The sequence below is a fragment of the Parasteatoda tepidariorum genome, chromosome 10 (genome assembly GCF_982258835.1).
Source record: "Parasteatoda tepidariorum strain Cologne lab strain chromosome 10, Ptep-v5.0, whole genome shotgun sequence".
NCBI classification, from domain to species: domain Eukaryota; kingdom Metazoa; phylum Arthropoda; class Arachnida; order Araneae; family Theridiidae; genus Parasteatoda; species Parasteatoda tepidariorum.
The window spans coordinates 15,637,245-15,690,274 of record NC_141764.1 but is presented as its reverse complement, the minus strand read 5'-3'; the positions used below and the strand labels follow the sequence as shown (position 1 = coordinate 15,690,274).

At 30.5% G+C, this 53,030-nt stretch overlaps 3 protein-coding genes across 3 annotated transcripts; all 3 read left to right on the top strand.

Moving 5' to 3' along the window:
• Window positions 1-11,929: 11,929 nt before the first annotated feature.
• On the top strand, window positions 11,930-17,821 carry LOC107450659 (U-scoloptoxin(16)-Er13a). Its single transcript, XM_016066506.4, has 4 exons — window positions 11,930-12,008; window positions 13,294-13,375; window positions 15,633-15,741; window positions 17,646-17,821. The coding sequence occupies exons 2-4, from the start codon at window positions 13,312-13,314 to the stop codon at window positions 17,755-17,757; spliced, it is 285 nt and encodes a 94-aa protein (XP_015921992.3). The 5' UTR covers window positions 11,930-12,008; window positions 13,294-13,311; the 3' UTR covers window positions 17,758-17,821.
• Window positions 17,822-24,171: 6,350 nt separating this feature from the next.
• Window positions 24,172-31,008, top strand: LOC122270166 (U-scoloptoxin(16)-Er6a). Its single transcript, XM_043046535.3, has 4 exons — window positions 24,172-24,234; window positions 26,383-26,481; window positions 27,471-27,579; window positions 30,806-31,008. Exons 2-4 carry the CDS (start codon window positions 26,406-26,408, stop codon window positions 30,909-30,911), a joined length of 291 nt encoding a protein of 96 aa, XP_042902469.1. The 5' UTR covers window positions 24,172-24,234; window positions 26,383-26,405; the 3' UTR covers window positions 30,912-31,008.
• A 6,470-nt stretch (window positions 31,009-37,478) lies between these two features.
• On the top strand, window positions 37,479-44,150 carry LOC122270165 (U-scoloptoxin(16)-Ssd1a). Its single transcript, XM_043046534.3, has 4 exons — window positions 37,479-37,532; window positions 38,140-38,239; window positions 41,778-41,886; window positions 43,725-44,150. The coding sequence occupies exons 2-4, from the start codon at window positions 38,164-38,166 to the stop codon at window positions 43,831-43,833; spliced, it is 294 nt and encodes a 97-aa protein (XP_042902468.1). The 5' UTR covers window positions 37,479-37,532; window positions 38,140-38,163; the 3' UTR covers window positions 43,834-44,150.
• The last annotated feature ends 8,880 nt before the right edge of the window (window positions 44,151-53,030 follow it).

The window sequence follows — 53,030 nt, the reverse complement described above, 5'->3', positions numbered from 1 at the left end:
ATTTAAGAAATGATTTATAAGATAGGAAAAGATTATAACATTTCTGAAATTTTCGAATCTTTTATATCTTTTGAAAGAATAAAATGGTTCAAATATTTAATTATTTTGAATAACAATTATTATCTAATAATACAGCAAAAGTGATCCACATTGCTTTTACTTCTCAATTAATTGTAAAAAATTTGACAACTCTTTTTAAGACAACATTTTTTTAAACATATAAAATTCATAATATTGTCGCCAATTAGGATAGCTTAATGAGGTGAGGCATTTTCTATTAAAACTATATTATTCAAGTACGTCTCAGGCGTCTGATTTTTGATACTGATAAATTTAAAGCATACACGTCTATAAACTACCAAAAGTTTACATTTGATTGAAAAAATAAGTAAATACATAAAAAATATTACATATCTATAAATAATTTTAAAGCAGAGACAAAAATTTCTTTCATCTGACTGTTACACTTTTTAAATTTTTCAGCTTGTTGATAACCTAATTTAAGTCGAGGGTAATTCAGAAAATCTCATTACAGTTGTCTGATTTATTAGAGATTTGATTTATTAGAAAGCTTCAGATTTTTTAATATTAAGAGGGGGCACATAAGCTTCGAGCCCTGCGCTGACAATATTATTACAATTCTGCAACCAGTATTTTCAGAAAGATAATTGTTAGAAAGTTGTATTTGTCTGCTTTTAGAATTTCGAAGAATATATATGAAGATTATAAGAGAATTCTTCGTTATCTTTAAAATCGGTTTTCGTCTTCCAAATCAAATTTTAATTTTTAAAATTTAAAAAAAAATTAGCAACTTTGTTTTCAAAGTATTGACTATTAAAGTTTAGTCCTGGTTAATGCGAGTTAATGTAAAAGGCTAAAATAAGGGTCATTTCCAAAGCCTTTGAGCTAAATAGTTTGGCTGCTTTAATGGGCTGAATTAATTCTTACTTAGTAGATTTTTTCGTGCGTAGTAAATTGGTTTTATAATAATTTTTTAGAACGAATGAAGGAGTTTATGCATATAAAATAACACCCCATCATAATTTCTTTTAATAATTCTTTCAATAGCTTTACAACAAAGCTTTTCGAATGATTTCTTATAAAACGATGCAGATGTTTGCAGAAGAGTATAAATTTCCACAGTAAGTTTTATTTAGTTTTCTAAATGGTTTGATTCCAAGAGAGTTGGTGCAAATTACTATAGTTTTATCTGAAATATAAAAAATAAGTTATAAATTTCCTTGAAAAAGCACTTCTCCCTCGGGAAAGCTTTTCTTTCACTTTTTTTCATCCAGTTTTTGTTACGTTTCGCTAGTAGTGACGGAGTTTAGGTAACAGAATAGAAATTTTTACTAGATATATTACGCCTTATCGAGAGTATACTACGCCATATCGTGATTTGATTATGTTTTAACATAAAATTGCTAACTGATTGAAAATGTTTCAAAGAGCCTATTTCGATAAAGCTTGAAATCAAGCAATTTTGTTTTGTCTGTTCATATACTTATCAGCTTAAATATTTAATCGCAAAATTGTGGGTAACTAAGAGTTTTGAAAAAATAATAATACAAGTTCCATGAGAGAAATACAATATCCTTCACTAATGTAACTTTTAGTTTCTGGTATTTTTTAAAATTTTTAAAGAGATACATAAAGAATTATTTTCCAACTTTAAAGGTGTTTAAGATCCATCCGTATAATTTATACAACATACAATTCGCACAATTTCTCATAACTATCAATGAAGTTGAAAGATTTTAGAGGTTTAAATGACCAGTATTAAATTATGAACGAAAAGGAGTGATTTTGAACACATATGGTAAAAACCCTTAGGGAAAAATTATAGCAATAAGCTTGTTACATGTATTTAATAATTAGATTATCATTTTATCATTTGCAATAACTGTACAAAATCTCAATAACTGTACAATAAAACAAACTATTTTTTCCCACACACTTTCTTCATGTAACTGTGGAAATATTCAATAAGATTCGACAATATTTTTGAAAATTTTTAATCAGTAAAAAATATCATTTCAATATTTGAAGCAATTTTGAAAAATTTAGCCTAATGAGCATTTAAAGCCATATTCTCTCGACTGCGCATGAGTAGAAAAAATGAAATGTGGAAATAAATTTTTTTCTTCATGATTTTGTTTTGAATTGTATTAAAAAATCCAATAAGAATATCCTGAAAATTTAAAAAGCAAATTTATCAACTTTCTGAGTAGCTTTCGTAAAGTTCGAAAGAAATTTCCGAAAGGTAAGGGGTCTTCCACAAATTTTTCTGCACTATTAAGCAGGACTTAGAAAAATGACACCAGCGTTATTGAAGACTATTCCCTATTCAAGTATGCTTCATTTCAGTTTTCTATCCTCATACCATCATATTTTGTTGTCTGGACAATCAATGTAGGGTCATCTTTTGATCAGTCAATGTATCTAATGTAGGTCATTTATTATTTAATTTCGTTGATAATACAAAATGAAATTTGGAAAAAGACCCTTAACATTCAGAACTTTCTTGCAAAATTTAGAAAAGCCATTCAGAAAATTACGAGAAACTTTTTAAATTTTCAAAATATTCGAAACAAATCTTTTTCAGAAATATCTAAATACGATTCAAAACAAAATTATAAAAACAAATTGAAATTTTTTCACCGCACGTTTGATACTAAAGGATTATTTTAAATTCTCATACATTACATAATTTTAAAATGATATGTTCGTTATTAATTAAAAATGACTCCAAACATTTTGTTTAATTTATTGAATATTTTTACAGATGAAAAAAATGCCAATGTCGGTATTGTCAAGAATATTTAAGCCAGGTTTACAAATTTTTGTGCAGTTATTGCAAATGATAAACACAGTAATTGATAGAATTTACCAGATAATTTGTAAATGTAATGACTTAGGGTGCTCAAAAACACTCTGTTTTTATTCGTAATTTGTTACCGATCCCTCAAAACTCTGAAATCTAAACACCTTTAAAGTTATACAATAATTCTTTAAGTATTTCTTGAGAAATTTAAAAAAAAATTACCGGACATTTTGCACATTTTCTCCTTTTAATGTTGAAATCATTTTAAGTTTGTTAAATATTGACAAGTGAGAATCAGTTTGTAAGATACTTGTTATGAAATTCTTACAATAGTTAAAAAAAGTTTCTTTTGTCCAAAACGTGCTAAATTCATTGTATATATTTTGCTAACATAGGTAGGGGCACTTTTTGAATTTCTTTTTTACAATTTTTTTCAATCTAGAAATCATTTGAAATTTATTTTATGCTAGGACCTTTTCCTTAAAAATTGTCCTTTCATGTCCCAGGAATCCTAAAGGCATATTTTTGAAATTTCAAAAACAAAAAAATTGAAGTGTTAAATTTCAGTATGTATAGTTCAACTGTTCGTAAATAAAATTTCTGGAATGGGTTCAAAATTTCAAGATTGCGGAGTTGAACATTGGTAGTCGTAAGCCCAATATTGGGTCTCTTCAACGACGGTTGTAAAATATAAAATTAAATAAAACATTTACTTGATAAAAAACCGTAAAAAGTTAGCTTCTGAGTGTGAATTATATGATTTGCACATGAATATCAGCTATCATCATCATCCTAGTTGGCCAGACAGCCCAATGATGGTCAATGCCTTTCTCTGCAGATTTCTCTTTCACGACTTTTAATTTATCTTTGATCTCCAATTCTTTTTATTAATTGCAAAAAATCAAACTCCACCGAATCATCTCATCTCAACCCCGGCCTTCCCCGCTTTCTTGTCATATATATATATATATATATATATACAGTGGTGGCCAAAAGTGTGGACTCTCTTTGAAAGTTTCATGTTTTTCAACTTTGTGTGCTTGTAGAATATATTAATTTTCACTTAAATACAAACGTTTATATATCAAATTTAAGGTAATTTAATGTAGAATTTAATAATAAACACAGTATTACAATATCTGTATTACAAAAAAAGTTATGCCATTAATAGTAAGATCTATCTTAGATTTGCATTTTTTGAAAGTGATACTTACACAATCAATACTTAGTAGGACTACCCTTAATTTTTAAGACAGCTTCACAGCGTCTTTTCATCGAGTGAACAAGTGTTTGGAGTTCATCTTTCGTAATCACATGGTGCCAAGAATCAATTATAGGTTCACTTAGTTGTCTTTTATTGGATGGACGTTTTTTTCGTACAAGAATTTTCAAACGTCACCACAAATTTTCAATTGGATTGAGATCAGGGCTGTTTCCTGGCCATGGTAATATGTCTATGCCTTTATTTTGAAACCATGCTTTGCATACTTTTGCTGTGTGGCATGGAGCTGAATCCTGCTTAAATTGAGACCTTCCATCACGGATCTCTTCCCCAACAACGCACCATTTATTTTTCAACAGGATTCAGCTCCATGCCACACAGCAAAAGTATGCAAAGCATGGTTTCAAAATAAAGGCATAGATATTTTACCATGGCCAGGAAATAGCCCTGATCTCAATCCAATTGAAAATTTGTGGCGACGTTTGAAAATTCTTGTACGAAAAAAACGTCCGTCCAATAAAAGACAACTAAGTGAAGCTATAATTGATTCTTGGTATCATGTGATGACGAAAGATAAACTGCAAACACTCGTTCACTCGATGAAAAGACGTTGTAAAGCTGTCTTAAAATAACACTATCTCACATAAATAAAAGTATTTATTGTATCTAAAATTTTATCAATTATATCAGAATCTGCTGAAATTGACATGCTAATTAGAATAAATTATCGATCAAGTTATGAAATCAGACACAAAACAGACACAAAAGCATATCAAAACAATTTCTAAACAAAAATCGAATGTGAAAAAGTCAGAGCGAAAATTTCCCATTTCTACTTGCAAACTTATCATTATATAAACTAACTAAAATGCAAACTGGTACGCTTAAAAACTGTTGCAAAACTGCATTTTTATTAAATTCAATACTGGTTGCAATTATATTCCAGGCATTAGTATAAGTCTAGACTTATAAACCCTGATTTAAATGTCTATTTAATTAAATACTCAATGTAAATCTGATAACGGAAAAGAGTGATAAAATAAATTATTGATTTTTGCCACCAATGGAATCGATTCCTAAACGTAACTACATGCCTACTTATATGACTACATTGATTCGCTAAAGGTTAACGAAAAAAAAGGGCAGATCTTGTTTTAATATTATTCCCACATTGTTAAATTTTAATCTTTAAAGCAATGGCAATTAAAATAGATTTTGAAAATTAACTGGAGAGCTTAAAATTCAAGGTCTAGGTGGATGATCTCTTAAGTTTTCAGCATTTGGGGCAAACAGCTGTCAGAAAAGGGTCGCAACGTCTTGAACAGAATGGAATAAAAAACATTATCCACTAAAAATTAAATAATGAATTAAACATCTTTATTTTTACTTTAAACTTTTGATGAACCTAAAATAGAGTTAAAATATAATTTCTATATCCGAATTTAAAATAAACCTATTTTAAAAAATAAGAATAAAGAATTATATCACTTTCTTTTACTAATTTTCTTCAAAGTGTCTTTAACTAGTTAATATAAGTAAAATAATATGCAAAAAGCAAAGAATATTCCCTTTGTATACATAGTTTTTTGGTTTATGTCTATTTTTATGTGCTTTTATGTACCATAAAAGACGTATTAAATTTTATTTAAATTAATCGTTATATATGATGTTAGATGTATGAATAAATAAAAACTTTTAAGTACATGCACAGGAAATAGTTTTTTTAATTAAGAATGATTTATAAATACCTTTTACCTCTAAAAAATACTGAAATTACATTTTCATTACGCTTATTTTAAGTTTCTGTGGATATTTAATGGCTATCAGTATCGAAATCAAACAATTTTTAGAATCAAATGACAATAAATTTAGAGCCAATGATAAATGTCAAGGAGTTTAAATTAATATGTTTTTTTTTAATATGGAAATTTAGACAATATATTTATGCAAATGTCAAATAGCTTTGAAGAAATAAAAGAACGTACACTAAAAAAAAGAGCATTGTCAACACAAACGGAATGTATTACAATTTTTCATGCTTCTAGCAATACGAAATGCGAAACTGTCGGTAATTTTTTTCGAATTAATTATTTTGGTGAAATTAAGAAAAAAAATACGATTTTGAAATGTGTAATGAAATTCATTAAATGGGGTAAAGTTCGGTACTTCTTTCTAGATACCTTAGATCATGACATAAAAACCATTTATTCAGTTACATTTACAGTTTTGCATCTTTTACTAAATGCGTGGTAATTTGAACTATACTTTTGAAAAACAGAATTTACTGCAACCAATAGCAAATGAATGATTTAAATGCTGGATATTTTATCTAGAAATGTCTATACCATATTGTACGGCAATCTTAAGAGATTTTTTTTCTTCAAGTAGAGCTCTAATGACTTTTAAACCTCCAGAGATCTAGCATCCAATATATTTCGCAATATTTTGTACAATAATTAAAATATTGTATGATTATTTTCCATATTTTTTTGCTGTTGCAAAGTAATTAAATGTAAAATAATGTAAATGGATTCAAACTCAATAATTGGAGTTCTTAACTACAAGGAAAAATAAGTAAAGTAATACCAGGTAATTATTGGTTAGCCAGGCACAAGCGAAAAGTCGCCAAAAATTATAGACCTTAATTCAGTGATTCTCAACATCTCAACCACTGTGCCGCGGCACTTCTGTGGGCCGCCAAATGTTAGAAATGATACAATAAAAATTATAATGTATTTTTTTAGTATGAGTAAAGTTTAAATTAAAGAAAAATGTATATATATATATATATATATATATATATATATATATATATATATATATATATATATATAGAAGAAGGAATTGTCCGATTGAAACGAAAATTGGTGGATAGGAAGACAATGAACAGAATAGTAAATGATTAAAATTTCAGAACAATTGAATAATTTATTGCAGAGTTACAGTAACAAGTTCAATAAGGTGTTGACCCGCCTCTAACCTGCATACAAGCTGCCACACGGCGTGGGATAGACCGATAAAGCTCCCAGATGGTCTCTTGCTGTATTTCTTGCCAAATTCGATCCAATTGTCAAACGAGGTCATCAACATTCCGTGCCAGATGCAATCGCCTTCCCATCATATCCCAGACATGCTCGGTGGGAGAGAGATCTGGTGATCTGGCAGGCCAAGGAAGAGTGTGACAAGCTTGCAGACAGTTCATAGCAACACGTGCCGTATGTGGTCTGAAAAACCTGCCCAGGGCGCTGCAAAAGGAACGGTAGCAAAACAGGTTTTAGGATGTCGTCGACGTACCGCTGTGCAGTAAGTGTACCTCTAATGACGACCAAAGGGGTCCGGCTGTCAAAGGAAATGGCACCCCAGATCTTAATGCCTCGTTGAGGGCCGGTGTGGCGTGCAATAGTGAAGGCAGGATCCTCCACTCTGCCGTCTTCGATGATCGTCAGGACACAGTTGGGAGCGGGATTCGTCGCTAAAGACTATACGTCCCCAGTCGGCATCATTCCAGCCTGATCTGTTCAAAAAATTATGCATACGAAATTTCAAAACAATCGGATGATTGCTTCTTGGTGTGTCGATTTTTTGTTATAGATTGTATATTTGAGGCATGTATTTTTGACAGCAGTTGTTAATTATTCAAACATATTGTTTTGACGTAAGATGTTACGTTACTAAGTTAATATTAAATAGTGTTGCCGTTAATTATTTTCTGTTATGTGTACTATAAAGATAATTCTGAAGTAAATAAAAGTATTTTTTAAAAAAATATAATAACTTCCTACTTTATTAAAAACCAACTATACTAACACACCAACCACTATTTTTTTTATTTATCCTATAGGGCCGTATAGAGTGAAATTGATATTACCTTAATATTACCTTGTAGGGTAAGATGTAGTAGCAGCAATATTATTAGCAATGCTAAATATTTTTTTAAAATTGTTATATTTAAAATTGCAATTGTATTTTTTTTTTTAAATTTCTCAAGAAATACTTAAAGTATCATTTTATAACTTCAAAAGTCCTTAGGTCGTGCGATTTCTCAAATGTGTCAAGAAAGTTTAAAGATTTCAGGGTTTTGAAAAATCAGCAGTAAATTACGAATGAAATAAGAGTGTTTTTGAGCACCCTAAGTCATTACATTTAGAAATTAACTGGTAAATTCTATCAATTACTGTGATTATCATTTGCAATAATTGCACAAAAATTCGCAAACCTGGCTTAAATATTTATGGCAATACCGACATTTGCATATTTTTTTTTCATCTGTAAAAATATTCTATAAATTGAACAAAATTTTTGAAGTAATTTTTAATTAAGAAAGAGCACATCATTTTAAAATTAAGTGAGATATAAGCATTTAAAATAATTCTTTTATATCACGCATGAGCGGAAAACTTTTCAATTTGTTATTGTCATATTTTTTTAAATCGTATTTAGAAACTTCAGAAAAAAAATCAGATTTGAATATTTTGAAAAATTAAAACGTTTCTCACAATTTTCTGAATAGCTTTTCGAAGTTTTGAGTAGTAAGGGGCTTTTCCCAAATTTCATTTTGAAATATAAACAAAATTTAATAGCAAATGATAATACCCTACATTGATTATCTGAACAACAAAATATGATGGTATGAGGAAAGAAAACATGTGAAATGAAGCATACTTTAATAGGGAATAGTCTTCAATAACGCTGCTGACAGTTTTACTAAGTCCGGTTTATAGTGCAAAACAGTTTCTGGAAAACCACTTACCATATGGAACTTTCCTTCAGACTTTACAATAGCTACTCAGAAAGTTGCTAAATGTTTTTTAAATTTTCAAGATATTCTTATCGGATTTTTTAATGCAATTCAAAATTTAGTAATGAAGAAAAAAATTTATTTGTACGTTTTTTCTGAGCGTGCGCAGTAGGAGAGGAATATGGCTTTAAATTCTCATACGGCAAAGTTTTTAAAAATTGTTTCAAATGTTAAAAATTATATTTTTAACTGATTAAAAATTTTTCAAAAATAATTTATAATTTTATTGAATATTTCTACAGTTATAGTAAGAAAATGTAAAGAAAAAATAGTTTGTTATAAGAAATGTCGGTATTTCCATGAATATGCTAAATGGCGAGATTTTGTGCAGTTATTGCAAATGATAACATAATTAATGCATATTACTAGCTTATTGCTATATTTTTGCTATAAGGGTTTTGCCATCTGCTTTAGAAAACATTATTTTTCGTTCATAATTTAATGGTCCCGCAGTGGACTGATCGTTAAGACACGGTTCCCAGCAGATCACCGAAGTCAAGCATCACTGGCTGCGGTCAGTGTGCGGGTGGGTGACCACTTGGATCAGTCTGCGTAGGGACCGAGGGTGTGCGGTATTGGTCCTCGTTAAACTGTGCTACCGTAAAGTGCTCGACTTCGCGCGCAGGTCGTCGGGCTACCAAAGCGGGGGTGCCATTCCCTCCGCAGAGGATCAAAATTGTGATGGCATGTCTTCGGATCATCCTCCGGGATGTTTCCCAGACCGTCGCCAATAGCCCATTGTGCAGCTCTAGTGCGACGTAAATTAACAACAACAACAACAACAACAACATAATTTAATGCTGCTAATTTAAACCTCTAAAATCTTAAAGCTTCATTGACAGTTATGAGAATCTGTACGAATTGTACGCTGCAGAAATTGTACGTTTTTACCTTAAACACCTTTTACGTTCGAAAATAACTTTTTAAATATCTCTCTTCAGAAATTTTAAAATCTGAAAGTTCCATTAGTGAAGGACATTGTATTTCTGTCAAGGAACCTGTATTCTTATTTCTTGAAAACTCTTGTTTTTCTTGAAAACTCTTCGATTAAATATTTTAGCTGCTAAGTATATGGACCAATAAAATAATTGCTAAGTTTATGAACCAATAGAATTATTGGTGAAGCAGGTTTTATTAATTTTGCTTTTTTGTTTCAATAACGCAAAAACAATAGCTATATCAAGCTATATTGAGTTAGGCTATTTGAAAAATTTTAAATCAATTAACAATCTTTGTTAAATTATAATTAAATAACCATATCACGTAATATACCTAGTAAAAATTTCTATTTTGATGCCTAACCTCTGTCAGCACTAACGAAACGTTACCAAATGTGGATGAAAAAAAAAGCTTTCCAGTGGGTGAAATGCTTTTTCAAGGTAATCTAGGACATCTTCTTTATATTCCAGATAAAACTATTAATTTGCAGCAATTTTTTTAAAATCAAACTATTTAGAAAACCAAATAAAACTTAATGTGAAAATTTTTACTCTTCTGCAAACATCTGTACCATTTTATAAGAAATATTTAAAAAAGTTTTGTTGTAAAGTATTAAGCGATTTATATATGCATATATTTTTTTAAAAAACTCTAAAATTTTAATTTTTAGCAACGACATCTATGCGCGAAGTTCGAATAAAAACTAAATTCAGTCGTAATTTTCATCTATACTTTAAATTAAAAAAGGTTAAGATCTGCAAACACTAAAAAGAAATTTGGAGCAATTATTAAAAGAAATTATAATAGGGTAGTATTTAATATACGTAAATTCCTTCATTCGTTCTAAAAAGTTATTATAAAAACAATTTACTATGCACAAAAGAAACTAAGTAAGAATTTATTCAGCACAAAAAATCTATACATCTTAACTATTTAGATCAAAGGGATTTGGAAATATCCCTCATTTTAGTTTTTATACTTTAATTCGTATTGCCAAGGCTTAAATTTTAATATTCAATATTTTGTTATTGAAATATTTTATATTTTGCTATTAAACAAAGCCGCTATATAAAAATTTAAAAAAATCCCCATTTGATTCAAAAGACGAAAAATTATTTCAGATATAAAAAAGAATTCTCTTATGTTCATCATTCATATTCTTCGAAATTCTAAAAGCAGGCAAAAGGATCTTTCTGACAATTACCGTTCTGAAAATGCAGGTTGCAAAATTGTAAAAATATTGTCAGCGCAGGAGTCGAAGTTTATATGCCACCTCTTAATAATTAAAAATCTGAAGCAGTCTCCTCTGATAAATCAAACAACTAAAATGAAATTTTCTGAATTACTATAGATTTAAATTAAGTTAACAACAAACTAAGAAATTTTAAAAATGTATCATTTAGGGGAAAGGAATTTTTGTTATTGCTTGAAAATTATTTATAGGTATGTTATTTTTTTTAATTTTAATTTATTTGTTTACTTATTTTTTCGATCGAAGGTAAGATTTTGATATTTTATAAAAGTGTGTGTCTTAATTTTATCCGCATCAAAAATCAAACGCATGAGACGCACATGGATAATACAGTTTTATTAGAAAATACCTCACCTTGTTAAGCTATCCTAGGTGGCAACAATGTTGTGAATTGTACATGTTTCAAAAAAAGAGTCGTCAAGATTTTCATCATTAATTAAAAAGTACAGGCATCATTTTAGATAACTTTTCTGCAGTATTATTAGTTAATAATTATTATTTAAAATATTTAATTATTTGAAGTATTTTGTTTTTATCAAAATATTGAAAGGATTCTAAAATATCTAAAATTTTATGATCTATTCCTATCTTATAAATCATTTCTTAAATTGCTCAAGTTTAAGATAAAAGTTATAAAATTATTTTCATAAATTTTGATATAAGCAGGTGTATACATGCCTAAAAAAATTTATTTTTATTTCGCAATCAAGATTATACGTTTTATCTTTTCCTATAATTTAAGGAGAAAAATTTATGTTTTTCAAAGTCGTTTAATATTTGTTCTTGCATAGTCTGTTCTCACACATGTCGAATAACCATTATTTTTTTTTAAAGAAATTTTCTTTTATTCGAATCGTAAAATTTAATTCTCTATAAAACTAATAAAAGAAAATTCGCAGAATAGGTAAAATCCTGAAAGTATAAAAGCAGGCAAATATTTCACCAGTGCAGATTTTCTTCGAACAACAAGCAAGTAAGTATCATCTTATTAATATTCTTCTTAAGTTGTTTCGATGAATAACTCTTTTTGGAGAATATGCTATTTTTGGGACAGGTGTGAGTTTGTCACTGTTATGCATGACTGTTAGGTTAAATTTTATCCACTTTTAAGATTGTTTTTGGAAAGCTTTGTCGCCCCATGCAATAACGCATCGTTCCATAAAATTTCACCAAATTGGCAAGCTTTTATTTAAAAAAAATGTAACTTTTTAAGCATTGAAGTTCTGAAGCCATGATATTTCTCCACAGGAAGAGGTTAATTTAAAATTATACCTTCACCTTCAATATACCGTACTTAAATTGCATCATTTCTATCTTTTTTATTTTCTATTATTCCTTCTTATTATTCTTTTATTATTATTCTTTTCTACCATTATGTGTGTTTTCTGAGCTGATTATGCAAATAACGCGTAATTTTATTATGAAGAAAAGCTGTAGTTTTCCGAATACGAAAAGAGTTTTTAGTTTAATCTCTTATCCCGCATTCCCATCTCTATGAAACATAATTCTCATCTAGAAGTAAAAATATCGCCAAATTGGCATTCTTTTTTAAATATTTAATAATTTTTTAAACATATATTTTTCTAGATATAATATATTAAAGTGATTTTTTTTCATTTAAGCTTTATTTTGCGGCCTATTATGTTTACCTTCTGATATCTTCCCTTGTGACAAAGATTAAAAACTTATGATAAAAGACTATGAACAAAGGTTCAGGAAGGTCCTGTATTGATTAGCATACAAAATGCACACGAATCATTAACATATTATTTCTCTTAGAGTCAAAAGACCTTCCATACTTGCTGTCACAGAGGACAATTTTGATATGTTCGATAACACCTACTTTAGCATCAAACCGTGATATGTATAGTAAAAACATAAAATTATGTTAATACCTCATTTGTTTTTGTATGAGGAGCTGTGACACTAGGAAGAGTATTTTTAATGTGTATTTTACATATTTTAAACGTGTTAGTGATTTAGCATTTCTGAACGCGTATTAATAACAACAAGAAAACAGAAAAAAAGGACCTTGCTAAATCTTGATCTATAGCTGCCATTTTTCACTTGAAAAAAATCGTTTTAACTGCATTTTACTGCGAGAAAGCCTTCGATGAAAAAAATTATGTGCTCCTTTTCGAAAATTACAGAATCAGTATGATTTTTTAATCTTTGTCTTTGCTATTATTACAAATAAGTTTAAAGATTTGTTGCCTACTTTTATTTCAACGCACTTTAATGCTGTATCTTTCTCTTAGGATAATCACGAAAGTATCATGTGTCGAAACATTGCAGTCATCTTCTTGATTAGCTTTGTGCTTTTCGCAGTTCAAGCTGAAGGTAAGGAAGACTTTCGATTATACATTTTTCTGTTTCTGAATCTTGAAGCTGAATTTTCTGTTAAAAAATACTACATAAAGAGTTTATTATGGATTAATAATAAAACTCAAGGAAGGAATTGCGTGCAATTATATTTTGAAAATTAATAAGAGATGAATGCACAGTTGCGCTACAAATGACGAACAGAACTTTTAATTGTGTTCTTTACAGCGGACGTGCTGCTAAGGAATATAGAGATGCAAAGATGTAAAGATAATTGGACACTGCGACCGAAAGGATTAGGGAGGTTAGAAACACAGTAAACCCGGAAAAAAGTTGTTTTTGCATAACAATAGCATTCATAGTAGTAGTACGGATGGTGTTTTAAGTAGAAATGTAAACAATAACAATCTCGAGCTCGGCACCTACTCTAGTTCCGGTTAAAAAGTTTACAGCTGCTTACTACATGTTATTCTGATAGGCGATGTTTTCAAACGGATAATTTTGTTTTCAATAAAAGAAATAAATTAGATAACTTCTGAGCTCAAATCTTCAGTATTTCATAAGATATTAATGTTATTATGCAATTCTGGGGAGTTTGGAGCGAAAATTTATTTTAGTTATTTTGTTATTTATTATTAAAAAAGGTGACATGGTTGCTAGATTTTGAATAACTCGCTTTTTTGGCAGTCTTGATTTGACCTCTTTCCATAAGTTTATTACTGTTTGTTCTTGGTGCAAGCTGTGCACCATCTTACGTTAGCGTTAACACTTTTAGCATTGTAAGCACAAGTATTGTTAGCATTGTAAACACAAGTAATAAGTAATCAAATAAATTTTTTGCAAGTATCTCAAAACACAACGATGCCAAATGGCTTTAAAATACAACGGAAACAGTAACCCGGAAATTTAGGCGGTACCGAGCTTGCAGCGTTCCCTAGTGTAGAAAACACCATCCATAGTGTGGCTTTCAGGAGAACTCCTCCAAACAACCGTCTCGCGTCGTGGTGGGTACTATGGTTACGAGGAAACGTCACTTCGAATAGGGGTGTGGGGTGAATAGTTTTGTTTTGATCTTTGCGTAGATCAACGTTAGTAAACTAATCGACACCTTCATTTTTTAATTAAACCCTTATTATAAATGTTCTCTCGCTTGTACCATACCAGGAGACAGCCAGAGACTTTTAGTCTGGAGGATTACTCCTCAAAGCCGCAAAATATATTCATTTTATAATCACAAAAATCTAGTACTGGACTGTGCAGGAAGCATTATATTGTTTCGTTTTTAACTGATGAAAGATAATTTTAAAGCTATTTTATGGTTATTATTAAGTTATTATAAAGTTATTTTAAAGATAAATAATTTTAAAGTTATTATAAAAATATTATCCTTCACCGTTGCATAAAACGTCAAAAATATTTTTTTTCTATTTCTGAAAATTCTTCTAACTTCTTTTAAGAGAATTAAATTTGTATGACGTTTTAGGAGCATGAAATGTTTTAAAATAATTATATGTAAATCATTAGCATTAAATAAACAAAATGGTTATAATAAAATCAATATAATGAAATCATTAGTATCAAATCAGCGATTTGATAATAAATAGAACTTTCGTAAGTGAAATTCTTAAAAAAAAAATTTTTTTTTTTAAATTTTGTGATATATATATATATATATATATATATATATATATATATATATATATATATATATATATATATATATATATATATATATATATATATATATATATATATATATATATATATATATATATATATATATATATATTATATATATTTCATCTTTAACAAAATTTGAGGTATCATTTTCGATACCTTATATTGTAAAATACTCGTAATAAGTAGTACTTATTTTTTTTTAAATTTAAATATTCCTTTCCTTTTATTTTCAAGTTAAGAAATAAGCATTGGAATGAAAAAAAAATGTTTTACATAAGATTTCAGAAGTGCATTATCAGGATCATGGAAAATATAAAAAAATGACTTATCAATAGATTTTAAATTAATTGATTCCACCAGTTCTTATTTTAGAGTGGAATATTATCTGGTTTCAACTACAATAGATTTTACATAAGAAAATAGGTTAATCATCGATATTATTTACAGATGTACATCTCAGAATAGTGGATTATTTAGAATTCTATTGTTCTTTATTTACTAGAAAAAAGTCTTAATAGTTGTTGAACTCAATCATGGTTGCAAATGTTTTTCTCACTATTTCGTATTATTATGAACTTATTTTTCTTTTTTTCAGATACATGTACAGTAGGGGGGAAAACATACAAAGTAGGAGAAAAATTCCCCAGTGATAAGGGATGTTTAATACAAACATGCCAGGCTGGAGGCTCAATCTACGGTACTGAGTAAGTATTCAAACTGTTTAAAACTGTCTTAGTAGTCTAGGACTAACTATCTTAACTATCTTATACTATCTTAACTATCTTAACTATCTTAATTATCTTAAACTATCTTAATTATCTTAAAATTATCTTAAGTAGTCTAGATGATTTTTATTTTATCAAAAAATTATCTATGCGTAATCTTTTTGCGCCTTTGAATAACTAAAGTAATATTTAGTTTAGGGTTCTAAATTTTCTTAAAGTAGTTTACTGTAATCACAGATATTATTTATATGCAAAGAATTTCGTAACATTTTTCAAACAACTTTTATAATTAAATTTTCTTTAGAGCCAAAATTTGACGAAAAAAAGAAATACTATGAAGTCTTGCACATTCGTCATGAGTTATAAAAATTGTGTTAGTAACTTTAAATATGTTTTACTAGGCCATAAATTTTTTTTCTCCAAAACTATACTGGAAGCTTAATGGCTTGAAATCTCTTCAGCTTCATATAGATGACCAAATGCCTTCCCCAATCATCTAACCCATTTTTTAAGGATCCATCTTTTAAAGTTATGTAATTATGACTCTGGTCATATGACGAAGATAACACATGAGCAGGTCCTTTCATCATCAAACTTCTACCTAGCAGCAAACGAGAGGACTTTCAGTCACGGCAGATTTAACGTTATAGATACTTGCAGTATTGAAGCACTGTTTGATGGAACTAAACCGCATTTGCGTTACATGGAGAGGAAAACCCTGAAAACCTCCCACGGTGAGACTGACTGCAGGAGGATTCTAACCCATGATCCGTCAACCATTGAGGATATTTTACGTTATTGCTGTGGTCGGTGTGGTTCGTATCGACTAGGCATTGCTGAGATATAAACCCCGGACACCTTATATGGAAGTGAACTCTTTGTCCCTGAGTCCTCATGGCTCTTTACACGTCAATAGCATAATCGGCTGCGAGGATTGAACTTTCTTCTCCAAGCTTTCTATAAATAGTGAGAATGATGTTTTTTTTCTAGTGCGCCACACGCACGCTCATATGAATGAACAGCACGATTGCAAACTAAAGGCATCGTGAGCGCAATGTCGAACATATTTTTTCATCGGTCTTTTAATTGCTTATTACCAAGATCACACTGACATAATACTGGCTGTTTTGAGAGGGTTTACTTTATTCTTAAAATCACAGAACAAATGTGGTAAAATCTGTTTTTAAAGTAACTTAAAGAGGAGAAAAAGATTTCATGTTTGCCCTTCGAAAGAAGTTAGGTTAGATTTTCACTAACATTTACCGTACTCACATTTTCCGTTTTAAGTCTGACAAAAATGTTATTAATTTTTCCTTTCTTCCTCTTATACCCCGAGAATCAGCCTTATTGATTTTTCGATCTTTAAATTTGTACATTTTTTTTAAGAAGCAATGTTTATAAAAAAAAAAAGAAATTTTTTTATTATTTTAGTTAAATTCGTATTCTTCATCTTCTTTGTCTCTAAGTTAATAGTTTAAGTCATATATATATATGTAGAGTTCTATAGAGTTTAAACATAATGATAATTCTCATTTTCTTTAAGATGCACGGATCATTTTACTAGCTGCTGAGTTTTTTCTTCCTTCTTTTCGTATCCCTATAGAATCACCCTTTTTTGATTTTTTAAACTTTGACATAAAATTTGCACAATGTTTTAATTTTTTAAAAAAATGGAATGTTAATACAAAAGAAAGACAATTGTATATTACTCTAGTTAAATTCTTATTATTGTTTTTCTTTGCCTTTATTGTATATTGGAATTACATACATTTGCAGATTTGTGTTCTCAATTTAGGCTTCTAAACCTTTCTTTTGTCTCTAATAGAATTTAAGCATAATGGCAATTCTAATTTTCCTTATTGATGTACTGATTTTTTTTCTAGCTGTGGAGTATACCAATTGCCGTCTGATTCCCCTTGCAAGATTATCGAAAAAGAAGGAAGATACCCCGAATGCTGCCCACGAACTGTCTGCCCAGGAGATGCTGACTTTTAAAAAAGCTTCACCTTTTCTTTAAACAAACATCATGTTTAACAGTAAATAAAAAGTACACAAAAAATTTCTTATTTTATTGACTTTTTAGCTACCTATGTATCTTCTTTTTTATATATCTTAGCTACCTATATATCTACCTATATAGCTTTTATATATAAAACTCTAATGATCATGCAAGAAGATATTCAACCTATACATTTTATTTTATTTTCAATTTTATAACCGTCGTTGAACAGTCAACTCAATTTTAGGATTACGACTTCTCATGTTCAACTCCGTAGCTTTGTAATTTTGAACCCACTCCAAAAGACTAGGATACTCCTTGATCAAATATTGAGAGAATTTTGTGTTTGTGGAGGACTTTTTGATGGAACTAACCCGCATTTGCGTTACATAGAGAGGAAATCCACGAAAACCTCCTACAGTTAGCATGAGATCAAGGGGACTATAACCTATGATCCATCTACCACTGAGGATTTCTCACGCCAGCACTGTGGTCAGTGCAGACCGGATGCGGAATTCGTATCCAGCATCCGCTGGGATTTGAACCCGGTTCACCTCATTGGAAGGTGAATGCTCTATCCTCTGAGCCATGATGGCTCTATGTATTTTATTTTTTAAATTTGCAACAAGGAAATCAAAATTGAATTATTAATGAGTGAGGCAATCCGAAGCATAAATGGTTCCATGGTTGAGTACGGCATGGTGTAAACATCGGCCTACTACTATTTGATACAGATTGTAGTACGCCATACAGTACGGAAGCATACAGTGAACAAAAAAAAATAAATACATAAATGGAGCATCCTGAATAACTTTTGATTTAATAAATAGATCTTCATGTTCTGAGACTCATTCTTAATGGTTCGAGGGGTTAACCTCAATTATGTTTATTAATGGGCCGGGATAGCCTGGTCGGTTGGGCGTTGGGCCCATGTCCAAGAGTTCGTGGGTTCAAACCCCGCCGGCCGAAGACTCCCCGGGTAGTAAAGTGACTGATGCACACTAAATCTGTCGAGTCGCAAAAGTCCTCCATAACAAATCAATACCTCTGGGGGTACTGGATTGGAGATCGATCGGTCTCTGATTCAGGTCAAAATTACGATCTGTAGATGAATGAATGGATGTATGAATGGGCCAGCCCTATAAAACGGGTGTGACATTTGATGTGTCAAAAGTAGTATTTTTGTACATTGATGGCTCCACTGAAAAACAAGAAACGCGCATTTTGCCTTAAATTTGCTTGGTTTCACCAAGCAGGCTTGCCCGTGTGGCAAGTGGCATTAGAACCAACCAACCATGCTTATTAATTAGAGCAGATCATATTTTAAGTAAAGAAATCAGAAGCAAAAGCATACTTTCTCTGAACAAGTATACACTTCTTATGATGGATCCGGTATAAGGGGTAGCCAAAATTTGGGAAATATGGTCCCCACAGTTTGGTTAAGAGATCGATCTAGACTTTGCGCTCCTTAATATTAGTTTTACTTTTCGCGTATTTCTCCTGATCTTGAAAATTTTTTAAGCGAATTGAAAAATATTTGTATGCAAATATAAAACTCATTTATCCAAAGATAATTCTATGCAAAAAAAAAAAAAAATTAGTAAATCATTTAAAAAGGTAAAAAGGTCGTCCTTTAAAGAAAATTATTCTGAGAGAAAATTATTTTTTTCCATGGCAACGAAAAGTTGAAATAAACTCTACAATAAGTTAGACAGAAATGAAAGGATAAAAGTAAATCATTTTCTTGTCAAAAAGTTATTCTACACTTTTTACTTCTACTTATTTACGTAGACAACATAATTTGAAGCTATATTTCAGTTTTATTGATGCTTCATAATTTATGTAAGAAAGCAATATGTTTCATCAACAAAAGTCAGGCGAGCAATGCTTTTTTCTTCTTCGTTTTCTAGCTTTTTTTTAAAATAAATTTTTCGATTTTCTGTAAAAATTTAAGAATTCAAACTGTTTTGTCTCTAGACACTGAAATTTATAATTGTGTAAATAGGGAAATTCTAGAAATAAATTATTTTACACGTATTTTCCTTGTAGAACCTAAATGTCGCATGTAAAATGAATGAAATATATATAAATCAAAGATTTTACCACATGTATATGTTGCATGTTTTTAGGGCATTATTTTAAAAAGAATACCAGTTTAAGTATAAAGTTCAACAAAAATACATATGTATTTAATGAGTGAGAGAATTTGAATCTCGCAGCAATTCACGGCGTAGGATTCCATGAAACCTCAATGTGTATATATTGTTAACAGACACATGAGAGCCGTGATGGTCAAGGGATAGAACGTTCGCCTTCCAATGAGGTGAACCGGGTTCAAATTCCAACGATGGCTGGTCGATACAAATTCCCCATCCGGCTCGCTCCGATCACAGTGCTGACGTAAAATATCCTCAGTGATAGATGGATCATGGCTGACATTCCCCTTGTCGCCAGGCTTACCGTGGGAGGTTTTAGTAGTTTTTCTTTCCATGTAAAGCGAATGCCGGTTAGTTCCATCAAAAAGTTCCTAACGAAGGCAAATTTCTCTCAATACTTGGAGTTTCCTTGTCATCTGGATTGAATTCAAAATTACAAGGCTACAAAGTTGACCGTTAGTAGTCATAAGCCTGAAAAAATTGAGCAGGCTGTTCAACAGTGGACATAAAATATAACAAAGTTAACAAAGGCATGAAATTTAACTAACAAATGAAATTTCCTTTTCACATTGGCAACGAAGAACTGTAAACTGAAATATCAAGCAAGTGGGCAGTCGTAAAAATGAGCACTAAATTGTAAGTATTTATGCATTTCTGAATCTTTCTCACATCGGCAACAAAAAGTTTAATCAAATTGAGAAATATGTTTGGCAGAATTGAAAGTGTAAAAGTCAAGGTTCCTTTAAAGAAACTTTTCTTTATTTTTGTTCCAAAATTGCTTATTATTTTACTTAAGTTAAACTTTTAGGTAACTGAATCGAGAAATAGTTAGAGGATGGTTGGGAATTGTTAAAAAAGTTGTGTTTTATGTCTTTATGGATATCTGAAATTTGCCCTTCCTTTGAGGTGACTTTAAACCGCCATCTTGAATTTACCTGAAGAAAGACAAAAAAAAAGGGGGGGGGTGAAACTAGACTTTACCTAATAGGCAAGTGATGTATTTTTCCTTTGTATTTTTTTCTCTAAATCGAATGAAATATAACTAAAAAAAAGTTAAAAGGACTAATATTTCAAAAGTTATTAAAGTTTTTACTAAAAATGTGTAGTTTTGTACCTATACCTATCTATATACCTCTTTAACCGTTATGGTATTTCATGTTGATTCCAATATTTTATTTCTAAGAAAATATGATGGAAATTTCTGATGGTCGAACATAAAGAAACCAACAAAACAAGTTTCTAATCTTATGTTGGACCATCAAAAAATTGTCCGAATTCCTACCTTGGGATGATGGTTACTTATGCTGGTTACTATCAAAGATTATGTTGGTCCATCAACGAAAAACCATCAAAAATTTTGACTTGGGTATACAACAGCGAAGTGTAACACCCTATGTATACTTTTACGCTTAATTGATTAGATGAATCCTAATTCAAATAGACTAATAGTTTAGAAGCTTTATGCGTAATCCAGCTTTTGAGTATAAAAAGTAAAATTATTGCATTTACATATTATTGCACCTGGCATTCCGATTTAGACAAGTGAGAGAATTATTTCTCTTATCTATTTATTATATAAAAAGTTAAATTTTTAATACTTAAAACTTAAAAAATTGATTTAGGTCTAATATATCAAACCTTTCCCCAGCATTGAGGAAGGTCAATATAGAATTTACTCAGAGGAAGGGTCAAAATACAACCCCTTTGCTATCTTGGCAAGTGATGCATTGTTTCCAGCGTACTAAGAGCACAGAGATTAGTTACTATCTTGTATAGGTTTCCATTATAATCAAATTTATTTGAATTGAGTGAATACTTATCTAAGTCGGTATATCTAATAGTTAAGAAGTTATTTAAGTTTCATATAGAAAGAGCAAATTCTGACTTACATATACCGAATATACATATTTATGCATCTGACTTTACTATCCAGGCAAGTGAGGTATGTATTTAAGTAATAGAAGACACACGTTGAACTATTGAACTGAAATGTTCTTACTAATAGAGAAAAAAAAACATTGAAATTAATATTTCACTGTCCTGGTTAACAGTGTCAGACTCATAAGCATGTGTGAGTCAGAAGCAAGAGCAATAATGAACCCTCAGTGATCAAACTACAGTCAAACCCCGCTATAGTGAACACGGTTTACAGTGAACACCCGGATATAGTGAACGAAATGTTCGGTCCCGTGGCTTGCTATACATGGATAATGTTATTTTTTGTGGATATAGTGAACCAAAAAAGTGAAGAAATTGCATATAATGAACTTTCTTCTGTCTTCAACTAATTTTTTTTGTAATAATTTTGAAATTTCTACTTAAAAAAAAAATACATATACCGATTTTCAAAACCATTTATAGTGGGGAATGCTCATTTTTTCCTGTTTGCTTCTTTTAGCTCACTTTCCCATCCCTAAACAAACAAAGCAGATGTTTCCAACCCAGGTTGGATCAATATGCATTTTCTGTCAGAGGGAATGAGCAATTATTCATTATTGGTCAAAGGGTTGGACACTAATATGTGTTGATAAGGCCCTCATTTCAACTTCTTTTTGCTCTCAGTTCAGTTTAAAAAATCATGCAAACAAGTGTCTCAAATTTAACTATGGCGAACAGTAAACGTAAAGCGTTCTCCATTGATGATAAAATGGGCATAATCAGAAAAATTAAAAATGGATGCAATCAAGCTGGTATTTGCAGGGAATATAAACTATCCGAATCTGCAGTTTGTAACGTATGGAAAAAATAGGCAATTAATAATTTCTGCTCATGAAAAAAAATTTAGATGGCAGAAAAAAGTTGAGAAAAGCAGATCACAAGGATGTTGAAGAAGCATTACTGAAGTAGTTCACCAATCGAAGTATCTGGACAAATGTCGATGAATTTGCGAAGTGATTTTATGAGACTACTTTTGTGTGCTCGAATGGCAGGTTTGACAGGTTTAAAAAGCGGAACGACAGAAATTCAGGAAAAATTATCTGAGAGTAGGGAATTTTTTCGATATCTGATGTTGAGGATTGCTCATCAGCTAAAGATTACTAATTTTTTTTTTTGTACGCAGGACAAAGAGTAATGAGAAATAACACATTTTTTGCTACTACATAATATTTTTCAGTCATTTAGTTAAATAATGTGTAATAAAAGGGAGTAGTTTGGGAACCATTAGTTAAATTGCCTGCGTAACGGATATAGTGAACTCCCGGTTATACTGAACAGAAATTTCGGTCCCTTGAAGGTTTACTATAGCGGGGTTTGACTGTATAACTGAAATTATCCTTTGTCTTCTTTTGATTATTTATTGTTCCTTTCAAAATTAAAAACTGTTTACTGTACACTTTCAATTGTTAAGTGTTCACTGTTAATTGTTTATTGTTCCTCCTCCCACTTTGATGTGAGGTGGACTGTCGTAATTACATGGATTAATTTCTAAATGAAACCTTATATAGCACGTATTTTTCGGTTAATTATTTTTTCTGTATTTAACTTTATCTATTTAATGAGATCAATAATAACTACTACTGAGCTGCGAGCTTATGATTACAGAAACAAAAAAAAAACATATAAGACGTAAATATACTTTACGAATAAGTTCAATAATTGGTTAATGATGACAACAGTATTTAGTGTTAATTTTTTGTTAGTAAGTGAAAAAGAGTATTAGAACTTTAAACAAAACAAATGAAAATAAAAAGAAATAAACATACATGAGAAACGTATAACTCCGCGTTTTCTTTTGAGTTTTTTTTTATTGTGACATCCTAATGCAGATTGCGTAATTGTGTTTAGAAATAACTCCGGCCGGGATAGCCAGGTCGGTAGGGGGCCCATGTCCGAGAGTTCGTGGGTTCGAACCCCGCCGGCCGACTGTTGGCCTAAATTGCATAAAAATCTAAAAAAAGTCAACTATTAATCTTTATTTAATTTGAAAGTGTATTACTTTGAGAGTCAATGTCATTTTCGTCATAGTTTCAAGCTTAAGCAATGCTTTCATCTGATAACTTCTTTTACGATGTTGATTGAAACCGTGTTACAAAATGATATTAAAGACAGAATTGATTTATTAGTAGCCTGTTTCACTGCGCAACGTAACTTAATATATTAATTTACAGATCCAATAAACTTTTATCGGAAAATAAAAAAAGAATTCGATAGTAATCAATAATAAATCCTTAGAAGATATTTTTATAACCACTTATCAGATTTTTCCTATTACAGAAAATAAATACAGATCTTTTTAGTACTAACAGGTATAAATACAAATTTTTACATCGCATACCTCCTTTTTTGGTATTAAAATAGTTCCAACTTCAAGAGCAAGTAAGTAACCAAAGGATTTAGTATTAGCTTAATTTGAAGCGATAATTTTCTAAATTTCTTACCTATTTATCATTTTTATTGAAAAATACTTAACAAAATTGTCTGTGTTTGTAAAATTATTTTTATAACAGGTTCGAGAAATATATTTATTGAAATGTACGCTATTGTTCAGTAATCCCGAGAACTTCTCCCGCATAGAAGTATAAGATAGTCTGATGCCATCGAAACATGATTTATAATGGGAGATAATTTAAGAAATCACGCGAATCTCACAATCTAATATATGAAACTATTAATTTCATACCCCTATTCAATCCCATCTTCGTAATCACAGTTACCGCCAGCACGTGATTCTGGTGTATAGAGGAGTTCTCGTGATGGTCGGACTGTAGACATTAAAGTGTAATTTGGCACATGCAACTAAGAGTAAGAGAATTAAAATGACAAATTGTAAGTGCAATGTTTTTGAGCTTGCTGAGATGATTTTTATATCAGTTAAGTAATCTAGAAAATTGCATAATAAATATATATTTCTATTTAAAAATAGCAGCCCATTAATAGGCCTCTGAATGTTGCAATCCATCTTTTTTTTTCATTTCATATATAAAGGTATAAAAGTTTCCTGATATGAAAGTTTTATGAAAAAAATGCATTGAAATTAATTTAGTTCGCAGTTTGGGAAAAATGATTGTGAATCTTAACATAAAAAATATATTGTATTAGTTTTAAAACAAAATTTTTTTATGAGAGTGATTTAATAGCATAGAAATTTGTGAAGTTTTCAAGGCTTCTGTGTTTATTTCATTTCGAGTGTCATTTTGGTATGTCCCTGTGTTTATGCCAGTTAAAAATTTCGGATTATAATCTTATTTTTATTGGCTAAACATTGAAAATGGAGAACAGAACATTATGCTATATCCTTGAATATGATATAAATTCTTTCACTTGGAACAATACCTTTCTTTTAGTGATTTTATTTAGTTCCTCTAAAAATTTAGATCTTTTTATCCATTAGATAGATCACTCCTTTAGATATTTTTGGACTCACAATTTGATACTGTTTATTTTTGACATATTAGGACTTAAATTATGTTTTAATAAAAAAATTATCTTTAATAATAAGTTGAATTTTAATTACGAAAATATAAATATTCTTTTAAACCGTACGGGCATAATAGAAAGCAACAAACAAATCTGAATGTATAATTGTATTCTTAAAAGTGAGAAAATTTATTAATATTATAGTTAAAATTACTTTCATTATAATGATTATAGCATCAAGAGCATTATAATAAAAGATATTAGTGATAAAATTATTTATAAAGAGTGTTAGCTCTAAGTATTATTAACTGTACTTAATCAGGTTAAGACAATATTAAAATATGATTTCATAACGCTTCAGAGAGAATGCTTTTGAATAAAAACCGTCCAATTGATTGTATAGCAATGAAATTTTTTTAATAATATTTTATCCTACTTTTTGCATATATGCTCTGAGTAAATATAGTAAATGATTATTAACATGAGCAGCAAGAAGTATTTTTTCAGCACAAATCATATTCATAAGTACTGTTGTAATAATATGTCTTTCAATTATGATAGCTGAACCGTGTTTGATGCTGAACTTAAGACTACCTAATATGGTGGACTCAGTGTGTGTCAGGCATTATCCGGATAGTTACACATAAATGCTACAGCAAGTATTTTTACATTCAGATATTAGCAGAAATATTGTGCAGTGTTCAAAATGAAGAAGCGAACATCACTTTTGATCTAATGATATGAAATTCACATACTTGAACTTGTTTGCACTCGTTAATTTTAGGTTAATGAGTTACAGATAGAATAAACAGAACTCTACTGTACAAACAAATCTATCCACAAAGTTAAAAAATAAACAGAGTGGAATTTTCTTTCATAAGAATATTCATCATAAAGAATATTCTTTTTTAAAATAAAATTCACCCTTATCTTAATGCTTTAATCACATGTCATTTATTTTCTCTATTCAGTGCATATTGTCATATAAATATAACTTTATTTCCGCAAAAAATTACGAATTATTTTCCAAATGCAAATATATGCCAAATAAGTATTTGAAAAATCTGTTTGCTTGTTCCTCTTTTAATAATGTATTATTTTTTTCAGAAACCAATTTTTCAAAACCTACCATGTTTAGAACATTGCTACTCTGTGTTGTTTTAGCATTGTTTGTGCTTCACACTAAAGCCGATGGAACAAAAGAGGGTAAAATATGCAATTATTTAATTAAATTAGCCTCCATATAAACTTTTTTTTTGCCGATTCTTAAAACTAAGCACCTACGTGTAATCCCCTATAAATTATTCAAAGCTACTGTAAAACTCGTAATATATGATTGCCCACTTAATTATTAAATAACATCATAGTTTTTTTTAACAGAAAAATACCTGCCATCTCTAGATAAATTTATCATAGCGACATTTTGAAGTGCGATGCTAGAATGTTACATGTGTCCGGTACTTATTCGTTTCAAGGGACGGTAAAAAATTGCTCAAACTATATTTGATGCTTAGGTAATTGTTGTAATAGGTACTACTTGTATTTACGCTATAGGCACTTAATATAGGTACGTAATACAAACTCACACTTAATCAGTTTTAGGAATTAACATTTGTTTAGTTTAATTATTAACTATAATAAATGAAAAATCGTGTTTTAAAAATAGAAAGAAAACGAAAAACTTTTTTTTCTTCTTCTATTGTTTCAGTTGTTTATGAGGTTATGCCACCTCAAATTATAAATATACATGTATATGCATACTGTATTTTTTTCTTCTATGAAAAACTGCTCTTACTGCAAATTAAAATTAAAGAATATAAGTTTAATTAAAAAAATTGCTGGAAAAACACACACACACACAAAATTGGAAGACAGGACAGATGGAAAAAAGAAACGAAAAAAAAATGGCTAATATAAACAAGAAAGAGAAGAAAATAAAAAGAAATATAAAATTTAAAAAAAATACGAAAATTGAAAAAAAGAAAATTGTTACCTTTTTTAATAACAGGACTATTAGTTTTTTTAATCAGTATCCTCAAGGATGACTATTTTTATGTCAAAGAAAAGGAGTAGGTTAAACCATTTTCATCACAAATAAAAATTAAATACAGTAATGAAATCAAGGAACTTCATGTTCAATGATTTTTTATGTGTGTCGTAGTATTTGATCATGTTTCGTAATGTTTTCATTCAAGGTTCCTGCCAAACAGAGGACAGAGGTAAAGTGGAACACGGTGCAAAATACACTAATGAAAATGAGTGTCAACAATACATTTGCCACCATGGGATTCTTACCACTCGAGGGTAAGAATTAAAATCATTTCCCATTTTTTATTCTCTTTCATTAAGTTCAATCACTCAGTCAATCAAAGTAGTTTCGATTATAACACAAGATTTAACTAAATTAATATTAAACTATTTATATTTTATTGCATTTGTCATTATTTATTTGAATGCTTTGCTGTTCAGAAAGATTGATAATATTTCATTAATCCCAGTTTACATGGAAATATGGTTTATAGGGAAAAGGAAGAAGTAATGGGTAATTTCTTTTTAAATATTCGTTAGACAATAAAGAAAGGAAAATGGCAGTGAACAAGTATTTTTCAACCTCCGTTAGACCATAGGGAAAACATGAATAACCAAAATTTCTTTGAAAGATCTTTCAGCTTTCAGGTGATGGGACAAAGAGAGGAATATTGAAGAAAAAAAATTTCAATTCCCGTAGGGAATGAAAATAGGTAGCGGAATAATATTTTTCTCTTTTCAATAGGGGTAAAAAAGGAAGGATGAATAAATTTTAATTTCAAGATATTTTAAACTGTCAGACAAAAATACGGAGTACTGAACAAATGAACGTTTTAAATAGCGCATACCAAAACAAAATTAATAAAGCTCTTCTAAAATTGCTTTTTTATATATTATGTGCAAATAATTTTGTAAATAAGAGTTTTAATTTAGCGTCAGATTTAGTCCAGCAGTATATGACTTCTAATAGAGTTGATAAATAAGTACTCAATGAATAAAATTGCTTATATCAAATAAAAGTACGACCTGTGTCCGGAAAAGAAATACAAAAGTAAATAAGCAAAATTATTCTTGTGTTATAAAGAGATTAGTTGAAAACAAAATTAAGTAGAGGAAAACTAGGATTTTGTGATTACAATTTTGGTTTAGATCCCATAAGGATATAAAGGTTTCAGAGATCTCGCTAACTGAAACGGTAAGGCTAAAACTCTAACTAACGTTAACATTAACTCGTGTGAGGGAATTTCTCTACGAATCACAGAAGCTAGAAAATAAAGATAGTGTTAAGATTACAGTAAGACAAAAGCTATGTAGAAGCTACCTAATATCAGAAATTAGTTCCTCAATTCTCAGGTGAGTTTTGGACTTCTCACTGCTTCTAGAAAGGTTCTACTGGTTCTGGAAAGTAGTGAAAAGTTAAGTGAAAATGAAACATTGATCTCTAAACAAGTGAGGCATTGTATCTTATGTGATATTTACGCTAAATAAATTAGTTCAAAATAACAAAATACAGAAAAAATTATAGTTTCACTCTTATTTCCATGTATTCCTCTACTGTTGCTATATAAAAAAGTTATTAAATCATTTATGTTGATTTGCGCTAAATTTTCTGAAACTAAATCCGAGTCAATGAGACCAATAGTTTAGAAGTTATAAGGACTCTGTTTAAGAAAATTACAACTTTTGACTTTTACAATTTGATACTATAACTTCGAAACTATTAGTATCCCATCAACTATTAGTTCCATTTTTTAATTCGATTAAGTGATAAAAATTATTTAAGAAATAATGCCCTAGTTGTCTAGATCATGATATTAGTCATGTAAAGGGTATAAGTTAAAAATTTCAATTTTACATGTAAAACTCTTATAATTTTTAAATCATGAATTCGTTCGACTTGATTTTAATTTTATTCGATTTAGTTTGAAAAATTTTATGGAATCTGAATCTAATTTAGCCTATACAGCAATATCTGATTCTGAGAGAGAAAGGCTTGTGTGGATGAGAAATTAGAAGGGACAGTTGGAATACTTTTGTTATTTATCAGTTGAAATTTCTCTGTGAATTTCGGCTTTCAGGAAAAATTGTTTCACACCTTCTTATACAGTTGCATATGGAGCAAATTTAAAAAACGTGTTTCTAAAGCTGGAAAGCTTTACTCGATACTTGAAAATGTAAAACTTTTGAACCCTTTCTAATTCCTTTCATTTCTTTTTAAAAGAAATGATTTTATACTTTAGATAAATAAGTTATAACACGTTTTAATATTCAATTTTAATATTTATTTTTTATAGTAATAGTAGAATAAATATTCAATTTTTTTATTCATCTCCACTGAGTTAAAAGTTAAAAGTTTAGTAAATAAAAAAATGCTAAATTTCATCAATTCTTCAATTCAATCAATTTTTTTAAGAAAACATGTGCATTTCTTGTAAGAGCTATATTTTCTATGCATACAAACCTTTCTAGTTTTCAAACCATAAGTTCTATCAACTTCGTTTCCGTTTCATTTGATTCAACATAACTACATTAGAAACATAACATCTTTTGCCTATAACAGATATGAATAGGAATAAAAGATCTGTTTTTACATAAAGCCTCCATAATTCCTCAAATATTTGTCTTATAGACTATTTGGTCCCATTCGGATTAATAATGTATTAGTCAAAATTGCAAAGTTTAAGTTTCCTCCCAATTGACATCCTCCGATTGAGAAATTATTTCAACGTCTCCTTTATAACTTTAACTAATCCGAACATAGCAAATAACGCTCACATCGTGGGGAAGGAAAGAAAAGTGCTAACTTCAGATGTTCACACAGGATCTGAACCACAACTTAAATCATTTTACATCATTCCTTTATTGTTTATGTGTTGCACAACATAGAAGCTGCCTTATAAAACCTTTACAATGAAATTACACCAATATATATGTTACTGTAAATGATTGAAATTGGTGCATGTTGACTTGCACCGGGGAATGTTAATAATCATATTGTCGCTTTGGTAAATGTACGAAATATATTCTGGGTCTAGTTAAGTGTCATTGCCCGGTATGTCCTACATCAATGTTTTTTAAGGTTCAGTGCTACTGCCCAGTATGTATTTAACCGGTACTCTGAAGACTGATGTTTCTCCTAATCTATCCTCAGCAGATATTAAAATATGGAATGAATATAACAATATAAAGGAGTAAATTAATATCAAATTGGATTTAACAAGCATTTCAAAAATTCGAAGAAGCGACTGTATGATTGTTGACATTCGCCGATGAAAGTTATTTTGAAATCTATAAAATATGTAATAAGATATTTCGAATAACATGACTCTATTATTTCTTGACCAAAAAAAAAAAAAAAAAAAGAAAAAAAAAACTAATTTGACGAAATGAAAAATTGACGAAAAAAAAATTTATTTGACGAAATGAATCTCGTCTCAAACAGATCAACATATTTTATACCAATTGACCATTGTTAATAGATTTTTTGTGAATTTTTATTTAGCTGTGGAATATCACAAGCCCCAGCTGACTGTGAATTTGTTGAAGGCAAAGGAGACTTTCCCAAATGCTGCCCAAAACTTCACTGCAAAAATGGACGCAAATTTTAACGAGAGTCTTACATAGCTGTCCCAATAGATCCCTTGTATATATATTGTAAAAGAGTATGTTAATAAATATTGTTGTTGTCTAGCAGGCTCAAAATAACTTGTAACTTATTTCAAAGTTTAAAATTTTTAGCTGGATATTTGGTCGAATTTATAAATTTCTTTCTATAATTTTTGTGCAAAATTATTTCTGTTACAACATTTAGCACTCTCATCAATTTTTAATTGAATAGATATAATTTTAACCTATCTTATTCAATAGCCTTGTTTTATAAATTGTTACAAACAAAAAAGACGATAAAATATTTAAATAAAAAATCAATTTAAATTAAAATAAGTAATGTTAATTTTTTATTAAAAAATAACTAAAATTGAAATTTTTTGATTTTTTTTAAGAAATTTAAAAAGTTAAATTTAAAGAAAGACGATAACTGATATTAAAACAGTATAAGAAATAATGAAATTTCAAAAAAGGCATTAAACTTATTAGAAAATCATCTTATTGAGATATTAACAAGTGTATTAAAATATAAATGTATTAAAACTGCAAATTTATTAAAATTCAAAATAAAATTAAAATTTAAAATTTAAAAAATTTATTTATATTGACTAAAAAAATAATTCAGTTTAAAAATATAGGCAAAAGTTAAAAAAAAATAAAAACAGTTCAAAAATTAACAGTTAAAATTTAAATCGAAAAAGACTGTTTTTATCAACACCATCAAACAGTAACTGTTATTACTTCTTAACACATCTTTTTTATTGATGATGCATGCATTTAAACAGGCAATTCAAAACACTTTTGTTCGCGTGCAGGTCATTGGGCTACCGAAGCGGGGGTGCCATCCCCTCTGCAGAGGATCAAAATTGTGATGGCATGTCTTCGGATCATTCTCAGGGATGTTTCCCAGACAGTCGCCAATAGCCCATTGTGCAGCTCTAGTGCAACGTAAATGAATTACAACAACAACAACAACAAAACACTTTTGCAGGTAATTTAGAAAACACAATATTAATCCATGCAGCTACCCTTCTCTTTTAAGCCCAAAAAAACATGTGTACTGACTTAGGCTTTGTGTTCTTTAATTATCATCTTTATAATATATTTTTAGAATTCTTGCCAAAAATGCAGTAAACGAGAATCTGCATATTTGGGGAGAGAAATTAATACTTATTAGATAAAAAAAAAAACTTTTATAATTTGTGAAACTGTTTAATTTAAACCGATTTAACCGCGTTTTTAACCAAGAACAAAAATTCTAAGAGCTTAATTCAAAATACGGGGGAACAAATTTTTAGAACAATGTCGTTTTTAAAGCAGTTATCAACTCGTTTTTAAACCATCAGATTTCAGAAATGACTAGACATAATTGACTCTAAACTCCCAATGTATACCAAAAAGTCCTTTTAGAAGTAAAGGAATCGATACTGGTTCCAGACTCATTAGTCAATTGTATGATTAGTGCGCATGTCATTACCTAATTAATGTTTAAACAATTTAAAAATATTCTTCAAGCATAGATGTGATGAAGATTTTATTTCATTTTACTTTGTAATTGTCGATAAAAAGTCGACCCAATTTTGGATTTACGACTACTAATGTTCAACTCCATAGCCATGCAATTTTTTACCCAATCTGGAAAACAAGGGAATTCCTGGATCAGGTATTGGGAGAAATTTGTCTTCATGGTGGGCTTTTTGAAGGAACTAGCCAGCATTTGCGTTACATGGAGAGGAAAACCATGAAACATTTAACGGTTAGCTTGATGACAAGGGGATTCTAACCCATCATCCGTCTACCACTAAAGATAAGTTACGTTAGCACTGTGGTCGGTGCGATCAGAGGGTGGAATTCGTATCGACCAGTCACAGCAAGGATTCGATTCCCGTTTACCTCATCGGAAGGGCAACCGCTCTATCCCTTGAACCACCACGGCACTGTGACGAAGATATTTTTTAATATATCCCAGAAGCAGAAAGTGCCTAAAACTGTGACGTACGTCGCAGAACAAACGAAGTCCTGCAGAACAATTTGTATCTTCTGTAACCATTTTTATCAAGAGAGCTTCTAAAGCAAAGCGTAAAAGAATTAAATTCAGAGATTTAAAATTTCATAAAGCTTACGACTTTTTATACTTTCTATTCCCCTTTCAGAAGCAATTTGTGAATCGTGGGGAACCACGATTGACAGAATTGTTTCTAAAAGAACAAATGCTTTCGACGGAGATGAAGAAGTTGATGGAACAACAGACCAGCGAATGTCTGTGTTTGCAAATGGTGCACCATCTGAGCACTTGTCCCTTCGAAAGATTTTTAAGACATCCCTTATTTCAATGTTCGGACCTTCATATCATAGGCATATAATTAATATACATCATCATTGTCACTAACAAAATTTTTTACTTCAAAAGTGATTTATATATATATATATATATATATATATATATATATATATATATATATATATATATATATATATATATATATACACTATCTACCAATAAGTATTTGGACGCCTATGCAAAGGACTATATCTGCGGTCCTGAGATACGTCACGCCCTCTGCCGGTATATATTGTGTAGGGAACAACATCGGTATTAGCCCCATGCACGATACCTACTGCACTATTTTGGATGACAATCCAACGGTGCAGCAGTTTTATGGGATGGACCTCTGTTACTTCCAGGACGACAATGCCAACTGTCATGTTGTGAGAGTCACCAAGGCTTGGTATGGTGCCAATGGTGTTAATTGAATGTACTAGCCTACCTATAGCCTAGACCTGAACTCTATCGAGAACCTCTGGAACGATTTGGATCACCGAATTAAGGGGTGTACTACCCGTCCAAAATCGGTGAAAGAACTTACAAGTCTTTTCCAAGCCGAGTAGAAGAAAATACCACTAGCCGTCACACAAGGACTTGTGGAAAGTATACCCCGGAAGGTTCACGCTGTAATTGCCTCTCGTGGATTGATTATGAATAAAGTTTGTTTTTCTTTTCAATCACACGTGTCCAAATACTTATTGGTAGATAGTGTATATAATGTATCACTTAAGAGAATTGATCCTTAACGGGCTTGGCTTACTCGAAGTATAATGAAAGGAACAGTTTCTAACGTAAAGAAATGCCACGTTTCAACAACTAATCAGGATCGAGATATTCACACTACGTCATTATAAGATTTGTTTTTCTGTTTTCATGTTCATTTATTCCTGTTTGTTACTATACTGAATAAACTGTCATTTAACTTTAAGATATTATTTTCTGCATTTAATGATCGTATAACTGAACTATTTCAACAGGTTAAGGACTCCAGCATGCAAAACAAGGTATTAAAAGAAGTAGATTCTATTTATTTGTTATTAGGGTTTGTGTGAGCTGTAAGCTGGGATTTATCTCGTTGGTTGCTATATCACTATAGCTACCAAAAATATAGATAAAAAAAATTAAATTTATAAAAAGAGCTATTTTTTCCTTTTTATAAAATGAAGCCAGGATTTTTATTTTAATTAAGTAATATAGAGAACGACAGGGTATTGCACTTTCTGGTAGAGTTTTACAACTCAAGGATCTTTTTGTGGAAAGTTAAGATAATGAAATGGTTGAGTTTGGTGGTAGTTAAGGACAGTTTCAAGGCTAACTAAGCTCATATTCCGAAATCTAGAAATTTCAATTAGTTACTATAATGAATCAATGAAAACTCCAAGTGGAAACATTAAATGGTAAAAGTGATTAGGAAATTTGGCAGTAAAGAATTCAGTTTTCTTTCAACTATCATGCGGATGTTGTTGAAGGAAAGATGCACATGATAGATTAGCTTGAGCCAACAAAACTTCTAAAACTACCGGATGATGATGATCTCAGAAATTTTAATAAGGCAAATAATTGTGGTATGATGGCGTTAACCATTTCCATGAAAAAAGATACATTGAAGAAAGATAATAAATTTGATAGTGCACGAAAAGTTTGGCTGAGCTTAACAAAATTTTTAAAGCTCTCTCAGACTACCAGACTTAGAATAACATTTATTTTCAATTCTTTAAATTTAGTCATGATGATATGTCAGCTCATTACTCCAAACTCAAAGATTAATAGAACGATATGAATAGTGGTGAACATGGAAACAGGCTACCAAAAATGTTGTTAATTTGCCAAAATTTTAGAGACTCTTCCTCTCAACTATCATACTCCTAAATCAAGTTGGCTGCCACAGTTGTGAACAAACGAAAAAAAGATTCAAGGTTCATTATATTTTCCTTTAATTTTTTTAAATTAATTTTTTTTAACTTCATTTATTTTTAGCTATTTTTTTTTTTTTTTTTTTTTTTTTTTTTTTTTTGCTATTAGAGAATAAACAGTTGTTTAACTTTAAGGTGTTAGTTTCAGTATTTAATGCCTGCATAAATCAGTTATTTAATTATTTCTGCAAGAATCTCTGAAGAATGAATGGAATGAGTGGCGTAAAAAGAAATGAGGAATGAGGCTCTAGGAATGAGTGGCGTATAAAGGCGGCTATTAGGAACAATTCCAAGTTTCTTCTGGCAATGAAGCAGATTTTGATTTCAACTCTCACTAGCAACAAAGAATATAGAAAGGAGGAGAAGAAGTCAAGCTCTTGGAATACGTAAGTAATACGGGGAATTACTCTGTGTGGTATGCTATACCAGAAAAACAACTTACAGGGTGAGCAACACACTAAGATTTAACAGAGCATCATGTACTAAGATCCAGCGCATGCGCATAAGAAGCAAAGTGATTGCCAGAAGGTACGACAACTGTAAGACAGTTGTTGGGTAACTCCAAATGTAAGGATGAGTAACGCTACCTCTTGCACAGCCGTTTCATTCTTTCTTTCTATGTCAAAATGTGTTAGCAGATTTAATCAACATGGATGATATAAATGTATTCTCAAAGAGATGTCTTTATCAACAGCACAGTACCGCTTGTCAATAGTGTAAGAATTTTCGGAGCAAACCAACAATTAAAAAAGGAAAGAATCGTGATTGCTTTATTACGGGTCACTGGTTACCGATTATCGATTGTTCAAATGCTTTTTTTTTCTGGTTTGACACCAAATAACCCCCCCCCCCCCAGCAATTCAAATCATGGACTGCAAAAACTGTCTCAATTGATGTTTGTCGTCTTACTGGTATACAAATCCTGGCTATATACATGTTTCAAGACGTCGCAAAATATTTTTCTTTCTTCAGTATTTATATTTATATTAAAATCACCGTCAAGACTGTTATTATAAGTTAATAATCATAAGAATATTAAAAAATTATTGTTATGTAAATGCATTAAGAATGACTGCTGGGGAAAATAAAAAGGAAAAAAAGAATTCTAAAGATTATCAAATAGCAGTGGTCGCCATAGCAACGCATGCGATGACAACGCATGCGCACTGTTTACCATTACTCTTGAACACAGTTGAAGAGTGTGATGAAGTACAAGGTGCGCACGCCATCAAATCCAAAACAACACCCATTTTGCCAATGGGTAATAAAAAGAGAAAACTTTTCTTCCTCCACCCAACCCAACTAATTGGTTTTAGAAACATTAAGAGAACTTTTGAAATATTATCTTTTCACCTCGACTCTTTCTTCTTCTACCCAAAGGAGAGGAGTTTGTTAATCACTGGTGGTTGGAAGGAGAAGAGTTAACCCGTTTCAAAAACTACTGCTGTTGTGCACCTAAATGCCTTTTTTCCCTTTATACTCAGGGCCTGCACCAAATTTTGGTGGTTTATATTATGCCTTCCATCCTATATATATTATTTGCTACGGATTCTTTAAATTTCTGTAATGTTTTCCCTCTTTTCTATTTCAAAATAAATTTACTTTCATTGCTGTGTATACTTTATTTACTTCCTTCTTCTGACAAGGATTCCATAAATATGCTTGAAGGGTGGTCATTACGAAAAACCCAGTATTCCAAAAGTTTTCTTAAATGTTTCTTATTATGAATTCCGTATTGTTTTTAAATGTGAATCAAAACTATCTAAGATTAAATTATTTAGTTTAAATCTTCCTAAGAAACATATAAAATACAATTATGTAAAAAAAACATATTTTATTTTACATAGTTATTTTATCTCAAACTATTAACAACTGAAGGAAGATTGACTTAATAGAAACTTCAAAAGAATGTTGTTGCTATGTATTGTTTCAAAATAAATTCTCCTCTTATGGCTTATGACATCTGACATTGACATTTATTTAATAGTGTTCTTCGCTACTGACTTAATTTTAGCGCAATATCCCTTCACTATTTTATTACACACATGCGTGTGATCTGGAACTTTTCAAGACAAATCTAAAATTCGAAACGCAAAGGAAAAAAGTTTTAATTTTCCTATTTTAGAAAAAAGTGTAAAGGAAAACTATTCCCATACCAGACCGACAATAGCTTTACAGTTAATTTTATGACACTATTTATCAATTTCAGGATTTGAGCAACAACTTCCTGAACGAGAAATGTTTTGTTTGTTAACACATTTCATATAAAAATGTTATAAAACCATCTTTCATTAAACAAAACAAACTCAATCAATTTTTGATTGAGAGTATAAAAATCATATTTTGAGTTCAATATCATCATTCGCCCTTTGTTTGGCGTGGAAGTAAGTACCTCTTATGCATATTTCAGGCTATTTTTTTTTCTTTTCAAATTTTCTATTACATATAGTTTATTTTAATAACGAGTACACATTAATAACTGCTTTAAGAGACATCTTTCTTTCCAACTGAACTCCCCAGTTGAGGAAGGAAATATATTTCTGATAGTCATCCTAAATATGTTTTTTAATAGTTTTTTTAACTTAATTTTAACAACTAAACTTAAGATGAATATTTACAATATATAATAATATTCTTTGAAATATGCAATTTATTGCTAATAAAAAGTTGTTTCCTCTAAAGTTATTTTTCCCTTTTTGTTGGAAACTATACATTTTTCAAATCAAATATGTTTTTCTCATTCACGTCTGGCCAGTCTTGAGAATGAGTGCCTTTATTTAGGAGAACCAGATACATGTCAACTTTTTCTACCTTTATAAAGCAAATGATGTTTTTATGATATCAAGTATAAGCAAACTACCATAAGTTCATAACAGCTTTTAAACCATAGAACAGTGTTTAGAATATTTCATTTTTCCTGTGTTAACTAGATTCTTTTTCGGGGACATTTAATATTATTTAATAAATTTCAAATTTTGATAAATCTTTCAGGGGACCTGCTTTGCAAAAGTGACCATGCTTCGCACCTCATTCCTCTGGGTCATTTTAGGCTTGGCTCTGCTTAGCACGAATGCTGATGCAAAAAAAAATCGTAAATAATACACTTTACTACCTATTTACTTTCACTTTACTATTTACTCACTATTTATTCCACTTTATTATTTACACTTTATTATTTACACTGTCATTGTGATCCAGATAAAAATTCTTTATCACACGGAAATATATTTTACATTTTCGATAACTTTCTTCCGTGTTTGTAACGACGAAATCTTAAAATTAAAATTTTGACCGCATCCAGGCTAAAATAACAATTGGAGAATTGTACCTGCTGACAATGCAACTTTTTAAATCGTAACCAGACTCATTCAAATAGACAATGGTATCATCCCAGAGACTTTATTGTCAACAAAAACTCTGACTCCTTTTCCAGAAAACAATAGTAATCAAAATTTTATCTTTATGTTGGACAGAAATAAAAATTCTGATCACTTTCCGTAAAAATGAAGTACTAGCACTATAATTCTTATTTTTTATTTATAACCGTCGTTGAACAGCCGACCCACTTTTTTGCGTTTACGACTACTAATGTTTAACTCAGTAGCCTTGTAATTTTGAACCCAGTCCAGAAGACAAAGAAACTGCTGGTTCAAGTATTAGGGGAAATTTGCTTTCGTGGATAACTAACTCGCATGTGATTTACATGAAGAGGAAAACCTCGAAAGACTCCCATGGTTAGCCTGATGGCAAAGAAAATCTAACTCATGATCTTTCGAACGCTGGGGATATCTTACGTCAGCACTGTGGTCGGGGCAAGCAGGATGCGGAATTCGTTAACAACCTTTGCTGGGATTCAAAACCGGTCCTCATTGAAAGGCGAACGCTCAATTCCCTGAGCCATTACGGCTCTATATATTTTTCAAATTGGCAACAAAGAAATCAAAATTGAATTATTAATTGAGAGAGCAATCCTAAGCATAAATGCTGTCATGGTTGAGTACGCCGTGATTTAAATCACGGCTTACTACTATTTGAGACAAATTGTAGTACGCCATACAGTACGGAAACATGCAGTGCGCAAAAAAATAATAAAATAATAGGTCAACCCTGAATAACTTTTGACTTAATAATTGGATCTTCATGTTCTGAGACTCAATCTGAGATATTTTTCGCCATCATTGTGGTCTGTGCAAGACGGATACAGAATTCGTATCGACCAGCCATAGATGAGATTCGAACCCGGTTCACCTCATTGGAAGGCAAACGCTCTATCCCCTGATCTACCACTTCTCTCGAATTTAATGGTTAAATTTAATTCTCCATTGAATTTAACCTTGAGTTCAGTGTTGCCTGACAAGGCAAATATAAAAAACGTTTTTGTCCGAAACAAACAGAATTTTCCTCCGCTCACATTTTATCGCCATTCATCAAAATTTTTATCCGTTTTTCCGACTAGCTACAGGGATTAAATCTTAATTGGAACTATGCACTCGATGACATTACGAGTGAAAATTGTTTCTTAAATCTTACAATCGAAATTTATTTTACTTCCGATTGCCAGCTTCCTTTTGAGCACTTTTCAACATGGAACAGGCGATGAAGCTTAATTTTTGAATTCATCAAGCATATTCTGAAATTATCAAGAATGATTTCAAAATTCATCATGCACATCCTAAATTCATCATGCATATTCTGAATTCATCATGCATATTCTGAATTCATCATGCTTATTCTGAATTCATCATGCATTTTTAATTCATCGTGCATATTCTAAATTCATCATGCATATTTAATGAGGCGGAAGAGCTCCTCTTAATAATACAGAATTTTATAGTAACCTATGGCAAGAAATGTCATCTTATGTCGCTTTGGTTGCCTGCTCATTATTAACTGACTGTTCATATTTGAAACAGCACATATTTTTCGTAAATAAACTTTAATTTTATGTCTTAATTTTATATTAATTACATATTTTTAGAAGTTATTAACAAAATTGTATTTAAATAGACTCAGAAAATAGCTATTTCACTTCGATTTAATGCAGAAAATCTTGTCGAGCGTTGTTTGTCAAATCTTTATATTATGAAAGAAAAAAAAATTCTGGGTCTTTTTCAGTGCAATTTTTGGCGAAAATTATCAGGAACTTAAAAATTAAAATAGTTTTAATCGACAAATTTTCTGCTTCTTTTGAGCACAAACAACCATTTCATAAAGAAAGGATAATCTAAGATGATATTAGAATTGCTAGTAAATTATTAATTTTTGTGATATGCCATATCTCCTTACAAACTATTAATGGCGAATGCACCATAACCCTAAACAAAATTAACAGACGCTAGTTTAGAAGGAAAGAAAAATAATAAAATGAATTAATATTCGAAAAACATTCTTTTTTATGTGGATTAAAGAAACAAAAATAAATCTGTTTTTTGTCATACCTATAACGGAAAACGTTATGCTCATTATCTAAATTAATAGAATTTTTTTAACACTGAAAGTTTCTCCTAGGTCAGAGATGCATACTTTTTCAGAGTGTGCAGTTAAATTATGGTTGATTTTTTTTAGGTGTCTAGTTTGCCACTTGTTATGCTTGTTAGAATTTTTAAACCACTGGTTTGAGTTCAAACAGTAGAATTATTCTTCGTAACTGTATTTGCAGGTTGCTTATTTGAATCAAGATGGTTTCTTACAATCCATAAAATAGAATTCAATGATGAATACACCTACTCTATACATTGCCCGAATATACTATTATGGACATTGTTTCTATAATTTCTGATTTAGTTTTGGTTCGATCTTCACAATTCTTCATACTCACGCACTTTTCAAGAAATAGACCAATCATCTCTGCTCTATAATACGGCTCAAAATCGGACTTCTTTTGAAGGCTGCTTTTAACAATTTATAATATTTGACAGTTGCTGAACAGCAGACACAAATTTGGGTTTACGTCTATCAATGTTGTAAATTTGTACCAAGCTTGTAATTTTGAACCAAATCCAGAAGACAAGAGAACTCCTGAATCAAGTATTGGGAGAAATTTTGCCATCGTGGAGGAATTTTTGATGGAACAACCCCGCTCATGTATTACATGGAGAGGAAAACAACGAAAATCCTCCACGGTTCGGTTAGTCTGACTGCAAAGGGGATCTAACTCATGATCCGTCTTCCACTTAGGCTATTTTACGTCAGAACTGTGATCGGTGCAAGCCGAATGCGGAATTCGCATAAACCAGCCATCGCTGAGATTGAGCCACCATGGCTCGACTGCTAATATTAAATTTTTTTTTTTTGAAATATTGTCTTCATAGAATGTTATTGAATAAGAGTAATTCTATGTGTACTTTTTACGTGCCACTAAAACGCATGTCATATATCGGCTAGTGGCACACGCGCCATGGCTTTGGCATTACTTTTAGGCCATTCCAAAAAGGGTACACCATACTGGTTTTTGTGTTAGGTGATCCAAAAAACATAATAATTAATTCTTTGTTAGTTTTTATTTTTAATTTAGTTTCAATTGTTTATTTTATTGTATTGTATTCCGATCTCTTATTCAAAAGTAAATAAAATGTTCGTTTTCTTAAAAGTGCACTGTACACATCGAATTATTCTTATGGTATTTTTAGGCTCCTGCCAAACAGAGGACAGAGGTAAAGTAGAACATGGTACAACATACACTGATGAAAATGAGTGCCAGCAATACGAATGCCTCTATGGGATTCTTACCACTCGAGGGTAAGAATTAAAATCATCTCCAATTTTTCATTCTCTTTCATTTAGTACAATCAGTCAGTCAAAAAATTTCTGTTACGACACAATGTCTAACTAAATGAGAATTTAATTCTTTAGGGGTTAAACAAGGAAGAATGAATAAATTTTTATTTCAAGATATTTTAAATTATCAGAAAAAAATACGGAGTACTAAAAAAATGAACGTTTTAAATAGCGCATACTAAAACAAAATTAATAAAACTCTTCTAAAATTGCCTTTTTATATAAATTTAATATTAATTGTCTTTTTATATATATTAATAAAATTGCCTTTGTCTAATAAGATTTCGGGGGTAGGAATTGACTCGGAATTAACATTTAACTCGGGGGAAGGAATTAAAAATATGATATTTTCTTATGTCTTTTGACAATTCAATTAAAGACCTTTTTCTAATAAACGTGTAGCGCACTATTACTAAACTGGTCTGAAACTGGTACTATTCATTAAAAAGTTTAAAAATTTAGAATATACTATTTTTTAATTATAATCAAGTTTTAGTTTGTTGCATTTTCAGCACACTTGTTTTGGTTGGTAAATATTTAAATTGACATAAACTTGACTAATTTGACTACTTATTAAGGCAAATGATTAAGCATAATTAATCTGACAGAAGCCAAGGACAGAAGAAAGGATGAAATTATCAGTAAATGCAGAAATCAGTAAATGGCTTAAATAATTATACTTGACTCTGCATATTAATTAAAGTTAAGCATTGTGCTTTAGTATTTAATATATATTTATATACATATATATATATATATATATATATATATATATATATATATATATATATATATATATATATATATATATATATATATATATATATATATATATATATATATATATATATATATATATATTATATTTTTTAAAAATAAACCTTGTTTTTCTTAAAAAATTTCAAAGTGTGTAACAGAATTTTAAACTAATCAATTCATTAAAAAGTATTTTGATAAACTATAACTAGCTGGATTGCTGAAAACATGAAGCTATATAAATCTATTTATTATTTATTGTTGAATCTCTATTAATTTGAGTTAATTAATCATCAAATGTGTAAACATAATTTCAAAAGAGGAAAACACTCATTTTTTTGTTACTGTTTGCTTTTATTTATATTTAAATATTTGACTTGATTAATACCAATTAATGTCATACACTAATTAACATTGTAAAAATGTGACAATAAACGTACAAACAACCATGCTCCATAGCAGAAAATAAACATAAAGAAACTGCAAAGTATTTTAAAAATCATTGTTTCAGGAACTATTTGCAAAGTTTTCAAAATATCAGATCATGTCTTCTTGTTTATTTTTACATTCTTCATTTTTAGAATAGCCAGTGATTGATATCTGTAAATTTCACCATAACCATTTATCGAAGAAAATAGTCTTTTGTAAATCAAAATATTAAATGAATCGAATATGATTATCGGAATTTTAAAATTTATACAAAGGATTTCAAAAATTATATTTTCTTTTCTTAAAAAAAATTTTTAATCCTTAAAAAAATTTCGTAAAATAATTTTTAAAAAAAAAACATTTATTTCAAACTCTTTAACAAAAAAATAGGTTTTTTCCGAATCACTCAAGAAATTTTAAAAATAGAGTTCGAATTTGCAAAACTTTAAAGATTATACTAGTCGATTTGATTGACTCATCAAATAGTTTAGTTTTAGTTGTTTTTAGATTCATGATAGTCATAAGTAGTAATTGATACAAACTATTAATCATTGATAACAATAAAATATTAAACCTTATACCAGTGCCTTATATTTTTTTAATTTTGTTTTCAGTTGTGGAATATCGCAGGCCCCAGCTGGTTGTGAGTTTAAAGAGGCCAAAGGTCCATTCCCCAAATGCTGTCCGAAACTTCACTGCAAAAACGGCTTCAAATTTCAATAAAAACATTGTTCCAAATATCACGCAATTGTAAATTTTGTAAAAAAAAAAGTATTTTTATTCAAAAAGGGTTCTGTAATAAATTTTATTTCTACATGAAGAGCTCAAAGATTGCTAGAGTTTAGCTTTTGTAATCAAATCTTTTCGTTCAAGAATTTATTCAAAGTATCAACCTATATCTTAGAAATTGTTTGTGAAGAAATTGATTTTTGAGAAATAGAAATTTGTGACTCTGATTTGCTAAATGAAAAACGTAAACAAAAATGCTAAAAGGCAAATTTTCAATAAAAAAATATCTAGTGCTTAATAATGATTGTCAATTGGTTGCTTTTAATTTAATTACTCTTTACGATGCTAATTTTTTAAGTGTTTGTAAACATAAATTCATAAGAAATAAGAACATTTACGGTAGATCAAATATCGAAATCTTAAAATCGATTTATATATGTTAATTTTGAAATTTCAATTTTCTTAAAGAAGTTACTGTTACTTTACGAAATTGCGGTTGTTGGAATTTTTGTAAGTGATATGATGGATCATGTACTACATTGCAATACAGTTTAATTTAACCTATTTGTATGTATCTGTTTCACTAAAATTATTGCTAGCAGAAATTAATTAGTATTTTTAGTCACAGAAAGCGATAAAATTGCATCCCAGTAAATGATAATACGATCATTAAATTAAAAGTTATTAAGGTTTTCTGATTTTATACAAGTAACGCTGTACAACGTTTACTTCCAGGGCACAGACATACTTTGAATTTTATAGCATCATAATATCCAACGTCCAATATATTGGGACAAAAATTGATACAATTTTATCACTCAAAAAATAATATTTGCAGAACAGTTTTTTCTGTTTGTATGCTTTTAGAAAGCGATTGTCTTGTAAAAATACAATTATATTTACTCTGATTTGTCAAAATTTTGATGATAAAGAACTGCAGTAATGTGTAAAGATATAAATGTTTGTAAACATAAATTCATAAGAAATAAGAACATTTACGGTAGATCAGATATCGAAATCTCAAAATCTATTTATATATGTTAATTTTGAAATTTCAATTTTCTTAAAGAAGTTACTGTTGCTTTACGAAATTTCGGTTGTTAGAATTTTTGATAGTGATATGATGGATCATGTACTACATTGCAATACAGTTTAATTTAACCTATTTGTATGTATCTGTTTCACTAAAATTATTGCTAGCAGAAATTAATTAGTATTTTTTGTCACAGGAGGCGATAAAATTACATCCCAGTGCACTAAAAGTTATTAAGGTTTTCTAATTTTATACAAGTAAGCTGTGCAATATTTAATTCCAGGACGCAGACATACTTCAAATTTTATTGCATCATAATATCCAATGTCCAATATATTAGGACAAAAATTGCAATTTTATCACTCAAAAAATAATATTTACTTAGCATTTTTTTTCAGTTTGTATGCTTTTAAAAAGCGATTGTCCTTGTGAAAATACAATTGTATTCACTCTCATTTGTCAAAATTTTAATGATAAAGAAATATATTAAGAATGGTAAGAAATTTGAGTCAAGTAACCTGTTATAAAAGTTCATGGCATATAAATACCTCATTATTTGAGAATAGTAGAATTTGAGAATATTATAGACGATTGTAAAATGATAATATTAAGATTATTCTACAGAATTAAAAAATGCTGAAAATTAAAATGTAGCATTTTTTTGTAATAAGTTATAAATAAAAGTAGCTAATAAATTTTTATTCATTGTAATTCGTGAAATTTTTTTTCCTATAAGCTACTTATTTTTATGTAAAAATTGCTTTTTTAGCATCATTAAGAAATAAGGTCTCTCTGGAAGATACAATATAAAAAAATAATTTCTCAGAAAAAATGGTTAAATAACAATTTATCTATTTTTTATTTTGCCGTATTCAACCGCAACACTCAAATAACCATAAACAAATAAGGTATTAAAACTATTAATTGTGCGAAAATCGTTTATTCACTTGCTTCACCGAATACGGTTAAACAATCACAGTTTTATCCCTGGAAACTATGTCCTAAGCTAATGATAAGCTAACACACGTTCTTCGAAAGATGAAGGCTAAGTCAAGTGATAAGGATTGCTAACTCAGATTTTTACATTTCGTCATCGGATGCCTAACATAGTAGGGAATGCTTATAAATAATATTATAGTAATAAGTGCGTGGTGAATATCTTACCATTTAGAAACACCTTACTATTAATTGTGTGGTGAATACCAGCCTTACTACTAGGCACATACATTAACCGAGAGGGCAAATCCGTCAATTTAATGACCGGCTGAACGAAGTCACGAATCCAAGCAGTCTCATCACAATATTCTCTTAATTCCTTTAACACTTTTGAAGTTTCTATCCTCCGGCGTGACTTAATATAAATTATAGTAATAAGTATGCGGTATTACCTTACCATTTAATAACACTTTACCATTAGTTTGGGACGAATACCAACCTTGCTACTAGGCACATATTTTAACCGAGAGGGCAAATCTGTCAATCTCATGACCGGCTGAACGAAGTCACGAATCCAAGCAGTGTCATCACAATATTCTCTTAATTCCTTTAACACTTTTGAAGTTTCTATCCCCCAGCGTGACTTAATATAAATTATAGTAATAAGTATGTGGTGACTACCTTACCATTTAATAACACCTTACCATTAGTGTGTGATGAATATACAACCACACACTTTACCATTAGTTTGGGAAGAATACCAACCTTGCTACTATGCACATATTTTAACCGAGAGGGCAAATCTGTCAATCTCATGACCGGCAGAACGAAGTCACGAATCCAAGCAGTGTCATCACAATATTCTCTTAATTCCTTTAACACTTTTGAAGTTTCTATCCTCCGGCGTGACTTAATATAAATTATAGTAATAAGTATGTGGTGACTACCTTACCATTTAATAACACCTTACCATTAGTGTGTGATGAATATACAACCACACACTTTACCATTAGTTTGGGGTGAATACCAACCTTGCTACTAGGCACATATTTTAACCGAGATGGCAAATCTGTCAATCTAATGACCGACTGAACGAAGTCACGAATCCAAGCAGTGTCATCACAATATTCTCTTAATTCCTTTAACACTTTTGAAGTTTCTATCCTCCGGCGTCACTTAATATAAATTATAGTAATAAGTATGTGGTGACTACCTTACCATTTAATAACACCTTACCATTAGTGTGTGATGAATATACAACCACACACTTTACCATTAGTGTGGGGTGAATACCAACCTTGCTACTAGGCACATATTTTAACCGAGATGGCAAATCTGTCAATCTAATGACCGACTGAACGAAGTCACGAATCCAAGCAGTGTCATCACAATATTCTCTTAATTCCTTTAACACTTTTGAAGTTTCTATCCTCCAGCGTGACTTAATATAAATTATAGTAATAAGTATGTGGTGACTACCTTACCATTTAATAACACCTTACCATTAGTGTGTGATGAATATACAACCACACACTTTACCATTAGTTTGGGGTGAATACCAACCTTGCTACTAGGCACATATTTTAACCGAGATGGCAAATCTGTCAATCTAATGACCGACTGAACGAAGTCACGAATCCAAGCAGTGTCATCACAATATTCTCTTAATTCCTTTAACACTTTTGAAGTTTCTATCCTCCGGCGTCACTTAATATAAATTATAGTAATAAGTATGTGGTGACTACCTTACCATTTAATAACACCTTACCATTAGTGTGTGATGAATATACAACCACACACTTTACCATTAGTTTGGGGTGAATACCAACCTTGCTACTAGGCACATATTTTAACCGAGATGGCAAATCTGTCAATCTAATGACCGACTGAACGAAGTCACGAATCCAAGCAGTGTCATCACAATATTCTCTTAATTCCTTTAACACTTTTGAAGTTTCTATCCTCCGGCGTCACTTAATATAAATTATAGTAATAAGTATGTGGTGACTACCTTACCATTTAATAACACCTTACCATTAGTGTGTGATGAATATACAACCACACACTTTACCATTAGTTTGGGGTGAATACCAACCTTGCTACTAGGCACATATTTTAACCGAGATGGCAAATCTGTCAATCTAATGACCGACTGAACGAAGTCACGAATCCAAGCAGTGTCATCACAATATTCTCTTAATTCCTTAACACTTTTGAAGTTTCTATCCTCCAGCGTGACTTAATATAAATTATAGTAATAAGTATGTGGTGACTACCTTACCATTTAATAACACCTTACCATTAGTGTGTGATGAATATACAACCACACACTTTACCATTAGTTTGGGGTGAATACCAACCTTGCTACTAGGCACATATTTTAACCGAGATGGCAAATCTGTCAATCTAATGACCGACTGAACGAAGTCACGAATCCAAGCAGTGTCATCACAATATTCTCTTAATTCCTTTAACACTTTTGAAGTTTCTATCCTCCGGCGTCACTTAATATAAATTATAGTAATAAGTATGTGGTGACTACCTTACCATTTAATAACACCTTACCATTAGTGTGTGATGAATATACAACCACACACTTTACCATTAGTTTGGGGTGAATACCAACCTTGCTACTAGGCACATATTTTAACCGAGATGGCAAATCTGTCAATCTAATGACCGACTGAACGAAGTCACGAATCCAAGCAGTGTCATCACAATATTCTTTTAATTCCTTTAACACTTTTGAAGTTTCTATCCTCCGGCGTCACTTAATATAAATTATAGTAATAAGTATGTGGTGACTACCTTACCATTTAATAACACCTTACCATTAGTGTGTGATGAATATACAACCACACACTTTACCATTAGTTTGGGGTGAATACCAACCTTGCTACTAGGCACATATTTTAACCGAGATGGCAAATCTGTCAATCTAATGACCGACTGAACGAAGTCACGAATCCAAGCAGTGTCATCACAATATTCTCTTAATTCCTTTAACACTTTTGAAGTTTCTATCCTCCGGCGTCACTTAATATAAATTATAGTAATAAGTATGTGGTGACTACCTTACCATTTAATAACACCTTACCATTAGTGTGTGATGAATATACAACCACACACTTTACCATTAGTTTGGGGTGAATACCAACCTTGCTACTAGGCACATATTTTAACCGAGATGGCAAATCTGTCAATCTAATGACCGACTGAACGAAGTCACGAATCCAAGCAGTGTCATCACAATATTCTCTTAATTCCTTTAACACTTTTGAAGTTTCTATCCTCCAGCGTGACTTAATATAAATTATAGTAATAAGTATGTGGTGACTACCTTACCATTTAATAACACCTTACCATTAGTGTGTGATGAATATACAACCACACACTTTACCATTAGTTTGGGGTGAATACCAACCTTGCTACTAGGCACATATTTTAACCGAGATGGCAAATCTGTCAATCTAATGACCGACTGAACGAAGTCACGAATCCAAGCAGTGTCATCACAATATTCTCTTAATTCCTTTAACACTTTTGAAGTTTCTATCCTCCGGCGTCACTTAATATAAATTATAGTAATAAGTATGTGGTGACTACCTTACCATTTAATAACACCTTACCATTAGTGTGTGATGAATATACAACCACACACTTTACCATTAGTTTGGGGTGAATACCAACCTTGCTACTAGGCACATATTTTAACCGAGATGGCAAATCTGTTAATCTAATGACCGACTGAACGAAGTCACGAATCCAAGCAGTGTCATCACAATATTCTCTTAATTCCTTTAACACTTTTGAAGTTTCTATCCTCCGGCGTCACTTAATATAAATTATAGTAATAAGTATGTGGTGACTACCTTACCATTTAATAACACCTTACCATTAGTGTGTGATGAATATACAACCACACACTTTACCATTAGTTTGGGGTGAATACCAACCTTGCTACTAGGCACATATTTTAACCGAGATGGCAAATCTGTCAATCTCATGACCGGCTGAACGAAGTCACGAATCCAAGCAGTGTCATCACAATATTCTCTTAATTCCTTTATTACTTTTGAAGTTTCTATCCTCCAGCGTGACTTAATATAAATTATAGTAATAAGTATGTGTTGACTACCTTACCATTTAATAACACCTTACTATTAGTGTGAGGTGAATATACAACCACACACCTTACCATTAGTTTGGGGTGAATACCAACCTTGCTACTAGGCATATATTTCAGCCGAGAAGGCAAATCTGTCAATCTCATGATCGGCTGAACGGGCTCACGAATCCCAGCTGTTACATACCAATATTCTCTTTATTCCTTTAACATTTGTGATGTTTCTTGCTTCCGGCGTGACTTTATATGAATTATAGTAATAAGTGTGTGAGGAATAGCCTGCCATTTAGTAACCTTACCATTAGTGAGTGGTGAATACATTACCACGCACCTTATCATTAGTGTGTGGTGAATGCCAACCTTGCTATTAGACACATACTTTAGTAGAGAGGGCAAATATATCAATATCATGACCGGCTGAATGGGGTCACGAATCCCAGCAGTGACATCACAATATTCTCTTTATTCCTTTAACACTCGTGATGTTTTTTTGTCTCCGACGTGACTTGATATGAATTATAGTAATAAGAGTGTGGGGAATAGCCTACCATTTAGTTACACCTTACAATTAGTGAGTGGTGAATACATTACCACATACCTTACCATTAGTGTGTGGCGAATGCCAACCTTGCAATTAGACACATACTTTAGTAGAGAGGACAAATATGTCAATATCATGACCGTCTGAACGGGGTCACGAATCCCAGTGGTGACATCACAACTCTCTTTATTCCTTTAACACTTTTTAAGTTTTTAGCCTCTGCCATGACTTAGGATTATTGGAAAACAAAGATCTCAAGCAGGCGTAAAAAACCACAGAGCTGCTTAATAGAAAAAAAGTCTAATACTCCCCATCTCTTACGATAGATGGCAAAACTTGATGAACTAATTAAGCCACATTCCACTGTTCACTTTACAAATCACTTTTTAACTTCAATGTCCAGTTAAATTTAATTGGTAACGGTCTTGAACCCATAACAGTTGTAACTGGTTTCAAAACCGTAAAGGTAAAAAAATGTTCCTAACCTTAAACTTTATGGTTAATTAGATGGACAGTCTGCTGCCGTTTATTTTATCCCTAATTTTAGAAGGAAAATTCTTACAATGAAAAATAATACAAGATATTTTATCATGTAATCGGGATTGATTTAGTCGTGATCAACTATCACTTAATCCTTTGTATTTATTCTTTCAAATGTTTCTGCTTAAATATAATGAAAGATAGTTCTATCAGCATGTGCTTAAAAATGCTGCTTTGTAAGATCGTGACATTAAGATATAATACGATTGTTATGATAAAGGCTATTGAAGTTTCCAAAAGACCTGATTAGAAAAAAACATCATGAATTCTGATCATAAAATTTTCATAAACAAATAAGGAAGTAACCATTATTTCAAGCAGCAAATACTATATTTATCTTAGATTCTTGTATCTTTTTTCATAAGAAAGATTTCGTTGCAAGTTAAGTTGTACAAAAAAAAATGTTAAAATTTGTGACTCAAATGCGATTTCATCAATTAATCACCGAAATTACAATAAATCCTTGGTGATTGCTTTTCGGATAGAAATCACTGTTTTTAAAAGAGATAACTGGGCAAAATATATTTATATTTTTTCTTCAAAAACTATATTATATTTTTATGACTTTTTTTAAGTTTGGTTCCAAAAGCCTACATGCGATGTAATACATATTGCTGAAAAGTAATTGCTGTATTGATATAAATATTCGACCGCACTTTTTGCGTAACGAAATAGTGATTGAAATTCGAGTTTCAAGTTTTTTTTTTATTAAAAACTATTTTTCAATAAACCATTGAAAATATATTTAGAAAAAACATATTTAAAACTGATGGAAGTCAAATAAATATTTTTGATGAGTCTAAAAGGAGAAAAAATAGGAGAAATAGGGTAAACTAACCAGTGAAGGATCACTTAAGCTTCGCTTGCCTTTTAAAAAATCATATTAATTTCAAAATTCGTAATTTCAGTTAAATGACAGTGTCAACATATTTGTTACTAATTGCGAACTATGCAAAAAAATTGTAGAGAACTTACATAATATTGTTTTAAAGTTTTGGAGGTTCAAATAACAAGTTAGTAAGAAGACCCAGTGAAGGAACAGCTCTTACCAGTGAAGGAACACAAAATTGCCCAGTAAAGGAACACTTAATTTTAGTTATTTTTTAATGCTCTTTATGAATTTTTTAGCCATACAAATATATAAAAACAAGACTATTTGTGAAATTATAACATACAAGTACTTGTAAAATGCTAACTTTTTTCTGTAATCATGAACTAGAAATTAAAGTGATGTTAAATGCAAAATAAATATTAAAAAAATCATTCTTTCTTATAATTTGACAGTCAAATCTAAATCATTGTGTCATCCGATGTTGTTTATTATCATTATTATTTTATCATCTTTTTGTTTACTTTTTTTCCTTGTATTTCTTGAAGTTTTTTTTCTTTTTCAAGTATTTTTTCTTTCCTCTTCTTCTCCATATTCTCTTGTTTTAACTTTTTTTTAGATCTTTCAGCCTCTTGAAATTTTTGCCATTTCTCTGAAGTTAGTGCAAAAGGTAATTTATTCGTTTTTCTTTTTATTTGACCTTTCTTTTAATCATCAATATTTGGCCAATTTAAATGGTTCTTCCAAACTTCTTCTGATTTTTCAGCAACATTTCTAGAATTCCTTTCTCGAAAATAGACGGGGGAAAGTTGTCTTGAAATTTGAGGAAAATCCATCTCTTGTTGACTTATATTTAGAGGATCTTCAGAAGTACTGATTTTACTTATAGAATCATTTCTTTTTTCAACTAAGAGAGGATCAGCATGAGAACTTATTTCAAATTCGATATCCAAGATGCATTCATTATCAATACTAGCTTCAGTTCTTAAGTTTGACTTAACCAAGTGGTCTTCTTTTAATACGACTTCTTCCATATTGAAAAAAGTACAGGCTCTTGGACATTTTCGATATTAGACTCTTCAGTCAATGCTGCGTTAAAAATTTGCAACAGATCTTGAGGTATTTCCCTCTCAAGCTTCTGAAGAAATTGAGTATCGTTTCTGTTTAACTCTGTTTTTTGTTGAGG

Coding starts and splice junctions, on each gene's coding strand:
- LOC107450659 (XM_016066506.4), top strand. CDS start 13,312: ATGTGTCGAAACATTGCAGTCATCTTCTTGATTAGCTTTGTGCTTTTC. Junction 13,376..15,632: donor TTTCGCAGTTCAAGCTGAAG/GTAAGGAAGACT, acceptor TCTTTTTTTCAG/ATACATGTACAGTAGGGGGG. Junction 15,742..17,645: donor GGCTCAATCTACGGTACTGA/GTAAGTATTCAA, acceptor TTTTTTTTCTAG/CTGTGGAGTATACCAATTGC.
- LOC122270165 (XM_043046534.3), top strand. CDS start 38,164: ATGCTTCGCACCTCATTCCTCTGGGTCATTTTAGGCTTGGCTCTGCTT. Junction 38,240..41,777: donor TGCTGATGCAAAAAAAAATC/GTAAATAATACA, acceptor TGGTATTTTTAG/GCTCCTGCCAAACAGAGGAC. Junction 41,887..43,724: donor GGGATTCTTACCACTCGAGG/GTAAGAATTAAA, acceptor TTTTGTTTTCAG/TTGTGGAATATCGCAGGCCC.
- LOC122270166 (XM_043046535.3), top strand. CDS start 26,406: ATGTTTAGAACATTGCTACTCTGTGTTGTTTTAGCATTGTTTGTGCTT. Junction 26,482..27,470: donor AGCCGATGGAACAAAAGAGG/GTAAAATATGCA, acceptor TTTTCATTCAAG/GTTCCTGCCAAACAGAGGAC. Junction 27,580..30,805: donor GGGATTCTTACCACTCGAGG/GTAAGAATTAAA, acceptor ATTTTTATTTAG/CTGTGGAATATCACAAGCCC.